Here is a 67,619-nt window from a genome sequence, read left to right on the forward strand (position 1 = left end):
GTGTCCAGTAGGAATCTTAAGATGATCAAATAACATACTTCCAAAGCCAAGGATTGGAAGTTAGGGTTATAAAGATACAACCGACTTGACGAGCGGATTTGTAGATGAGGTTCATCGTCTTTCATTAATGCCAGCAAACATTGAAGTCAGCAAGTTTCTCGAAAAATTAATTTCACAAAAATCAAACTCGCTTGGCCATCTAAAAAAACAATCACAAGCTAACAACTAACCAACCATAACGAAAAAAGTTAGAACTCTTAGCATGAAGAGAGTGCGAGAGAGACCTGAGGGCATTGTCCAACATTGGGAATGACAACAAAATTTTCCACAGATTCGATGAAGAGAAAATGAGGAAAGCAACAATGCATGGAGAAAATGGTAGTTCCAAAGGTACCAACTTTAGAGGAAGGCAACCTTCACGTTAGGCAAAAGTTCTTCAGGAAGGGGCCGGGCTGTAATCTGTGATTGAGGATAATTTGCACTAGTTCATCTCAAGACTAAAACCTCGCAAGAAAATACTGGAGGAGAAAATGAGTTCGGTCAAATGGGATGTGCTTATAAGTCAGGTTGTTGTCTGCACCATCCGGTACAATTGTAATTTTGGTCTGGTGGTTGATTTGTACTTTTGCATGTTAAGCTTCTTAAGTAACCAGTTTTCTTACTTATAATAATTCCTTTCGGCTTTATGATTAAGAAGGCATATCTTTTGGTTCATAAAACCTTGGTCATTTCATGACAGAAAAAGTGCAGGTAAACTTGGAAGCAGTGAATTTATCAGTTAATTCTATGTACATTCATGACTTTGTTTCAATGTGATACTTGAACTATGGTGCTGCAGTGAGTGAGGCAAGTGCACTAATAACACCTCCCTTGGTATTTGCTCTTGTATCAACATTCTCAAATTTAACCACTTCACTGCCAGTTTACCTTACTGCACAGTTCAATTTCACAAAAACCATGCTATGACAGGTGGGGTTAATCTTCTCACCGGAGAAACCTCAGTTTTGCGTGCAGATAATATCTATGATTGTGGACAGAGCCTCAACCCTGCAGTGGATTTGGGACAGGTTTATTGTTTGAACTGTTCTTCAATCTCCTGAAGTTTTGAGTTTATGCACTTCTAGACTTTTATATAGCAGCTATGGGTCTGTTGGAATAGATTGATCAGATGTTGAAAGGGTAGATGCTCTTAATGATGGGAATCGGTTTTTGTAGGTTGAAGGAGCCTTTGTTCAANCTCTGTTGGAATAGATTGATAAGATGTTGAAAAGGTAGATGCTCTTAATGATGGGAATCATTTTTTGTAGGTTGAAGGAGCCTTTGTTCAAGGAATTGGATTTTTTATGTCAGAAAAATACCTGACAAATCCTGATGGACTAATGATTAATGACAGCACGTGGACTTNAAATACCTGACAAATCCTGATGGACTAATGATTAATGACAGCACGTGGACTTACAAAGTTCGGACAATTGACACCATATTGAAACAGTTCAACGTCGAAATTTTGAACTCTAGACATCATAAAAAACGCGTTCTCTCTTCAAAAGGTACGTCAAACTTTATTGTCGTTCAAAATTGTATTTATCATTTGCCTCGTAGTAGATTTTTTTCGTAGGGGTATTAAGTTTTCAGCTAAGGCTTCAAGCAATTATGAAAANTGAAACAGTTCAACGTCGAAATTTTGAACTCCAGACATCATAAAAAAACGCATTCTCTCTTCAAAAGGTACGTCAAACTTTATTGTCTTTCAAAATTGTATTTATCATTTGCCTTGTAGTAGATTTTTTCGTGGGGGTATTAAGTTTTCAGCTAAGGCTTCAAGCAATTATGAAAACAATGTATACAATATGTATAGAGTTTATCTGCTCCATCATCAGCTTTTGGGTTTTAACATAGAAACTAGAAAGGAAAATACATATCATTTAAACTGTATGGATGGTGAAAACGATTATGTATACAGTCCAAAGGGTAAAAAGCACTTATAGTTGAATGCATTGTGCAGCTTCTGGAGAATCACCATTGCTACTAGCTGCATCAGTTCACTGTGCAACTCGGGCGGCAATTAATGAGGCACGGAAACAGATACGTAAATGGCGCTGACAAGACGAGTCTGATTACGTGTTTCAGCTAGAGGTTCCTGCTACCTTGCCGGTTGTTAAAGAGGCGGGCGGGCTGAACTGTGTGGAAAGTTACTTGAAATGGATCTATGAAGTAGAAGCACTGTGAGCTGATCAAAACACAGGTATGTTATGCACTTGCTCATTTTCTAGTTCATATGCATCAGAGAAAGAACTATAGAAGAAAACTACAAAAATAAAATCATCAGCGTACCTACATTGCTCATTTTCTGATGAAGCCTTTTGAAATGATGGCTCTGGTAAATTGCCTTTTCTGGTAGTAGAGAGATGGGTTTGGATGAACTCTTAAATTCTAGGAAGCTAACAAGTCAGAGTAGAAGAGATTATAAGACACTTTTTAAGTATAACGACCCAATTCCACTACTAGCAGATATTGTCCTTTTTTAGCTTTCGGGTTTCTCCTCAAGGTTTTTAAAACGCGTAGGCTAGAGAAAGATTTCTACTCCCTTATAAAGAATGTTTTGTTCCCCTCTACAACCGACGAGATGGTATCTCACATTAGGACCTTACTACACTTTAGTATTTGTAGCAAAGGTTAGACAATATGGACCACACATTTGTTTTGTTTTAGAATATTTCTAGAATACCTTGATATCTAGAAACCTCTCGCTAATAGCCTCATATTTTAAATGGGTTAATTAGTTTTCTTTATAATTGGGTTCGATTGAATTGGTGATGATCTTTTAGCATGCGTCATTTGCTTTAGTGGAAGGATAAGTGATCTTACATAGCAACTTGATAAAGAAATGTAATAAAAGGAGGCAAACCGATATGAAATTACAATGTAAAATTGAAATCTTCGCTTAAACTTCACATTTGAACATATTGATCGATATTACATATCAATAAATTATGTTGGATATTCTATTAAAATATAAGAAAATTTCAAAAGAAATCCATGATGAAATGAAACCACATCGAATTGCAACATGTGATAAACGACATAGGGACAAATTTAACCTCAATTATGCTTGGGCTAGGTAAATTATTAATGTTTTATTTGCATTATGTAATTTATAATTAATGTTTTACTTGCATTATGTAATTTATAATTAAAGTCGAGGTCGATGAGAAATTTGATCATTTGACCTAAAATCTAGAATTCCTTTTCTTCTCCCTTATCTCTCTCATCTCCCTCTCAATTCTACACTTTTCTTCTTCTTACCCATCAACGATCGGGTATCGTCCAACTAATGAACCAATGATACTCCCACGGGTATCGTCCAACTAATTTTCCAATGATACTCCCACGGGTATCGTCAAACTAATGAACCAATGATACTCCCACGGGTATCGTCCAACTAATGTACCAATGATACTCCCACCACTTACGTATCTACTATTTATAAATTTTTTAAAAAGTTTAAAATTTAAAATTTGTAATAGATTAGCAAAATCCTAAAATTTGGATGAGAGGAAAATGAATGCGAGAGCAATAATAAGATAAATAAGAGAATAGCCAAAGGAAAAATAAGAATCTAGAGCTTAGACTAAAAATAGGTTCAAAAAAATTATTTGTTGAAGATAAAAAAATGTCAATTTTTTTTTTTTTAAGATATTTCTTTCTTTTACGAAAATAATTTGAATTTTGTGCAATAAATATGGAGAAAATTATGAAAGCAATAATTGATTGAAAGGTCTGAATTATTGGGATGGAGGAAGAACATGTGATTGGGTGAGAGGAGAGAGGATAATAGGGATTTTTTGTTTTTAGAAAATTAAATATATATATATATATAAATTATGAAAGGAGAAAAGGGAGAAAGAAAAAATAGAAAAATAAAACAAAAGATAAGATTTTATATTAATAAAAATTTGAGGAAGAAATTAAAAAATATTGTCAAATGCAAACGAGCGTTTTTATTTTTATTTTTTATTTTTTATAAAAAAAAAAAAAATTATTCATTTAAGCAATAAAATAAATAAATAAATAAATATATATATATAGTTGAAAGGCCTCTAAAAAATGACTACTTATAGGTTTGACTTGAATTAGGGACTGTGTGGTGGGAGGAAGTTGAGTATACAAAATGTTTTAAAATTGATAAAAAAAAAGAATAAAATTTATTATATGTTTTAAAAGTATGCTTTTGTAAACCCTTTAAAAAACCATGTGTTTCTCTCTTTTTTCCCTCTTAATTTATTATATTTTAATTTATTTTAGTTTACCAAAAATTAATTTAATTATTTATTAAATTTATTTTGACAAATAAAATTTTTATTTATAAATGAAATATTTATTTACTAAAATTATTTAATTTTAAATTACAATTAAAAGTATAATAATAATTCATAAAAAATAATTAAATTTTTTCATTGTTTTATAGTTAAAAAATTATATAATTTCATTAAAAACTTACTTAGATGGTTATTAAGATTGACTGTAAAATAAAAATTAAATTAGTTAAAATTATTTTCTTGTCATTATTAAAAAAATATAAAATATAAAATTAAATTTTATTAATCATTATTCCCGCATTGCACCTTGTAATTAGTTCGATTGCTTATGGTGCTAGCATGCTGATGATCTCGAGCGACCCTTGTGAAGTTCAGGTACTTTTCTTGTCTTTATAAGCACGGTTAATAAAATTTAATATGAAATAAAAGGATTAATAAAATTAAGTATTTAATTTATATGAAATTGTTGTGCACTTATCCGTTGGTGGTTGTGTATAAAATAGGAGGTGGAAGCCGGTTTTGTTGCGGGCATCGACAATGGAGAATCAGGCAACGGAAGCAGCGGCGGCTCCTCTGGTGTTTGCTGTTAATCAACAGAGGTTTGAGCTCACCGCTGTTGACCCTTCCACTACTCTGCTTCACTTTCTGCGCCACTATACTTCTTTCAAGAGTGTCAAGCTTGGCTGTGGTCAAGGTCTCTCTCTGTTTCTCTAATCAATTACTTCCGATTTTCTTTGTTGGATTGCGTTGATCGGGTTTGAGTCTACTGAATTCGTGACTACGACCTGATACTCTGTTTAGATTGATATTATTTATAGCTTGTTTTCGGTGAACTTTGGTTCATGAAAGAGTACTAGTTAAACGTTCATCATTCTTGTTTGGACTTAAAGATTGCTTTTTTTTTTTTGGACTTCGAATCACTGACTGTTGTTTGGACTTTGAATCAGAGAGTGTCGGGTGAGTTCAAAGTTGGATAAAAAAAAGTGGGAACAAATAAAATTGTCATAAAAATATCAAAAGTACAAAACCGTATCTACCGAATCAATCATCAAATTCCAAGAAAAAGATATGTAAATAATGTAAAAGAGAATATGACTCAATCGTGGGTCGTAGAGTTAGCCAATTTCATAGTTCAAGTTCTAACCTAGTCCTCTAAGGCTCTTAAGGTTTGTGTATCTTACTCCTACTTCAAGGGTGTAAGTCGTCCACGGAGGCGTAATCAAGTTTTCAAGGTGCACTTAGCCTCTCATTTCCTACTCTCCATGGTCTATCCAGCCGTTGTGCTTCCTGCTCATAAGTCGGTGTGCCCTTGTCTGTTTTTGGCTTTATATAAGTCTAATAGGTATGGTGGAGTCACAACTTGGTACAGGTATCCTCTCAATCTCCATACGTGCCTACTAGTGCTAATTAGAAGTTCTCCTAACGAAACCTAACAAATTCTAATATTCTCTTAGCATTCTAGGCTCTTAAATAGTGTAAGGCTAGCACCCTACTAAGCACAACTAGAGCTCTCTTAGACTCTAAGTGGGTGACGTCACATTCCTATATACTAAGTGGATCTTCACTAATTGAGTGAGTTTACGATCAGGGGCTGCGTTCTAGCCGTCTCTACAAAGGCCTAGTTGACCCATAATGTCATAACATACCCTAAACATGGCTCAAGGACCAAGAAAATCGTAAACTAAGACTAGGTCATACATATCATACGTATCCTCTAGGTCGCATAGGATCTAGGTCATACATCATTCATGCATTAAAGAAAATCTAGAACTATTGAAATCTGTGTAAAACTGGCCAAAATCAGGCGAGAAACCAAAATCTGATCCGGTCTAACCGTACCGGCTCACTTGAACCGTGTCTTTATCTTCGAGACGGACCCACCCCGCCCGGCTGGTTCCTCCGTCTTTGCTTCGCCGATTCTTGAAACAAGCAAGATATTGCTCTCTGAAACTCGCGGGATGTCCAAAAATTCATACCTTCAAACCAAACTCGATGTTCTCGTTCAAGCGCCCTCGGCCTATGAATTTTTCACCGACGTTGTTGAGCACCTCCCGGTGAGTCTATAGCCACAAGAATCGTTCATTTTCGTTCAGAAATCGCATGGGGAATACTCGGGAAAAATCCACGAAGAAATCACCTAACTCAAATTCGGTTATTGGCTTCCTTGAGCTCCTTGGTCCAATTCCCTTCGCCACGCTCTCGTTCAATGTTTTTGCAACGAAACCCCCATGAATTTGAGGCCTGGCGCTTGCTCAAACTCCACTAATTCGCAGCTCAACTCCTCCAGCGACCGTGGGTATAGTTCTCGAGTTTTCCCTCTCTCAATGAACATTCCCATCCGAATCCGTGGCCCTCTATTGATTTAAGCTTCCCCGAACGCCCCAAATCCACAAAAATCTGGCTGCGAATCGGGGTTGGTATCCTACTTCCTCCTCCTCACATTACGTCTGTCGCCGGCCAGATTACGACTGGCGATTGTTCCAACTGCCGCCATTTTTTTGTGTAACATTTATTTATTCCCTTTTAAAAATATTCCCCTTTTGTTAATATTAAAAAACTCGGGACATTACATGTTCTGTTCCAACTATTCGTCTATTTTTTACCATGGAAATGGGAGGGTTGGATTCAATTTCTAATTGATCATTAGCACACTATTCTACTCTGCCGAAAGCATTACATGGAATTTCATTTGATCCAACTCTGTTGACATGATTGGTTATTTTGAAATGTAGGCGGTTGTGGTGCCTGCGTTGTTCTACTGTCCAAATACGATCCTTTGTTAGACAAGGTCGAAGATTATACAGTAAGCTCATGCCTCACCTTGCTTGGTAGTATACATGGCTGTTCAATTACAACCAGTGAAGGTATTGGGAATAGCAAGGATGGGTTCCACTCAATTCATCAAAGGTTTGCTGGCTTTTATGCTTCTCAGTGTGGCTTTTGTACCCCTGGAATGTGTGTTTCTCTCTGTTCTGCTCTCGTCAATGCTGAAAAGACCAATCGACCTGAGCCCTCACCGGGATTCTCGAAACTGACGGTTTCTGAAGCTGAAAAGGCTATTTCTGGAAACCTCTGCCGCTGTACAGGATACAGGCCAATTGCTGATGCCTGTAAGAGTTTTGCTTCTGATGTTGACATGGAGGATTTGGGGATAAACGCGTTCTGGCAAAAGGGATGTGGTGAAGAAGATAAATCGAGTAAATTGCCTCCTTATGATCCAAATAATGGACCGTGCTTATTTCCTGAATTTTTAAAAAAGGAAATAAGTTCTGTCCCTTTTGTGGAGTCTCAAGGTTGTTCCTGGTTTAATCCCGTTAGTATTGAGGATCTGAACAGATTACTGGGATGTGACGAGTCCAATAATATAAGCAATACGAAGTTAGTCGTTGGCAACACTGAAGTCGGATACTACAAAGAATTTGAACATGTTGATAGATACATTAATCTTAAATACATCCCTGAGCTTTCAGTTATCAGAATGGATTCAACAGGAATAGAGATTGGTGCGACTGTGACAATTGCAAAAGCTATTGAGGCTCTGAAAAATAATAACCATGAAACGTCCTCAGTAGGTGAGCTAGTGTTCAATAAACTGGCCGACCACATGGAGAAAATTGCTTCCAGTTTTGTACGAAATATTGCCAGCATCGGAGGAAATTTATTGATGGCACAAAGAAAACAATTTCCTTCAGATATTGCCACAATACTTCTTGCTGCGGGTTCCATGATAACTATATTAACTGGTTTCAGCCAAGAGACTATTATGTTGGATGAGTTTCTCAAGAGACCTCCATTAGGTCCGAAATGTGTACTTTCAAGTGTTAAGATTCCAAATTGGGATTCAGTTAGGGACGTTTATTCAAATGATGCTACTGTCATGTTTGATAGTTTTAGAGCTTCTCCACGACCCCTTGGAAATGCACTGCCGTATCTGAATGCTGCTTTCTTGGCTGCAATCTCCCCATGTAAAAATTCCAATGGGATCATATTAAATAGCTGTCACCTGGCTTTTGGAGCATATGGGACCAAACATGCCATTAGAGCAAGAAAGATTGAAGAATTTCTAGCTGGAAAAGTTATTGATTATAATGTCATATATGAAGCTATCTCATTGACTGGAGCCACTATAGTTCCTGAAAAGGGCACTTCATATCCTGCTTACCGGACAAGCTTAGCAGTTGGCTTTCTTTTAGAGTTCTTAAGCTCCTTGGTCGATGAAAAAGCTGCAATCGGTAGAGATTACCTAGATGGATGCAGGAATGCTTCGTCAACACGACCTGAAAATTTTAATTCAAACCACAGCCTACTTGGTTATGATAAAACTGCTACTCTACTATCATCTGGAAAGCAGACACTGGAATTGAGTTCAGAATATTATCCAGTCGGAGATACCATTATAAAATCTGGAGCTGCCATTCAAGCTTCAGGTACTTTATATCTTGTAATAATATGAAGTTAAACTTTCATGAATGAAATTGTCTTAGTTAACCTCGTGAGCATTGAACATTCACAAACTCAAGAATCTTCTGTAGCAAAACTTGTCTGCATGGCAGGACGTAAATGTGTCAGAACTTGTACATGTGGGTGTTTGACCTCAGTCTATGTTGACACATTTTGCTACCTTTATTTCCATGGACTCAAAGGCGTGTGCCTGTTATCTCATTTGAATTAGATTTAGTATCTCCCCATTCTGAACTTCTTTCATTTTCAACTTTGGCTTTGATCGAGTCTACTTAGTGTCAGATGTCTCATATTACCTAGTTGTTATACTTCCAATACTGTTTCAAGTTAAGGCTTACATGTTCAAAGCCGATTCTTCACTTGATAATTTAGACTTGTACTCATAATATTTAGCGTTCCATGTTCTTTTAGGCCTATTTATTTGACATGATTTCTTGTTCTCAAGTATTAGGAAACCAATGTAAATATGCTTATGAATATTTTAGGCGAGGCTATCTATGTGGATGATATTCCTTCACCAACAAATTGCCTATATGGAGCATTCATATATAGTACAAAGCCTTTGGCACGGATAAAGGGTCTTACTTTTCCTCCCAAATCACAACCAGAGGGAGTTGTCACTATTATTTCCGCCAAAGATATTCCTGTGGGTGGACATAACATTGGAGTTAGAACCATGTTTGGTGACGAAATTCTGTTTGCAGATAAGTTGACTGAGGGTGCAAGTCAGCAACTTGCCTTCGTGGTAATTTGAATTTCTCATGATTCATTTATAGCAACTTCAATCATAGGAGGAACCCTTACTTGCTGAGGTGCTTCATACCTATCCACATTTTTTGTAGGTTGCAGATACTCAGAAACATGCGGATGTGGCTGCAGAAAATGTAGTAGTGGATTATGACACAGATAATTTGGAGGCACCTATTCTTTCTGTAGAAGATGCTGTCAAGAGGTCAAGCTTCTTTGACGTTCCTCCATCTTTTATTCCAGAACAGGTTGGTGATATATCAAAAGGAATGGCTGAAGCAGACAATCATATTAACGCAGCTCAGGTACCTTCTACAATGAATTGCTTGGCCACAATATAATCATGGTAGTGGTTAGAGATTCAACCATGGCCTACTTAACCGTTTCTCACACCAAAAAAAGTAGTTTCTAACTATTCTGCTACAGATATTATTAGTTATTATCTATCCTAAAGATAGGTCATTTCTCCTAATCGTTTTCATAAATATTTACATCCAGATCAGACTTGGATCACAATATTATTTTTATATGGAGACCCATTCTGCACTTGCCATTCCGGATGAAGATAACTGCATGGTAGTCTACAGTTCAAGCCAATGGCCAGCTAATGCGCATTCTGTTATTGCAAAATGCCTCGGTGTTCCTGAGCATAATGTCCGTGTAATTACGAGAAGGGTTGGAGGAGGCTTTGGTGGAAAGGCCATGAAGTCTATGGTTGTGAGTACCTGCTGCCAACTCTATGTGCAATTAACTATTGAAAAACGGTTCTTCACTGGTGCATTTCTTTGAACTTCCAAGTAAAACAAGATTTTCCACTTCCATTGGAAATTTTCTGGGTTGACTTACTAGTAATAGTGTTTTCTCAATATGCGGGGAACAGAAATCAAGTATATATATGCAATTATGATTTTACTCCCAAGTAGTCCTTGCATGCCAGTTTCAAAACTGTGAATTTTGTTGAAAGCTTTATTATGTTTTCAATTCGGTTATATTCTTAGTTAGTAGGATGATGATACATTGAATCAAATAATAAGATAGTTGTGTATCAGAGCTCAAATTTCTCATGATTTTTAACATCGTTATATTCTTCATTATTTGTTTATGTTCAACACTTTCACTTCTATTGTTTCCCTATAGTTTACTTTCAACCTTCTCACTTCTCTTTTTCTTGCCAATGTTCTCAATATTTTCCCAAGCATGAATGACACTCTAACATATGAGTTCTTGCCTTTTAACAATTATGTTGTTTAGGTTGCTTCCGCATGTGCACTTGCAGCTCACAAGTTACGTCGTCCAGTCAGGATTTACCTTAATCGAAAGACTGACATGGTAATGGCAGGAGGGAGACATCCAATGAAAATAACTTACAGTGTGGGTTTCAAATCTAACGGTAAAATTACAGGATGTCAATTAGATATATTGGTTGATGCAGGGATGAGTACTGATATAAGTCCAATTATGCCAAGCTTCATTGTCAATGGACTTAAGAAGTATGATTGGGGTGCTTTGTCTTTTGATATAAAAGTATGCAAGACAAACTATCCAAGCAGATCTATGATGCGAGCCCCTGGAGAGGTACAAGGATCCTTTATTGCTGAAGCGATAATTGAACATGTAGCATCTACTCTTTGCATGGATGTCGATACTATCCGAAAAGTAAATCTGCATACGTTTAACAGCCTCAAAAAATTCTACAAGAGTGCAGGTGAACCTCAAGATTACACCTTACCTTCAATTTGGGATAGGTTAGCCACATCTTCATGCTTGAAACAAAGAACAGAAATGGTAGATAAATTTAATAGCAGCAACATTTGGAAAAAAAGAGGTCTTTCTCGAATTCCTATCATGCAAGAGATGACATTGAGACCAACCCCAGGGAAAGTGAGCATTCTAACTGATGGTTCTGTTGTTGTGGAAGTTGGGGGTATTGAAATTGGTCAGGGGCTGTGGACGAAGGTGAGACAGATGGTTACGTATGCCCTTAGCTCAATTAAATGTGATGGAACCAGTGACCTTTTCGAAAAGGTGAGAGTGGTTCAATCTGATACCATTGCTTTAATACAAGGAGGGGGTACATATGCAAGTACTACCTCCGAATCAAGCTGTGAGGCAGTTAGACTTTGCTGCAATATATTGGTGGAGAGACTAACACCTCTCAAGAAAAGGCTGGAGGAGAGTGGTTCGGTTAAATGGGATGTGCTTATAAGTCAGGTTGTTGTCTGCTCTGAATCATCTCGTAGAACATTTTATGATTAAGCAATCATGTTTTCTTTCTATAATAGCATTTTTTCCCTCTAGTTTGAAGTGATATTATGTTTTGAAGTGCGGGAGGAACATCCATAATGCATGTGTTATTGCTTCACATGCATGGTTCTGAAAGTCTTATTATTGGATGTTCACATAAAGTTGGTTTCGTTAAAAAAATTCCTACTCTTAAAACAATTATTTGAAGCTTCTAGATGTAGTGTAGAAGGTTGTTTTTAAACTTTTATATGAATTCTCCATGGACATGTTGAACTTTATTTTTTATGCTCATGGAACTGTTAACCCTTGAACTTTCCAAACTAAATATTTTCGTGTGACCCGTTGTTGGGTTGAACACACATGTTCAAGGCCTTCTTGTTTTGGTTTAATATATTCAATTTATGAAACTAAATGGAAGCCACGTGCTCCTTTAGTCGGATTGTTGATATACGATTATGCATTGTTTGTTCCTTAAGTGAGCAGTTTTCTTACCACATAAGAATATTGTTGGACATGTGATTGAGGACATATCCTTGGGTGCACAACACCGTTGACATTTCTTGTTGGAAAAACTGCAGGCAAACTTGCAAGCAGTGGATTTATCAGTTAATTCTTTGTATGTTCCTGACTTTGTTTCAAGGAGCTACTTAAACTATGCAGCTGCAGTGAGTGAGGCACGTCCATTAACATCTCCTTTTGTGTTTATTGTATCAACATTTTCAAGTTAAAAAGAAGCAGTTGGCTGCTACTTCAATGCCACTTTATTTTACTGCAAAGTTCAATTCACCAAATTCCTGCCTTGACAGGTGGAGCTTAATCTTCTCACGGGAGAAACCACAATTTTGCGTTCAGATATTATCCATGATTGTGGACGAAGCCTCAATCCTGCTGTAGATTTGGGACAGGTTAATAGCTACACTAAGCACAAAATTAAGTTCCTAATTTGTTTTTCAATCTCTTAAGTTTTGAGGTTGGAGGCTTTTAAGTTTCATATACCTATTTCTAAGTGGGGGGTAGATTGATCGGATATCCAAGGGGCAGAATCTTCTAATGATCAAGAATCATTCTGTGCAGATTGAAGGAGCCTTTGTTCAAGGAATTGGATTTTTTATGTCAGAGGAATACCTCACAAATCCTGATGGACTAGTTATTACTGACAGCACATGGACTTACAAAATTCCTACGATTGACACCATTCCAAAACAGTTCAATGTTGAAATTTTGAACTCTGGACGTCATAAAAACCACATCCTCTCTTCAAAAGGTAAGTTTAAACTTCATTGGCTTTTGATTATAGGTTGGAAGAGAATGTAATTCCCTTGCTCTTAGAAGAAAAAACTCTAGATATTTTTCTTGATTCCTCTGCAGAGTCCAATTGACTATACTTTTGATTTTCTCTGTTATAGACGTTAGTAGACTTTTTCTTTTATACGGTTTTTAGTTTTTCAGCTAAGGCCTCATGCAAACACTACAATATGCATTGGAATTATAGGTTCCCCATCATATGCAGGCTTAACGCAGAAGTAAGAAAGGAAAAATGATAGCATTTAACAAGATGAGTAGTAAAAACTGTTGTCTAAGACATGTCCAAATAGTAAAAACGCATGTATAGGATCTGTTTGGAATGACTTTCTAAATATTTACGGAAGTGTTTGCCGTTAAAGAGTCCTTCTAAACTGGTTCATAATTTATTGATCTGGAGGTAAGTGGTAGCAGTTGTAATAAGGGTGAGAAATCTGTGTATATTGATGTTGTAGAAGGGTTAATTTGAAGTGGGATTTAATTAAATGAAATGCATCTGTGCAGCTTCAGGAGAATCACCATTGCTTCTAGCTGCATCAGTCCACTGTGCAACACGAGCTGCTATTAAAGAGGCACGAAAACAGATATGTACATGGAAACGTCGAGATGAGTCTGGTTACGCGTTACAGCTAGAGGTTCCAGCTACCATGCCTGTTGTTAAAGAGCTCTGTGGGCTGGACTCTGTGGAAAGTTACCTGAAATGGATCAAGGATGGAGAAGCACAGTGAGCTGACCACAAACTTTTCCTCCCAAAACACAAGTCATGCCAATAAATTCATGATAATGAATGTAATGTGAAAATACTATCAGTTTATGAGGTAATGCACTTTCTCATTTTCTAAGTTTATTTGCAGCAGATGAATAAATAGAACTACAAAGATCATGGGTTACTGGTGATTTTACTTTTCAAGTGAGGGCTATTCGTGGTAGTTGTAGACTGCAAACTCGAGTAAAAACGTTTGTTATTTACTTCTTGACCTTTGTGACAAGAAATATAACTTTTCATTGAAATAAAGAAAAGAGATTATTGCTCTAACATGCGAATGCGAAAACGACTAAAGAAAAACAGCAAAAACTAAAATCAAAGGGGAGCTAAAAAAGGTTTGTGTTTAAGGCAATGATGGACTCTTAAATTATGGGAAATGTAGAGGCCAGAGCAGTGGATTCAAAATCAACAATGTTATATATCGAGATGTGGTATGCTAAACTATGTACCTTTTCATTGGATCAACAGAACTGTTTCCTTTTTTTCAAAAAAAAAAATGATATCATTGAAATCAATCTTTGCTTATGTTACAACTCGATCATGGTTTCTAATAAGAAATGCATGTAGCTGAATCTGTAATATACCACACTTGATTAAAGAGAAACGAGAGAAAACAATGACATTCAATTGTTTAAATTGAAATGGGATATTTGGAGTTGAGCCAGGCATGATGAAAAACTCCATTTTCTTTATACACAAAACTTCTAACCTTAAGAGTAAGAGTAATGTGGCATTCATCAAGATTATCAAACTTCACCCAAAAGAGTGATTTTTGCAGGGTATTTCTTCCAATTATCAGTAAACATTCAGAAGCAGCCTTTCAATAGCTATAGCCTATAGGCGCTTCGATGAGAACGCTATATTATTGGTTCGATGGAAAATGTTGGTACATTAACATGTCATACACAATAAGGTATATGGTGTTGTTTGAGTATATGTGTGTGTGTGTGTGTGAAGGGAGAGGGGGCACGGGTATCCTTGCACTAGTGTACAGATTGATTGAGAGACAACTTTACAGCCAAAATCCAGGACACAGCTCTCCTATGCAAGGCAAGTTACAGTTGTGAGGAGGCGTAAATCATAGGTGTCCAGCAGGAATTTCAAGATGATCAAAGAACATACTTCCAATGCCGAGGATTGGAACTCCGGGTTATGAAGGATTATACAACTGAGGATGTACGTGCAGATCTTGTAGCATGACGAGTCACAAACGACTCGACGAGCGGATTTACTAGATGAGGTGCCTCGTCCTTCAATAATGCAAGCAAACATTGAAGTCAGCAAGTTTCTCGAAAAATTAATTGCACAAAAACTAAATCGGCTAGCCATTTAAAAAAGACAATCACAAGCTCACAACTAATTAACCACAACCAAACAAGTCAGAACGCTTGGCATGAAGAGAGTGCGAGACAGACCTGAGGACAGTGTCCAACATTGGGAATGACAACAAAGTCTTCCACAGATTCGAAATTTTTGTAATTTCTTCCAAGCTCAATCGGCTCCCACGGATCTTTGTCACCCCATCCGATCAATACAGGACACTGAAGAAGAGAAAATGAGAAAAAGCAACAATGGCATGGAGAAAATGGTAGTTCCAAAGAGTACCAACTTTAGAGGAAGGCAACCTTCACGTTAGGCAAAAGTTCTTCAGGAAGGGGCCCGCCTGAGTAACAAATGAACTCCAGAAAAACATCGGCGGCACCCGGCTGTAATCCGGGATTGAGGATAATTTGCACTAGTTCATCTGTAACTTGGGAGGTGTCATGGTAACACTGCAGGAAACGTGTAAAAGGCAATCACAACACCATAAAAGAAATGTTGAATCTTTAGGAACCTCGTTCATATAATCACTTCATCCTTTCATTTTTAATTTTCCGGTGTAGCTAGTAATATCTAAAAACTTAGAACCATAACAGATCTTGTTTTAAATTCCCCTACATCTACAGGCCAAGAAAATCAGTAACTTTGTTCAATTTTCAAATGAATTTATTTACTGGTGTTCTTATCCTGGTTCTATTTGCATCCCATAAATAAAAAATAATAATAATGACAAAGCAAAAACAAAGATACCTGGCAAAGAATATTCTTCACAGCCTCAGGGGTAGCAACAGTTCTAAAAAAATATTTTCCTAGAGCAGTATTCCTGCAACAGTCGAGACCTTGGATGAAAACTTCAGTCTAAATTCAATAATTGATATATGGGATGTCTTTTACCTCAGCAAACTCTGAAATGATTTGATCAATGGCTTCCCATACCAAGGCTGCTTCTTGATATGAAGCATACGTAAAGATATGTTTAGAAGAACAATACCTTTACAGATCTGCGGTTTCATAACTGCTGCCTGCAGACCAACTACGCCTACAAGAATATGCATTCAATAATGTTGAGAAATATGCTGAAAACTGAAAGGTTGTCTTCATAATAAAGAAAAGTATATCCCATTCAGTAAAAAAGAGAAGGATAACGATGAAGAGAAAAAGATTACACACTTATTACTCGAAGATTTGATACTAGTTATGCAATCATATGATCTATTTTTTTCATGAGATTTCCTGTGTGAACACGAGAAGAGGAAAACTAGGGATTCCGACATAATCAGGTAGCCGAAATCACGGCAATTCAATCTCGAAACACACAACCACAACAATCAAATAGAAAGACTACGGCTGGTTTTATCATGTACAGGATAGACGTGAAATAGAGGGAACACTTTTAGTACATAAGAGTCTATCCACTTAAAACAGCCTAGCACGGATAAGAACAGATTTGTCCAAGAGCAACTGGAATAAATGAAAAGACATTACATGAAAATAGATAAAAATGTGCAAGTCCAAACTTGATTTTATCAACTATAAGTTAAGGACCATAACAAGATACGGATGGCAAAAATAAAGAAAAAGTATTTACTTCAAAAATGAGATGGTCACCTCCTATCGAGTTACAAATAAAAAATGCTTCATCCTGAACCACGTCAACACAAAAATCATTCAGCTGGGAAGCCCATGTCTCAAATGTATAAAAGCTTTCCCCAACTAGATCTGGGTTTGGCTTGTCTGAGTATCCATAACCAATAAGATCAACAGCGTAAACTCTATGTGATTCAGCAAGGGCAGGTATATTTTTCCTCCAGTGGTCACTGAAAAGGAAGACAAATCATCAAGCACTGAACTTCGCATGCGGAACAAGATGCAAGGACGATGACTTGGTTCTTATTCTAGTACAAAGGGGTAAGTATAATTGCCGACTTTTAGCTGGCAAATTGCTCGACCTAACTCACCCCACGTCAACACTGTCTAACCATCACAAACAGGAAATCAGTGGCTCAACTAGGTAGGTGCTCAGGCAAATCTATCATTGGTTAAGGTGGAAGACCTGTTAGAAACCACGACTCTCCACAATGATATGATATTGTACACTTTGAACATAAGCTCTCATGGCCATGCTTTTGATTTCCCCAAAAGGCCTCATATCAATGGAGATGTATTCCTTACTTATAAACTCATGATCATCCCTTTTAATTAGCTGTTCTTTTCAATTCTGCTTTAGTTTTCTATATGCAAAGGTCTTGCAGATGGACGTGGCGCCAGTCAGAAGTTCCTCAACAAAAATCAGTAACAGCGAAATAATTTGAATCCATACTCATAAAGAACCTTGAGTAAGTATTCTCTACAGTCTAATAATCTTCCTATTGAGGCAAAGACCTGAGCTCCTCATCCAGGACAATAATAAAATGCGCAATTACGAAAGAATAACTGAATAGATACCTAATGACATTTTCTAGTATCGGAAATTTGCGTCGGTAATGCCTATAGTAAGTAGTATGAGAAGCAAAATTTGAAAGGTATATACCTGTTTGCTCCAAAACCATGAATCAATATCAATGCAGGGCCATGATCTCCTGCACACTGGTAGCGAATAGAGTAACCCCTCCAATTCCAAATGCTGCAAGACAGGAAAAGTGGATCAATTAAACGTTGAAACGACAGAATCAATCATTATCAAGGACACAAAAACGGCTACCAGCTTCGGACTTGGAGTTGGGAGCGGGTATTTTCCAATGAGATTTGCAGACCTTGATCGTCGAATTGGTCGCCAAATTGAGAAGATAAAAGAGACCCATTAGACTTAATCGGATAAAATGCAGGGGCTCTGCGGGGCAATCCGAGTTGTGGAGAAAATGAAGGAGTGAAAGTGAGTGAAGATGGCAGGACGCCGGCGACCACTTTAGAGGAGGAAATTGATGGACGAAGTTTGGAGAAGGGCAGAGAGGAAGAGAGAGCGCCGGCCATGATTCTACAGAGGAAACCACGACTGCTCGCTGAAGAAGAACGATATTTATATTAAGGCGTCGTGTTGCTGATTTATCAACCACCCGACTCTCATCCCCATTAACATAGCTCCCGCCTTTTGTTCCATTTTCTGTGTTTCTTTTTTTAAATAAAAAACTAAATTAATAAAAACAAAATATTCAAAAATAAAAAATAAAACTTCCCAAAATTCCAATAATACCCTTCAACTTAATCGAGGCTTCCCAACAGGGTCTCGTACCAATGAAGATACTATTCTTTGATTATAAACCCATGATCATTCTCTAAATGAGCAGACGTGAGACTTTCATCCAACACCTCCCCTTAATCGAGGCTTGATTTATTTTCTTTTGGAATCTTAGTCATTTTTTACTATGCCTTCGATGAGTCTCGACTCCTTTTTTTTTAGTCATTTGTTCGATATTTGAGGATTCTATTGACATGGCTACATTTGGAGCATGACTCTAATACCATGTCAGATGAACACGACTCTTCACAATGGTGTGATATTGTCCATTTTGAAAATAAACTCTAGTAGCTTTAATTTGAACTTCCCAAAATGTCTTATACCAATGGAGATAATATTATTCGATTATAAACTCGTGATCATTCTCACATATTTTATCTTCACCAGATACTTCACTGCTTAAACTAAAAATTAAAAATTAAAATGCTATTTTTTCATAAAAGGATTTAGAGGAATTTATTATTATTTTTTTTTAACGGTTGTAAAAAATAAATTAACCAGACTTTTACTAGAAAGGAAAGCCACAGAAGTTAAAGTCGGGTAAATTTCGATCGAGCGATCCAGCAACTTTTCACTTTTCCCTCCAAAAAAAATAAACTTTTCACCTTTGTTGATTCACCGCTTTATTTTTGCTGTCACGCTTTTTTTAGTTTCTTTTTAATTTTATCTTTAAAAATTTATGTTCAAATTATCCCGCCAAGGAAATAGCTGCGTATCCGTCACTTTTTTTTTATTAATTCTCGATTTAAAAAAAAAAAAAAATCCATTTTAATTTATATATATATATATATATATATATTTTTTTTTTGAAGGTTAATAAATTTTAAAACTCTTAAAAAAGAACTAATTTTAAAACTCATCAACATCATTAACTAATTAAATATTAAATTATAATAAAAAACTACTAATTACTTATTTTTCTAGCTATATACGCGTGAAAATTTAAATATTTGACATTTAAATTAAAATTAATGACTTAATCATATCAGATTAGTGGTTAATTTATGATCACAAAATTCGACGTATATTTATTATTTATTTATGAATAAGAGTGTTTTTTTAGTTCGAAAAAGGAAAATTAATCTATAATTTTGGAGCAGAGAATATCGCATATTGGCTAATTAATTATTTAATAAATTTATATGATAATAGGTTAATTGAATTGTATTTATTTAATAAAATAAATAAAATATAAAATATTAATATTGAGAAGAATAATTAAAATTCCTTAAATAGCGTTAAATTTATAGTTAAAATTTAATTAAAGAAAAAAAAAGGAACAGTCTGACTGAAGCTAAGCTGGCATGGAAATTGGGAGGAATTAATTAAAGGGTTTATTTTATGTATTAAAATAAATGATTTAAGCATAAAAATAAATGCAATAGTAATGATTATTATGGAAAAATAAAATAAATATAAATATAAAAAAGAAATGCAGAGTGTAAGCTGTGCTTAGCTAGCTTTTGGCTTTTGCCCTAATCAAATCAAATCAAATCATCATCTTCCAGCCTCAGCTTCTGCCTCTGCCTCTGCGCTGCACAGCTTACGGTGTGTGTTCGCGGCGAGGGGAGGCCATAGCCTGCGTTCTTTGAGAATCTCGATCTCTGTTCATCTCCTTTTCTTTGTTTCAGCTTTGAACGTTCAACTGTGATACAAATTCAATTCAATTCAATCCAATTTCTTCTATAATTCACTGGGAGTTCTTGTTTTCAATTCAAACCCTACCCATATCTTTCACTTTTTGATCTTCAATGGATTCCCAGTCCACCCAGCTTCAGCAAGCGCAGCTTGCTGCTATTCTTGGTCCTGACCTTGCTCCTTTTGAAACGCTTCTCTCACACCTTATGTCCTCCTCCAACGAGCAACGATCGCAGGCAGAACTTGTCTTCAATTTGTGCAAGCAGACAGATCCTGATTCGTTATCTGTGAAGCTCGCACATCTCCTTCAGTTTTCTCCTCAAGTTGAGACGCGTGCTATGTCTGCTGTTTTGCTCCGGAAGCAGCTAACTCGCGATGATTCATATCTCTGGCCTCGCCTTAATCCGTCCACTCAGTCTACGCTTAAATCCATACTCTTATCGTGTATTCAGCGGGAGGAGGCGAAATCGATATCGAAGAAGTTATGTGATACGGTCTCGGAGCTCGCTTCGGGAATCTTGCCGGATAACGGATGGCCGGAATTGTTGCCGTTTATGTTTCAGTGTGTGTCGTCGGATTCCCCCAAGCTGCAAGAATCGGCTTTCTTGATATTTGCGCAGCTTTCGCATTATATTGGGGATACCTTGGTGCCTCACATTAAGCACTTGCACGGTGTGTTTTTGCAGTGCTTGACGTCTACCTCCTCGAGTACTGATGTGAAGATTGCGGCCCTCAATGCTGTTATCAGCTTCATACAATGCTTGTCGAACTCTGCTGATCGCGATAGGTTTCAGGATTTGCTGCCACCGATGATGAGTACACTAATGGAGGCGTTGAATAATGGGCAGGAGGCAACAGCGCAAGAGGCACTTGAATTGTTGATTGAATTGGCTGGGACGGAGCCGAGGTTTTTGAGACGGCAATTAGTAGATGTAGTGGGGTCGATGTTGCAAATTGCTGAAGCTGAATCCTTGGATGAAGGAACGAGGCACTTGGCGATCGAATTTGTGATCACTCTTGCAGAAGCCAGGGAGCGGGCGCCCGGAATGATGAGAAAGATGCCACAGTTTATATCCAGGTTGTTCGCCATATTGATGAAATTGCTCTTGGATATTGAAGATGATCGGGCGTGGCACGCTGCTGAGAACGAAGATGAGGATGCAGGCGAGACCAGTAATTACAGTGTTGGGCAGGAGTGTTTGGATAGGCTTGCAATTTCTCTGGGTGGCAATACAATTGTTCCTGTTGCTTCTGAGCTGTTTCCTGGTTATTTGGCTGCTCCAGAGTGGCAGAATCGCCATGCGGCACTGATTGCAATGGCCCAAATTGCGGAGGGTTGTTCAAAGGTATAAAAGCTAGTCGTGAATTGCATCTTGTTTTTGGTAGTTTGTCCGAATCGAACATTTCAACGAGAAAGGAGTTGTTTGAGTTCACTCATTTTGTTGCCTTTTAAATCTCTTTTTGTTGAGCTCATGCTAGGGAGACATTCAACTGTTTTTAATATTGGATTGGGTGGTTGTTGAACAACAGGATTGTTGGTCCCTAGACACATTTTCTTGACATATTTGTTTGATTTTTGTGAGCGTTCAGCAAGTTGCTTACAGTTACCGCAAGCTTAAGATTCTAGTGGAATTTTACGAACCTTCTCATGATAAAAAGGTCTAATGTGAAGGCTATGCACGTATAACTTTGGCATCAATTCCTAATTTTTTTCGCCACTGATCATGGACTTGAACTTGCTACATGTCGGAATGGCTGGATTTCAGCCCACCAAACGAGCCAACAAGCTATGAATTCATTCGGTGCATTAGTTCTTAGTTCAGACTTCATTTTTCTGAAGTTTATGTTCCTCACTCTTACTTGTTTGCAGGTTATGATAAAAAACTTGGAACAAGTGGTGGCAATGGTTTTGAACTCATTTCAAGATCCATATCCTCGTGTTAGGTGGGCAGCTATTAATGCAATTGGGCAGTTATCTACAGACCTGGGTCCAGATCTGCAAGTAAAATACCATCAGCAGGTGCTTCCCGCACTTGCTGCAGCAATGGATGATTTCCAGAACCCTCGAGTACAGGTTAGTTATAGCCATAAACTTCTGGAATATTTCCAGGTTGGTTTTTGATTAGTCATGTAGTCATCATGGTAATCTTCTGGTGATGCTTTGAATTAGGACCCTTTGTTCCTATGCCTATCATGAAAAGTGGGAATCCTATATTTCCAATTTCAGTTGTCTCACGGATTGCCAAAACCTATCTATACTTGATGCCAAACATGACTTTGGAAAACCTTAGTTATGATGTCAATCAATTTTCATAATTCTGTACTTCGATAGCTGGAAAATGAAGGGATGGTCATTCCTTGTATGAAGATTCCTCTGGTTTCTTCTTCATCATTTCTGGAATGTTTTGTTGGTCTTATTGGTTTCAATTTTATATATAGAACACGGTTAAAATAGTAGTTGCTTAAAAAGGATTTCTACCTCAAATGGGGAATTGTCACTATGTATGTAGGTAGCAACCAATGCTAAGATTTATTTTGTGCTTTTACTGTGTGTATGGTGTTTGCAACTGTTTCCTTGTTCAATGCAGAGTATGTTATTTCCAAGGATGACGAAAATTCCAAATCAATCTTTGTTTTGTTTTAATCTTGATAGCTTGTTTTTCCTTGGGAACTAGCCGGTTAGTGATGGTATATTTGTTTTTGGTTTCTCTTGTTACCTGTGCAGGCTCATGCTGCCTCTGCAGTTCTCAACTTCAGTGAAAACTGTACTCCTGATATATTGACACCTTACTTAGATGGGATAGTTAGCAAATTGCTATTACTTTTACAGGTATGTTGATAAGGAAATTTATTTATAGTATACAGTTACATTTCTAAGTACCTACTTCCTTAACGTAATATTCATTTTCTTCTAGAATGGGAAGCAAATGGTGCAAGAAGGGGCCTTGACTGCTTTGGCTTCAGTTGCTGATTCATCTCAGGTATTATTTTTAAGATATATCATGAAGTGTTCTCTGATAGATGATGATACGGTATAATGGTTTTTGTAGGAATACTTCCAAAAATATTATGATGCTGTCATGCCATACCTGAAAGCTATCTTAGTTAACGCTACCGATAAGACGAAACGAATGCTTCGTGCCAAATCCATGGAGTGCATCAGTTTGGTTGGAATGGCAGTTGGAAAAGAGAAGTTTAGGGATGATGCTAAGCAGGTAGTTACTATGACATTTGCCTGAGTTTTCAAGATTAACTTTGATCTACTTCTTTACACAGTATTTATTCTTCGTCTACATTTAATAAAATAATTAGACAAGGACATTAAATTTTGTGAAATGGACCTCACTTTAATTTTTTGGTCATATTCTGATATCCTTTTTGTGAAAAAAAAAAAAAAAAAAAAAAAAAAAAAAAAAAANAAAAAAACAGTGAAAAATATTAGCCTTCTACCATTACTCTTGTTCTGTGGTTCTATTGTCACTGGAGCAAGTTTTATTTGTTTTTGAAAATAAATACTATTCCTACTTTTTTATTTTTGATACAAACAAAATGATCTTTCTGTAGCCCTTTTCTCTTTCCACTTTTAACAGTTGGACTACTAGTCCAATACATATGATATATGCACCTTTTTAAAAGAAGAAATTGGATTGGTGTTGCCACTCTTTCACGCTTTCAGTATGTGACCTATCGTGCTTGTCACTTCACAAGGTTATGGAGGTGCTGGTGTCATTGCAAGGATCTCAGATGGAGGCAGATGATCCAACTACAAGTTACATGCTACAAGTATGTTTTACCTTTTGAATGGAAATTAAAAACTCTCATTGGCAAAAAAACTATTTTCACGGTTAATGCTAAAAATACCTTGTGTTTCAGGCATGGGCACGACTTTGCAAGTGTTTGGGACAAGATTTTCTCCCTTATATGCGAGTGGTCATGCCTCCATTGCTTCAGTCTGCTCAGCTTAAGCCTGATGTAACCATAACATCTGCTGATTCGGATAATGATATTGAGGACTCTGATGATGATAGGTCTACACATTTTCCATGTTCATTTAATATTTCGTTTCATTTGACAATGAGGTTATGCAATATCGAGTAGCACTTCAAATTTGTTTGTCTTCCCTTTGCCCCTTTCCCAATGTTATTGATGTTAAAAGTATATCAATAAATATTTTTCATCAGACGGTAGACAAGCTGGATATTTATTGTCTACTGTACTGTCGTACAGATCTGTATTTGACTGACTTTTAATATTCTGGTGATGTTTCAATGTTTTTGCAGTATGGAAACCATTACTCTTGGGGACAAAAGAATAGGAATCAAGACTAGTGTGCTTGAGGAAAAAGCTACAGCTTGTAACATGTTGTGTTGCTATGCAGATGAGTTGAAGGAAGGATTTTTTCCATGGATTGATCAGGTGTGTATTAACGGCAGTATTTGGATTTATTTAATAGAAAGATAAGAAATATTATTCATAAAATTAAGGAAGTGGTACAGAGGGATGTAGGGAGTCTCTCAGATCCTTGGCAGGGAACTGTCTACCAAGTTTTAAATGAGAAATGATCTACATCTTTATTCACCTTTCCTTCAATTCATATAATAATGGTGGGAGCAGGGTGGTTTGAGACAATGAAAACGCTCACATTGCACTACTATTTTCCTTTTTTTTTTTTTTTTTTTTTTTTTTTTTTTTTNAGTTTAGCAACAAGTAAGGTGTAGAGAGTCGAACCTCTGACTTCTTGGTTGAGGGTATATAACTTAATCCGTTAACCTCATATTTGTATTCAAGATTATTGTATGTAGGTGGTAATGTCTTTTAGCATCTATTTAGTTTGGTCAATAGTAGTAAGAACATCTAATGTGGCTTGCGGTCTTTTATTGGACTGAGATGAATTAAGTTTACCCATCACAGTGGAGAACCCGATGTATGGGAGAATAATCTTTACACTTGAGTACCTCTTTTTATCAAATGCCTGAGAAAAGTTGTTCTAAGATTAACTTCAAAAAATAGAAAGCTTGAAAGATGTCTTACTTGTTTTGTGCAGGTTGCTCCCACCTTAGTCCCACTTCTTAAATTTTACTTCCATGAAGAAGTCAGGAAAGCAGCTGTTTCAGGTGCGAAATTGTGTGCCTTTGAACTCTTATTACAATTTCCTATATCCGATTGTGGTTCTGTTCTTTTCTAGCAATGCCGGAGCTTATGCGATCTGCAAAGTTAGCTGTTGAAAAGGGCCTTGCTCAAGGACGTAATGAGACCTATATAAAACAGCTGTCAGATTATATAGTTCCAGCTTTAGTTGAAGCTTTACATAAGGTATTATTTTGTTATTAATTAAAGTCCTGTATTTTGGAAAAAAAAAAAATCTTCTACTAGTCCTTTAGTTATTTAATTTTCAACTTCCAAATATTGTGCAGGAGCACGATACAGAGATTTGTTCAAGTATGCTGGAGGCATTAAATGAATGCTTACAGGTTTGACAAATACTAGTTTTCTATCAGATTCTGAAACTTTATGATAATAAGGTGCACCGTTGCATCCAACATGTAGTAGAGGAGAGGATTAAACTTAAAAAGATAAAGAAACAAAGATCTAACGCTTTTAGTTTCCCTACTTGTTACCCAAACTAAGTTGTTGGAGCTTCATTATCTTTTCATATCCTAGCTTTACAAAGATAACAAACTATGTTATTCTTGTTCGAGACTATTCTCTACAGTGTTTTGAAGCAATTTATCAATACTTAGCCATTCATTTTGCTTACACACATGTTTTAACCATTGTTCTCCTTTTCTGGTTCTGGTTAGTTGGAGATTGCTTTCGCAAGTCTCCTAACTCAGACTTTAAGTTATCCACCCTCTTCTTGTGTGTAGTTGTTCCTATTCAAGACAATTATTTCTTATCAATTGAAAAACGTTTTTTTATTGCCTTCACGGAAAGGTAACTATTGTTGATCGCTTCACATTCAGATATCTGGACCACTTCTTGATGAAAGGCAAGTCAGGTCTATAGTTGATGAGATAAAACAGGTGATCACTGCCAGTTCAAGTAGAAAAAGAGAGAGAGCAGAGAGGACTAAGGCAGAGGATTTTGATGCAGAGGAGGGGGAATTGATTAAAGAGGAAAATGAACAAGAGGAAGAAGTCTTTGATCAAGTAAGTTGTCTCAATCTGAAGATTGCTATATTTATTTCAGAAGTCCATTTTACATCCCACTCGGTTTCGAGACCTTGTTTATTTATGGACTGTATCATTGATTCAGGTTGGTGAAATATTGGGAACTTTGATCAAAACATTCAAAGCGTCTTTCTTGCCTTTCTTTCAAGAGCTGTCTACATATCTAACACCTATGTGGGTAAGTTCCAGAAAATTGGGCAGATGTTTCTACTTTGTCATGAGTGGAAGTTTTTTTTTCAGTTATATCTAATTGTTCAAATAACTGTATAGACTTTGTTTTGACTACTATTGATCATAGAGCCAATTGGATTTGGCTGATTATTTCTTCCTTCAAGTAGTATATGGGCCTCATCTTGAAAATAATGTAAAGTTGTCAAATTGGCATTTTGGTAATTGAAAGGAATGAAGTTTGAACTTGTTGACTCTAATTTGGACAAAGAACTTTCAAGACTTAGTTTGGAGAATTTCTGGTTGGTTTGAATTAGTTTGGAGAATTTCTTAAAGGTGGGAGAGCACAATCCTCTCTTGCTCATTAACCTTTTTTTGTCTGTTCTTCCATGTACTTCGGATAATGGAGGGCAATCTCATTTGTTTGTTAAAGCTGTAAAGAATGATGTAATTCTCCGAATGAGAGAGGAGAAAAGATTTAACCAATCGTCTGAACAGAAGTTGGAAAGGATGTTGAAATTTGTAATGTTTCTTCAACTTTCTGAATACCCACGGTTTCTTTTGAGTAAGAACCTCTTTTAGTGGAGTTGGTTATACCTTCAATTACTCCTGATGGTGTAACATTAGTTTGTGATACAAGAATTTAGGTATATAGGACTTCTTGTTTATACTTTCACACACTTTCCGACTCCCTTGTCAGTCGATCTGAAATTTTTGTTTATTGACTGGAAGTGGCAAGAAATGGGTGTGAGACCCTTGAGGACTGAACGTCTTACCTCAGAACTGATAACAATTGTATTAAAACAATGTAATTTCCATAGATTATTGAGTTATAAAAGTTAATATTTTAATTCAGTATAAGCCTAGTTTTTGTGGTAGTTTATGTTGTCTTTTGTTCAACTTGTTTGGGTGAAAATGCAGGGGAAGGATAAGACGCCTGAAGAAAGAAGGATTGCAATTTGCATCTTTGATGATGTTGCAGAGCAGTGTCGTGAAGCAGCGCTGAAGTAAGCTTGCTTTGCTTCATTATTTCTTTGAAACCATGTTTACAAACAAAAACCTATCATTATCTGGCTTCTTGTTATGCAACAGATATTATGATACATACCTTCCCTTCCTACTGGAAGCTTGCAATGATGAGAATCCTGATGTCAGACAGGTGTGTACTTACTCAGTGTTAATTTGCTGGGTTTAGATATTTTCCTTCTCATTGAATTGTATGATTTTTTTAGGCTGCTGTGTACGGGCTTGGTGTCTGTGCAGAGTTCGGTGGATCTGTGTTTAAACCACTTGTTGGAGGTAACTTTATATACATTTCTCAGGAAAGATTGTGTTTTGGACAGAATATCAATTTTTTAGTGAATTTTTGCAGAGGCTCTGTCACGGTTAAATGTTGTGTTACGACATCCTAATGCTCTACTTCCTGAAAATGTAATGGCATATGACAATGCTGTTTCGGCTCTGGGGAAAATTTGTCAATTTCACCGTGACAGTATTGATTCGGCTCAGGTAATATTTATTTTTTCTAACCATGAATATACCACTGTATGTGAGAGCCCTAACTTTCCTGTTATTTTGAGATTATGGGCAGTCCCCAAAATAAGAATTACATTTCCACTTTTTCTGATGTGTGAAAAATGCACTCAACTACGAAATTTTAGTCACTTATCCTGTTCCTGCTTGATATGCAGATAATAAATTCTTAAATTTTTCCTTATGTTATCCATACTCCTAGAAACATGTGTCAAACCTTTCAAAGCTTTTTACAGGACTCAATGGATACTCGATTTTTTGTCTCTCATTCACAAGCTGTGTACGGTTTTGACAGGTTGTTCCAGCATGGTTAAACTGCTTACCAATAAAAGGTGATTTGGTTGAAGCAAAAATTGTGCACGACCAGCTTTGTTCTTTGGTAGAGAGGTAGGTTTATCTGCTACTATCCCCTCCCCATTTTAGTATTGGTAACTCTTATCTTTTCTTTATTCTAATTGTTACAGCACTATACTAAGTTAGTTTTATTTGTACAGGTCGGATACGGAAATTTTGGGCCCAAATAATCAATATCTTCCCAAAATAGTTGCTGTTTTTGCCGAGGTCAGTTGGAAATTTAATCGGTTTATCATATTTCACAGTAACAAAGGACTTTTGGATTATAAATGAACTTTGACCAGATGAATAGAGTGCCTCCATTCATTCTCTAAATATTCGAAGTCTTAAAAGAAAACACAGAATTTCTGTTTTGAATGTGAGCAAGACCTATGGCAGAACATGATACTCTGAGCCTTATTTGGTCTTATTAAGAATGAAAAGGGCCTGTCGTTCTTATCCTAACCGCACTCACGATCCATTCAATATGGCTTTAGAGAACGGTAGACATTTCATAAGAGGGGTACTTATTTCAATTTGATTGGGATCTGAACGAAAAGTTTGTTAAGAGGGCCGAATGATGTTAGCTGAGCATTTTACTGCTGCATGAATCAATCTATAACCTGCAAGAGAACACAAAAAAAATGGATGATAGGATAACAACAATTGTTTCCACGATAAAAATGGGTGCTATCAATCTCTTAAGAAGTGATTGAATCTAGGATGTTGTTTTCTGACTGCTATGTTTTATATTGAGCCATGTATATCTCAAATCAATGAGTCGATGAAAATGCTCCTCATGATGAAAACCACTGTAAGTCCAATCCCTCGATTGATTCTATATTCTTTGTTACTTTATGATGTTGTATAAAGAGAATGGATCCATTTAACATACCTTGATTGGACAATTGGAAGTGCTCGATTGAACCAAGCACATGCTAACTTGGTTGATACCCAAAAGATAGATAGCGACCCTCCAACATAATTGTTCATCCTGGCCTGTCTGTTTTGTAGTAGCAAAAGCAGTGAGATGCTACTTAGTGCACGTTTAGATAACGTGCGACAATGCTTCGTGCACCCATTATTTTAACTCGAGGGACTAATTGCATGTGCAGGTTCTATGTGCGGGGAAGGATTTAGCTACAGAGCAAACTGCAAGCCGAATGATAAATTTATTGAGACAGATGCAACAGAATCTACCGCCGTCTACCTTGGCCTCAACTTGGTCCTCCTTGCAGCCCCAGCAACAACTTGCTTTGCACTCTCTCCTCTCATAGTAGCATCTTAAAAGGTGACACTCTGGATCTTGCTGCTGCCCCCGGGAGGATGCTACACTTTTTTCTGTCCTTGTTTGTGTGAAATATATTCGTTCCCATTCTTTGCCATAAAATGCTCTCAAGCATGAGTTTTGTCTAGTCTCTTACAGGGAGAGGCATCATATTGTCATTTGATGAGTGGAAATCATCGTTGCTGCTGAAAATGAACGTGTAAAAAAAAAAAAAAAAAAAAANTCCAAGTGGGTCGGGCCCGAGGAGAGGTCAATGTGGTCTTCTAGTTGCCGCGGAGGCAATGCTTTTACAGTTTTGTTTTGGTTCTATTAACTCAGTATCATTGTCATTATAAATTTTGGTCGCAGTTTAAGTTGAAGAATGCATCAATGAATTTTGTGATTGTGTTATGTTACTTTGATTTGTTTTCAATTTTGTTTCTAATTTAATTATAATTAACTAATAATAATTTAGTTAATTCTTATAAAATTATTTAATTTTTAGAGTATAGCATTTGTAATTAATTCTTCAAATTGCATATTGTAATATTTATTTATAATTAAAAACTTTATATAATTTTATTAAAACCATTTATTTGAAGGTAGTTATTAAAATGAATTACTAAATAAACTAAAAAATTTAAAACGTATGAAATATTAGTTATTTATACGAACTAATAGTTCAACAAAAGACCATATGTCACACGAATATTACAATTCCTCGAAAAATTATACAGCATACCACGTTTCATGCTACTATCAGAATAATTTATTAAATTTTAGATTATGATTCTATCCAATATTTATTGTTAATATGTATTAAATTAAATTAAGATGTGTAACATTACAAAGATTTTCTCGATTTAAAATATATAGAAACATAGAGAAATATAGATATAATGGGATACGGTTGGGGAGGTGGAAACCTTTACTTAACAGACGCATTTGCATTTTTTGTAAAGCATGTAATTTATTGTGATGTTCTACATTAATTGGGAGAAGAACAAACCACCCGAGAGTATGGAAACCTTTCCTTAACAGATACATTTTAAAGTCTTGGAGGGAAACTCGAAAGAGAAAGTGCGTAAGCCTTGAGGATAAACTCGAAAGGGAAAGTCTAAAGAACAACATCTACTAGGTGGATCTGGGCTGTTACATTTATTATTGTTATTATTTATTTTTTAAATTATATTTGATTTCCCATAATTTTATATTTCTAAAAAATAGTATAGTGATTTAAAAATACATTTAAGTTTTTTAAAAAATTATTAACACCTTTCAATTTTTGAAAGATTGAAATAAAAAATATTATGGTTAGTGTTATCTTTTAAAAAAAAATACTTATAACATTTAAAAAAAATTAAAAAAAAAATTATTACTGTCCATATATAAAAATTATTTATTAACATTTTAAGAAAATGAAGTGATATATCAGATATAAATAAAACTATAAACTATTTTGTAATTTTGTAATTTTGTAATGTGAATTTTTAAAAATATAAAATATATTAAGGACATATTACAAACAAAAAAAAAAAAAAGGTTAATTAGATATAAAATTAAAATTTTAAGAATTCAGTAAATAAAAATTGAAAAAATAAAAAAATATATTAAAAATATAGGAATGAAATAATATTTATTATTTATAATGTTTTGTAAGAGATGGAGGGAAGAAAGGACAAAATGGTTTGAGGCTGAGGAACGAAAGGAAACGACGGAAAGATATAAAAGTTGAGCCATTAATTTTGCCGAGAAGAGATTCAAGAGAATCCACCACCACCACCACCTCCCTCCTCCACTTCCTCCTCTCATCAATGGCTGACGATAAGAAGTCCAAGTCGGCCGGCGTTTGGCCCACTGTCAAGCCCTTTGTTAATGGCGGCGCCTCTGGAATGCTCGCCACCTGCGTCATCCAACCCATTGATATGGTCAAGGTGCTCTACCTCCTTCATCCTCTGCTTTTCCTCCTCTTCCTTTTCGTTTTTCTTGCCAATGGCTTTCTTCATGGCTTCTGTATGCTTCACTTCCCCTTTCTTCGCATGCTGCTTCGTTATGCTGTAATTGACGTTTCTGCCTTCCTGTTCTTGGTGTTCTTTGTACTCCTGCTTTGGTCGGCTTCTCTTAGGTGAGGATTCAACTTGGTCAAGGATCGGCTGCTCACGTTACAAGAACTATGCTCAAGGAGGAGGGGCTTGGTGCGTTTTACAAGGTTTGCATACTCGCAATCTGTGCTTAAAACTGTTCTTTCTTTCTTTCTCTGTTACTTCTATGGTATAGTTATTACAATATCTTTCAAACTGCTATTATTATTATTATTGTTATTATACTGCTTGCATTGAGCGTTGAATTTTTCCTTCGCTTTGGTTAATTCCTGATAGCAAATTGATGTATCGATCGCTATACTTCATACCATCTCTTGTTAATCTAGTATTAATCTACTGATTCCGATCATTCAGGAATGTCTTTGTTCCGGAGTACCGTTGTGTTGTGTTTTGCTGAACTATTTATTTCTTGCAACTATTGATTTATGTAGAGACTACTGGTGTAACAATTGAGGAGTTACTAAAAACTTCAATGGATGTTTGACATATTTTCGATGTTCTTGTAAATTAGGACTTTGTCCAAGTTGAATTTCTGTTGGGGATTTGTTTACAACTTTCTTGGTTGATTTAATTCTTCTGGTGAGGTCGTGCCCGACACATAGTTTTGTGGATTATATCTTGTCTAAACTTCATTTTCCAATCAGGGGTTATCTGCTGGACTGCTCAGACAAGCTACGTATACTACAGCAAGGCTTGGATCTTTTAAGTGAGCTCATTACAAAACTAGAATTGAACACCTCTGGATTCATACTGTGAGGCTATGGTTTTACTTCCAACGTTTGATCTTATTAGCGTCTACGTCGTTTCTAAAAGAACTTTGAGGAAAATTGCACTTTTTAGTTCCTGCATTTTAGGAAAGATTGCTTGGTTCCTATAGTTTCTGAAAGAAATTACTTTTATGTTAAACTCATCAATACCATGCTGATATAATAACCATCTAAGATTACTGGAGTTAAATTGTCACGTTCTAAATTACAAGGACCAAGTAAAATCTTCCTGCATTGTTTTTCTGGTTTGGTTTGTATATATGGTTAATCATACAGTTGTTTTTCTCCATTTCTCCCCTAGGATATTGACAAACAAAGCAATTGAAGCCAATGAAGGAAAGCCCCTTCCACTGTATCAGAAGGCCTTATGTGGGCTTACAGCCGGTGCTATTGGAGCATCTGTTGGTAGTCCAGCAGACTTGGCTCTTATTCGCATGCAAGCAGATGCGACCTTACCAGCTGCCCAGCGTCGGAACTATAAAAATGCCTTTCATGCACTATATCGCATTCTTGCAGATGAGGGGGTTTTGGCTCTTTGGAAAGGTGCAGGCCCCACTGTTGTTAGAGCAATGGCATTGAACATGGGAATGCTTGCCTCATATGATCAAAGTGTGGAGTTCTTCAAGGATAACCTTGGATTTGGTGAAGCTTCTACGGTGTTGGGTAAGATTGCTTTTGAATGCCATAAGCTGATGCCAAGTGCCTGTTTTTGCAATTTTTTAATAGACTTGAGCTTTCTGTATTTTAATTTCTTTTGATCAAACAATTACTTTACGCTATCTTCTTTTATCTCCCAACCTATTTAAACCTGAGAACTCATCATTTTGCTATCTCTTTCTTAGTTATCATTTATTCATATCTTATTCACATGCGCACAGTTTGACACTGTTGGAAGAAAAATATTTGCTTAGCATAATCATTGTTGGTCATTAAGTGATTTGGTTCCTATTTTCTATGGAATGATAGATAAATGTTCGTTTATCTTTTTGTTTCTTGGTAATTTTCCTTTAACGATTATTTATCGATTTATTTATTTCCTGTTGTCCTTAGCTGCCAGTATGGTGTCGGGATTCTTTGCTTCAGCGTGTAGTCTACCCTTTGATTATGTGAAGACTCAAATTCAGAAAATGCAACCTGATGCTGAGGGAAAATTTCCCTACTCCGGTTCTTTAGATTGTTCCATGAAAACTCTCAAGGCAGGAGGGCCGTTCAAATTTTACACTGGATTTCCAGTGTATTGCGTCAGAATTGCCCCCCATGTCATGGTATATCTCTGTCTTTTTCTTGTGTGCTTTATAAATAAAAAAAAAACCCCACAACCATGGAGACTTGATGGAAGGTGAGAAAATAGTGAATTATCGTAGTACCAGCCGTTGGTGTAGCATGGGCTTCTGCCTCATGATCCATTGATGTTGGTACCATATTTAAGAATCAGCTAATTAACTAAACGAAACTAATGTTGGGTTCTTGATGGTGCAGATGACTTGGATTTTCCTAAACCAGATTCAAAAGGTGGAAAAATCCTATGGGTTATGAAGGACTGGCCGGTTGATGGAGATCCTTTCCAAGTTACTTATTTTTCGTTCTTTGGTCGTGTTGTAATCTAACTTTCTTTGAATACAGATTTCCAGACTCGAGTTTAAAAGCAATATAACCTTGTCTTTCTGTGCAAATGTGGTTCAAAGGTCAAGCATGATTGCAATAGGGGGAAGATATAGTATTACTTCTGTAATATGAATGTGCCAGATTCTCACTGGCAAAAACCATGGAATTCATAATAACCCCTGTAAGAGTTCTTTAAACTATGCCCTTGCCAACTCCATTTTTATCGACTCTATGTTTGAAATTAGCATGGGGAGTATGCTGCTGATCTGCAAAAGTGAGTTGTTCATGTTTTCTTTGCCAACATGATAGTTTAATGTTCCCTGTTATGTTACGAGGTCTATATTATCAGGCTAAGACAATCCCATCAACATGTATAAGAAAGAATATAACTTCATTAAATGAAGTAATCAAATGGTAGAAGATATACAATCAGATGCAAGTAAAAGCATGACGATGACACCAACAGAAGCAATGCCAAGAGGGGAATTAAAGTTTAAAGGAAGTAAGCAAAAACAAGTCCAGATAGAGAAGCAAAGAAGGAGGAGTAAATAAGAGGAGCATCTGAGGCAGGAGCAGGAGCAGGAGCCTCAGAAGGAGCAGCAGCTTGGGCCATGGTGCCGGCAAAGGCCACCAACACCAGCAGCACCAGGAAAAGCTTCAACTTCATTGCTTCCATTGCTGAATGAATGATGTGTTGTGAGATTTGCAGACCTTTCCCTCCTGGCTTTGGGCTGCTGTTGAATTAAAGAAGAACAGTGGGCGTGGGCGTGGGTGTGGGCTTTGAGAGGGGGAAGAAGAGCCTATTTATGATGCACATTCCTGAAAGCCAAGCCCCACAACTCGAGAGGCTGAGACAGGTACAGGGTGGTTTTTGGTTGGTTGCTTTGCCTTACAATCCGCACCTATCTGTGTGGGTCTCCTTGTTTTGCTGTCTCTGTCTTTTTTTCCTTTTTCCACGTGAGCTTTACAGTCCCTCATTCTTAGCCTGTTTTCTCCACGCCCCTAAATCAGGTACTGAAATGAAATACCAAGTTATCTCGTTTTTCTTTGCTAATTAAAGATCCTTTTTTTACAATGAAAAAATGATAATAATAGCTTTTTATTAACATGTGTGGTCTTTTGTAGGGGTGTACACCCAACCCGGAAACTCGAGAACCCAACCCGACCCAACCCGAAATATAAGGGTTGGGTTGGGTTGGGTTGGGTTGTGTTGGATTTCGTGTTTGGGTTTGGTCCATTTTTTTTAACCCGATCTGATTTGGGTTGGGTTCGGGTACCAAAAGAAAATGATTGGGTCGGGCACTCTTTTGTCTTCTCCTCTTTTTCTATTTTATTTATTTATTAGAAATAACTATGAGATTATTCTTCTTGCTACTTTGGTAGGACTTTACAAGAAGTTTAATTTTATTTAGATGATTTTGAATTGAATCACGTAAAAATGACTATAAATTACTAACGAGTTTTTTATACTTATAGCCGAGACACAGATAGGTGCCACTACTACACTTGGAGACGAGCATGCTTGTTTTACCGGCCATGTATGCTTGACCTACCTTTGGAAACGAGCTCTCTCGTCTACCTGCTGATTTAGTACACTTGTTCTACCGGGTATGTATACTTGACCTACCTTATTATGTTACGAGTCTCGAAAGAAGTCTAGATTAGTTCACATAGGATTATAAATTATCCAAAAACTTCCCTCATTTAAGTATAATCTTGAATGGTTGGATGGAAAGCATATAGATCCGAACCCACATTCAATTCAATGGATCCACTGTTTTCATTTTATGAACAATTTGAAGCATAATCTCTTCCTTGTTCTTCACTTTTTTGTACATTGATTTTCAATGTCTTTAATTGTAATGGAAGATGTCAAATCTTCCATCAACCAAAAAAAAAGGTTGCCGCCATACTTATTCCTTTCCCTTAAGAGGTGACATTCTACCTTTTTCCCTTTATAGCTCCTCACGAGTCGCCCAATTTCAGAGCCTTTAGAAAGTAAAGAAAGGATGAAACTGAGTAAACAATACTATTAATTAAAAAAGATTTAACTTTTAAAAGTATTCTCTTTTAATTTTTCAAAAATTTAATTAATAAATACAAACTTTTTTAAAAAAATCAGAACTTATAAACTTTTTTAAAAAGTTTAAAATACTTTTAGTACATGGATGGATGAAAATGTTATGAAAATATCTCGTAAACTTTTAAATTACATTAATATCCTTAAACTTAAACCGAGAGTTCTTTTAAAATTTAAAAGAGATATTATCTTTAAAGTGTAGATGAAGAATTTTTATCTATATATTCATTAAAAAATATTTTTTATAAAGGTTAAAAGTTAAAAGTTCATAGACATTTTTTAAAGAGTATTAACAGTAAAAATGATTTTAAATTTTTTTAAAAAGTTAAAAGATACTGAAGACTATTTTTTAAATATCTTTGCAAGACCAAAAGAGGGTGTAAAAAAGTGAAAGCCTTTGTTTTCATTTTCTCCCAAATACACGGCTTACCAACCCCGAGCAACATTCCCAGAAAATAATCGAATTGAGGGTCAAAGGCAAATCAATCGTTCAATTTTGCAAACTAATCAAGATTACAATTGAAAAAAGAGATGAATAGAGAGGAATAACCCTTTGATGAAGGAACATGAAACCATTCTAAACAAAGGTGCGAGAATAGGTTGATGGCAATGAAGTAGGTGAAAGTAGGTGAAGTAATTGGATTTTTCGAGCGGTTTCAAATCTAACCAAATTCCAAGTCGAAGGGTATTTTTTAAACAGAGTACCAAATAACTTTCATCCACAATTATGTATAAAAATATTTTTTTTAACTTTTTTTTTCTTTTAGTTTTAAGGATAATATATAAACTTTTGACCGTTTTGATTAAAAAATGAAGAAAGTTGGGGGTAAAAAAAAGATTACAACACCCAAGATTTACAGAGTGGTTAGGAGGTGGAAGAGAATGGCAGGGAAATTCAAAAGGCAAACTCTACAAATAAAAAAATAAAAAGATTCCTTAAGAACAGAAACTAAAAGCAGGCAAAAGCTTAAAGAAGCAGCCAGCCAACAATTTCAAACAGAGTATTAATGGCAGCTTGCAAGTGGGGGATGGCCCCAACTTTAAGCCTCATGTGGTGTGGTGGGGAGCGCACAGCGCATTGTCACCCCCCCACTCACACTCACCTTTCCACTCTCAAAAGTTTCCATCATCTTTAACCAAAAAACAAAGGCTTTCATCAGTTCATCCATTGATTAACAACCATCCCCTCTTAGAGAGGAGTAAACTACAAACAAAACAAAACAAAGTGCAGCTTCACAAAGGCTTTGTTCCTTTCAAGCTTTTTAAGTGCCTAAAACTACTTCACACTACAGAGGAGAGCTCATATTTTACCTTTCTACCCCAACCCCACATGATCAAGGAGGTGTATACAAAGGAGAGAAAAGGAATTTCACTAGCTTTTGAATGCATGTTACAGGAGAGAGAGAGAGAGAGAGAGAGAGAGAGAAAGAGAGAGTTACATTGATGTGTAGTGGTCATGGGCAGTTTTGGTTTCTGCCAGGGCCTCCATAGTAAAAGTAATGGCCCCAATCTCCATTGCTGCCAGTTTGAACATCATAGCAGTTTGATTGCTCTGTAAAGGTACCAATCCCTTTGGGAGCTTTGAGATTGTTTGAGCTGTCAACGACTTGAATGTTCCTGAAATAACTCGACTTCCCGAACCCCTCTTCTGGAAAATGACCACTTCCCATCTGGGTTGAAGTGTGCAATCCATCAGGCTCTGAATTCACAACCTCCCCTCCCCACTCGACCATCGAGGCACTGTCGGCCAGGTACGAGAATAGGAAAGATGGCCAATATCCCAACACGTAGTCATTGCCAAACTGCATCCACCAGTGTCCTTCACTTGGATCCTACACAAGTTTTGTCATCTCAATTCTCAATCATCAACAACAAACAAACTACTCAATATTACTTTCCCTGATTATATAGTTATAGAAACCTCTCCCTAACAGATCCGTTTTAAAAATCTTGAGAGAAAGTCTAAAGGGAACAATATTTGCTCACAGTGGACTTATGCTCTTACACTATATGTCAATCAAAATACTTCCCTAAGCCACCCATGTGGGTTCTTCATATATTAAAAGCTCAAGTTGGGGGAAATGACAAGAGAATCTTCGATCTCAACCACTGCGATTTTTTTCGATTCCGACCCTTTTCTCATAAATTATACGTGTGGGTATTATTCTAACACCTAATGTGAAAACCCCATCTCAGCAGGACAATGTTCTCAAAATGATCACATGCACTTATCTTTGCACAGTCAGTTTCATTTGTCTTTTAGCATTTAACACAATTGTCGATGTTTCAATTTTTCTTTTCTGAGTTGTCCAAGTGAAGTTTGTCACTTACCTTCCAGATAAGTATGCTGATATCATACTGGGGACTTCGAAATGCAGACACAGGCGAGATGCTTGCTCCCATGGCTATTTCGCTGTTCACTTGAATAAACCCTGAGCAGAGGAGGTTATAGCAACCTGTGGCTTGATATGCATCGCTCTGAAAACACCATTCATCGTCATTAGAACAATGATATGGAATTGGAAGAATAAAACTCAAAGATTCGATGACAATATATTCATCACAGAAGCAAATCAATCTTACAGTCCAGTAAGTGAAGAGTCTTGTGTTGTTATCGCCATACAGATCTGGACTGACCTGTTGTCATAAACAATCAATTATGAGCAACAACAATTATTGGATAAGCCTTTTGGTATCAATGAGTACCCATAGTACCTGCCAGCCAGCTTCAATACTATTAAGATCTTGACCAAAAGAGCCTCCTAATATCCATAACTGAGACAAGCTAAACTCATTAGGCTGCTGTATTTTGGGCTCCCAGACGTTGATTGTGGCCTTTGCTCCATAAAACTTATCTCCTTCCACATAAGCTATTGCGTGCTAAGCAGCTCCGAAGGGAACACCATGATATCAGAACTAAACCATAAGAAGACTGAGTGTATTCAAAAGAGAAAAGAATTACCTGATGACCACTTTGGTTAATTAGATCAGGATCTGCAGACCTCGGTTGAGGAATGCTTCTATGTCTTTTCTTTCCATATCTTTTGGCAGAGCTTGCTCTTAGAACATCATCTTCCTTGGTTCTTCTAATAGGAATGGTGTTTTCTGGGCACCTTCCATTTGTATGCCACAGTTGATTGATGGGGTTTGTTCTTTCTTTAGGCTTCTCGGACACCTTGCTCTCATCAAACAGCCCTTCTGGGTGGTAAGTAGGCCTCGTCTGATATACCAAACAAGTGTTCAATGAATTTCAGGACAGATATATGAAGAAATACTTCAAGTAGCTGCAAAAGCTAAGAAGAACAAACCAGAATTTTGTGATCTTTGAGGAAAGGATGATCAAAAGCGGGTTGATTAGAAATGTGGACACAATCGATTATATCCCCATCTGGACTCTGCTTGAACATCACAAGAACAGTCATAATCAGATCAGAATAACAAATCAAGAGAAACATGAACACTGGAAAATCCAAAAATTTTGCTCAATATGCTGAAATTGAAAGCTGCAATACTCGATCCATTGAAAGGGGGCTATACTCATAGCATACATTATTAAAACTAAAAGAATGATACTCGATTACTTTCTCGCTATCTTCAAAGTACTCCGAAAGGCAAAAACCAAAGCATCTTTTAGAGGGAGAAAGTAAGAGAGAGAAGAAACCTCGATTGTTTTCAATGGAGGCTTGTTTAAGCGCCTGAGATGCTTCTGAACTTCAAGCTGCTGCATGGAAGGGGATAACCGAGCGGCGAGGGACAGACAGATCAGACACCACAAAGAGAAAACCAGCACCGGAGCTCTCCCGGCAGCCGTCCCTCTGCCAATCTGAGCAGGAACCATTTGGTGGAATCCGCCCAAATGCCAAAAAATCCACTGATCCAAAGTGAAATTAGCTAACAGCGAGTGAATCCAAGTGGAAGAACAAAGCTCGAGCACAAACACAAGCCCAAAAACTTCACAAAATGACGATCCACCTACCAGCTCGCGCGCTCTCTCTCTCTCTAAATCAGCTTTATATGGAATGTAACGTATGTTTCCATCGATCCTACTTTCTCAATAAAAAGTGGGAATTCACCAGTCAGCCATTGCCATTGCCATTGCCATTTCTTTTCTTGCAAAATCCAAAAGAAAAAAAAAGGAAAAATGGAGGCGGATGCGGTAAAGATCACTCTTATATTATATCATCTTGATTGCACGATGACGAGAGAGAAAATGATGAAAGTGACTGAACCAAAGTTCTACACCATTGGGTCTTTCATGAATTTTATACACATTGCAAGTATTAAAATATCATATTAATCAAATTGTTCCATAAATACTTCACAGTATCTTCTAGAGCTGAGCTTGTTGTCGAAGATGGTTGGGAGTGAATTCCACCTTCTAGAAACCGCTTACTCCGAAATTTAAACAAAAATAGAATTGTGATGCTGGAATTGTGGGTAGAGACGGGCGATATTTTAGTAGGTAAATTAATGCCTCAGATGGTGAAAGAATCATCGTATGCCCTCGAAGATAAATTATTACGAGCCATACTTGGCATTCAGGTATCTACTTCAAAAGAAACCTATCTAATAGGTGGTAGGGGTCGAGTTACCTGTTAATTTAGGGAATGATCATGGATTTATAAGTGATGAATACTACGGGGCCTTTTGGGTAAGCCCAAAGCAAAGTCACTCGAGCTTATGTTCAAAGTGGACAATATCATACTATTGTGGAGATCCGTGATTCTTAACACTTGTAAGGTATCTGTATCTGGTTACGAAGAACAACAGATTGAATAGGACAAAAACAACCAAACGAGCCATATCGACTACTGTACTAGCCAAGCTAGCTCAATATCATACCATTGTGGAGATCCGTGATTCCTAACACTTGTAAGCTATATCGACTACTGTACTAGCCAAGCTGGCTCAATATCATACCATTGTTGAGATCCGTGATTCCTAACACTTGTAAGTTATACCGACCACTGTACTAGCCAAGCTAGCTCAATATCATACCATTTGTGGAGATCCGTGATTCCTAACACTTGTAAGCTATACCGACCACTGTACTAGCCAAGCTAGCTCAATATCATACCACTGTGGAGATCCGTGATTCCTAACACTTGTAAGTTATCTGTTACGAAGAACAACAAATTGAATAGGATAGAAACAACCAGACGAGCCATATCGACCACTGTACTAGCCAAGCTAGCTCAACCAAGACTCTAACAATAGATTAAACTAGAAAACCGTACAAATTCTTAACTTATTTTCAACCATTCGAGGATGATTGAGTGAACGGGAAAGGGAGGTGTCTCGGCTCTCGTCGTCCTAGAAGTACAGGGACAAAACGGGAAATGAATATTTTTTCAGGGTCGGGTCGAAGAGCTAAGGCAAAAGGTTGGTGAATTTTTTTTATTTTAAATAGATTAAAAAATGTTCTTAGCTTTTAATTAATATTATTTGTTAAAAATTAGAGGCATCCCAAAAAGAAAAATGGAATCCTATGCTAAACTTGCAGCACTTTTGTATTTTATTATTAATGAATACGACGTCGTATTGCAAATGCCTTTAAAAGATTCCTCCCTTTTCCATTTTTGCCCTTCTCTTCCCAATTCAACAAATTCCAATCATTTAGCTTTAATTTCCCTCATTTCACTCAACCCAATTTTTTCAACCTCATCAATTAAGAATCTTTCTTTTAATAATTACTAAATCCCCTCGGTAATTTTAGGTTTTACAGTTTTTAATTGTTACCCGACTTATAATTTATAGGTAAAATGATTATTCTAATTTATTCGGATTAAATTTGGGTTAAAAAGTATTGCGGTTAGGTAAGTCATAAAAAAAATGTCACGTTAAAAATTACATTTTTAACCTTGAATTTTAATTTGATTTAGATAATTATTTTATTTTATATTCACTAATATTTTGGGTATTATTGTACATGCTTACACTTCATTTATAGAATAAAAAATAGAAAATAAAATAGAAAAATAGAAAAAGAAAAAAGTGGAAGAAACAAAATTTAGTATTATTAAAGAGAAAGGGATGAACGTTATCAAATTGCCACTCATTACTCGCTTTACAGATTCCCCAACACCTCCTTCCCACTTCAAAGTTACTTTTTTGCCCTTTCTTTTCCTTTTTTAAATATACTTATTATTTTAAAAAATCTTTTTTTTTTTTTAAATTCTTGGGTTAAAATGGAATATTATTCATTTCATTTTAATAAATTCGAAATTAAATATAGTTTATTTTTGTTTATTTGAATATTGTTAACTTACAACTAACCATAAAGTTATATATATATATAGTAATGTTCGACAAAATTACAAGAAATAAAGCGAGAAATTACTGATTCCTATATAAAAAAAAAAAGTGGGTCTCCCCGAGTTAACGAAAAAAATAGAAACCATAAGTTTAAAGTTGATTTCGGAAGGTGTAACCAATGAAGTTGATTTTGCAACCATTGGATTGTGACTACAATAGGTCAAACGTGGGTATGGATTTGGAACTCAACCCCATCCAAATCTAATCGAGTATGCCAACCAACCCCTAAACTTCAAAAGCTTGTAGAATATATAATTGAAAGTTCGTGAATTTAATAGATATTTTTAAAATTTAGAAACCAAATAAACACTAGAACTCCCCGAATTAAATTATGACTAGAAGCAAGCTAGTATATGTAATCGGTAGAATGTAAAAATTCATAGTCCGTCACACAAGCCCTAACCTATGGACCAAATGCCAAATAAATACCCTACATTCTAACTCTACAAGGGCACTAGGGGTGAAAAAGGAATGAATGGCAGACAGTTCACATAAATGAATGAACAAAATGGAGCGTGGACCATGGGTGCAGCTAGTGCCCAAATGGTGGCGTGGAAGAGGAGTTAAAGCAGCGCCAATATGAGAGAACTCGGGTTGATATCATGTGGATCAAAATGGCTACTTTATATCTTTCGGAATGTTATCGTTTGGATCAAAAGAGACGCTTTCTGTCTCTCGGATTGATATCATGTGGTTCAAAAGAGCTGCTTTCTGTGAAGCTCGTTTTGGTTTGCCTAAGATTAAGTCAACGATAATTGACATCTACTTTTTTTTATCACTCAGATTGATAACGTGTGGATCAAAATAACTGCTTTCTGTCAACCTTCTTTCGGTTAACCTAAGTTTAAATCCACGATAATTGACATGTACTCTTTTCCATCACTCGGATCGATATCATGTGGGTCAAAATAGCTGCTTTTATGTCAAACTCTTTTTGGTTAACCCAAGTTTAAGTCAACGATAAATGACATCTACTCTTTTCCATCACTCGGATTGATACCATGTAGATCAAAATGGCTTTCTGTCAACCTCCTTTCGGTTAACCTAAGTTTAAGTCAACGATAATTGACATATACTCTTTTCCTCGAGATCATCAGTGATTTAAGTTTCCCTCATACAAAAAAAAAACAACAGCTTTCCAATCATCTAAACAACCACCTACCTTATCAGATCTCTCTCTACTTTGAGAATTAAACGCATCAAGACATTTTGGACACCGACACGGCTGAGTTTTCTCTTCATGATTGTATAATGTGGTCTTGGACTCAATAATTAGCATGTGGGTTGTGTTGGATTGGGCTGGGCGCTGTTTGTTTGCCGTGATTGGTGCCTTTTTCACAATAACATGTAATTACAGCTTCCTCTGTCCACAATCAAACCTGCAAAGCCTAATCAAACCAACCATCACCTCATGGATTATTAGCAAAAAGTGATCATCTTCCAAGCACTTTCATTAACAGACAGACATTCATTCATTCCTTACAATCCAATCATTTCTCAAATGATCCACACAATGTCGGGTCAAGCTGACCGACAAACCCCGACTTTAACGTAAGGCAACCTGAGCTGAAATCTGCAAACGCTCTAATAAAACGAACACCAATCTAAGAGTGAAAACACACAATTCTGGCATTCTTCTTTCACTTTGTTACCTTCCCCTGAGTAGGAAAAAATCATATTTACAAACTTAGCCACCGTGCGCTACTAATCCATGGATACGAGCCAACGAGGTAAGTAACCAGATGGCTTCATGTGCTGTACATTATTTGGTAAAGCTTTTCAAAAAAAACAAGCAGATGTTGGAACTTGGAAGCGAGACACACCCGACAAGGGCCGTAACCGAATTGGTGAGGACTTCATATGCCTTTTGTCACAATCGCATTCACACAAAGCTTGCTAAGAACTGTTCAGATGCTAGAATGGGAATGCAACTCCAAGCGTCCACCCTTCATCAAACAATGAAACCACCATTAAATTGCATTAAAGGCTACACTTAGTGTTATAAAAACAGAACAAGATGCCAGCAAGAGATCGAAAAAATATTCATTAGCGCTTCAAAACTACGCTTGGAATAGAAAAAACACTAGAATGTTGAACGAAAAGTTCGTCCAGACAAGTGCACAAGTTGCCACGTAGATCCACATCACCACCACGTTTATTTTCTATCCAACATTCTAAAAGAAAGCCAACACATCCTTGTAATATCCGTTACTATAACGCCCAAATGTTGCATTTAGTTCGAGAAGACAGAGACGAAGAAAACATACATTTTAAACAAACTCAAATTTTTCTTCCATAATCTTCCAAGTTCAAGTGGTCTATTTCATACTTGCATTACTTGAACAGAAGCCTCGTCTTTCCAAGTAAATGTAATGTCCTCATTAGGCACCAAGAACCCTGAAACTTCCACATTCTGAGAACAGCCAATCCTTTGTACCACTCCGACTGCAGAAATATCTGATTCATATTAATTTGTATTCATCTTCTCAATAGATTTATAGAAAACCTACAGATACTAAGAGGTCTCAGGTGTTAAGATTAGAAATGATGATCCTATATGAACACGGAGAAAGTCACAAGCCCTGATTTGGTAAGGTTCCCAAGCCAAACGATAGATTTATAAATTGCATATGTATACAACACACTAAACAAGGGAATGGACAAGGCCAAGGATGGCTTCCCTGCCCCCATTTCATTCCCCCTGTAACAGCTCAAGCTCACTGCTAGTAGATATTGTCCTTTTTGGGCTTTTCCTTTCGAGCTTTCCCTCGAGGTTTTAAAACGCGTGCACTAGGGAGAGGTTTCCATGTCCTTGAATGCTTCGTTCTCCTCTCCAACCAATATGGGATCTCACACCTCGTCTCCACGAAATTCTGATCAAGTGTGATAGTTTCAAATGAAACCATAAGTTCAAATCCCTCGAGAGTTATTTCCTTCCTCTCTTCATATTAATCATCCGTGTTTCAGAGATCTAACAACTTAAGCTTTTAGGTGAAATGTTAACAGAACATATTCAATGTTCTACAATGGTGGGAGAAGATAATATGGAAAATGAAAAGAAGGCTTTCCTTATGACTAAATTCCTACTCTCATCCACTCCAACCACTTTGCCTATAAAAACAACAAACCTATTAATGAAGCCATTGATCAGACCACTGTTCAATCCCTTGAAGAGGATCAAATTCAAGCCAGAGAGTAACAGATACAACATTATTGAGCAAATCTCCACCAAATAAATCAAGCATATCTGTGACATTTATGATGAATCATAAGGCAAGTGGTGGTATAATGTAACGGCCCAAGCCCAAGCCCAAGCCCAAGCCCACCGCTAGCAGATATTATCCGCTTTGGCCCATTACATATCGCCACCAACCTCACGATTTTAAAACCGTTTACTTGGGAGAGGTTTTCACACCAAGAAATATTTTGTTCCCCTCCCCAACTAAAAATTAAGTGGTAGCTGGAGAACCTCAATGAACACAACAAATTGAAAAGCATGAGATGTAACACAGAGCAGATACCTCAACCAACGAAATCAAATAAAACAATCATTACTTAAGAAGACGCAGAAGATGGTGTTGGTTTAAATCACTCAGTTGACAAACTAGCAAGCAATCTTTCAATGTAAGTGATAGATGGTGTTGTCTTAACTACTAGCTCGTTGTGGATTACTATCATACTCAATGAACTTTGACAAAAAAAAAAAAAAAAAGCTAGAAAAATGTCAGCGAACACATGATTATGCTCAGAAAATGTCAAATCTGATGTTATGAAGACGAATCACGCATAATCGAATTGTGAGAAAGAAGGGAAAAAAAAAAGGGATTCCAGAAGCAGAAATTGACGAGTGAATAGTTAGGATCGCGCAATCTCATAATTGAAGAAAAGAAGGAGAAATTACCAGAGAGAGAATTCATTCGGATGAGGAATCGTAGTCGGAGGAGTAGTAGTAATAGTAAAAGGAACCCGGTGGAGGAACGCATAAGAAGGTCCATATAGAGAGGGCGAGGCGAGAGAGCTGTTGAAGAGGGTAGCTGAAGAGAACATAAAGAAGTTGGTGGCTGGTGAGGCGATCGGGAGATCGTGCAATGCATTGCGATGCATCGGCCGATAAATGAGCAACCGATAACACGATTAAGCTGTTAAATACCATTGATTTCTCAGTGGCTGTCGCGATGAACACGATAATATGCCCGATTAGTGATCTAGTTCTGTGTTCTTCAACGGATTTGTGCTCTGTTCTTCAGCTGTGGCTTGAAGAATTCACCATCTCCCTTTCCATTCGAGTTTTGACCCAATACTCTAGTTTCTTTTCCAAATTTCGTTCCACCACATATTCTTTGATCTCGACAGCGAAGCCACAAATCGGGCTTCAATTTTAATTCGATTTTCACAGGAAATTCACGAGTCAACTCGAGATTATAGCTTTGTTTTATCGGTATCTTGTTCGGTACGTGTCAAATCCTCGACGAAATGGGCCACGAGACGAGATTTGAACAGAATTGTGAAATTTCATATGAACATATGGACGGCAATGCCCAAATTTTATGTGGTTATTATATGTTGAAGTATGAAGTAGAAATCACTGGTCCAAGGCGGACTAGCCAAAACTCGACCCTACCTCGGGCCCAACCAACTGCACCAATGCCCAATATAGGCCTTGTGTTAAAGATGACCTATGAGTCCAAGACTAAAACGACCACCTCGACTAGGGGTGAGGCTCGAGTTGTCCCGATACTTTTTGGGCACGTTTGAGCTTGCCCCTAACATAAGAAGACCCTTTTGAGCTCGGTTGGATGCCTTTTAGTTCTATTAGACTTAATGCAAATAGAATATCGTGAATCTAGTGGATGTAAGTTCAACTAAGTACTCAGTCTCACAATTCCAAGATTTGTGTCTTTGTGTTTTCTTTGTTGATTCACACGTCGATGTTCATACCAGCTATGTGTACGTTGACTATGGCCATGTCAATGTCTTTTAAGCTTTTTTAGCGAATAATTTTGTATTGAATATATATTGAACGTGTGACCCAATAAAGAAAATCACATAAAGCAAAGAGAGTCGACCCCACACGGGCTAGCGAAGACCCAAGAGTTCCAATCCCTTGAGTAAATGGCGGTTTGTTCTCCTCCCTTCGGGGCCCAGCGTCTTCGCTGACACTCTTTTCTTCCTCCAAACGATGTGGGACCGTCCCCAAATCCACCCCCTTTTGGGACTCGGCGTTCTTACTGGCACACCACCTCGATGTCTAGCTCTGATATCATTTGTAACGGCCCAGATCCACCGCTAACAGATATTATTCTCTTTGGGCTTTTCCTCTCGAGCTTCCCCTTAAGGCTTTAAAACACGTTTATTAGGGGAAAGTTTCCACACCCTTATGAATAGTGGTTTGTTCTCCTCACCAACCAATATGGGATATGACAGAGAAACTAGTTGAAATTGGTTTAGGGCAAGTTGTCCAAGCAAAGACCAAGTCATCGAGATCGAGTTAGGCCACATGNCAGGCCACATGAGCCAACCCCTGAAAGGAATCGATTAAGACCACATTGAGGCTAGCTCTTAGAGGGCAACCCCCGATCGAAAACTTCTCGGTGAGTCACTTCCTTTCATCATCGAAATAATTNTAGGCCACATGGGCCAACCCCTGAAAGGAATCGATTAAGACCACATTGAGGCTAGCTCTTAGAGGGCAAAAACTTCTCGGTGAGTCACTTCCTTTCATCATCGAAATAATTCAAAAAGTTTGAATTTTGTAGCCTAATTTTTATTACACTAAACCTCATAATAAATATAGATATAAGTTCTCTTTTTTTTTTTTTTTTAATATGATCATAAACTTATTGAAAATTTATTAAAATTATAAAAATAACAAATAGTGACGTCATTAATCAGTAAAATGGCGGGTCAGTGGCTCCAAGTGGAATTGGGGCATGCCATCGGAGTAGATAAAGCGCTGATTTGGGTAACGCGCACAGGAAGGAGGACGGAGTGAATCCAATGGAGGCCTTGAAGCTCTACGGGGCAGTATGCTCCCAGCCATTGTTCAAGCACCTCATTCGCTTGGCTTCTTCCTCTTCGACAATCTCCGCCCTTGCTCCCAAATCTTCTCGTTCCGCCCTCTTCCTTCGTCGCTGTTCTTCCGCCGCAACCTCCACTGCTGGTGACGGAAAGGTCAAGCTTTCCGGCCGTAGCCGCCGTTCTTCCTCCTCGACTACTTCATCTCCTTCTTCTACGTCCGACAGGGAGGCGGTTCGTGCAATTCGCTTAAAGAAGGTTCTTCTCATACCACTTACAAATGCACTATACTCCACCTCTTCCCGTCTATTTTCTTTCTGGACTTGGTTGAATGTGTTGGGACATTTATGTTGTTGTGTTAGGTTGAGGAATTGAGGAGCAAGGGGTTGGAACCTTATGCATATACGTGGGACAGGACTCATACTGCTAGTCAGCTGCAAGAGTTGTATAAGCATCTAGGCAATGGCGAAGAGTCTAATAGCGATACGAGTTCTGTGTCAATAGCTGGAAGGATTGTGGCTCGCCGTGCGTTTGGAAAGCTTGCATTTCTGACATTAAGAGACGATTCTGGTACAATTCAGGTTCGTATACTCGCTTGCTTCAATTGATTAACTTACACATATATCCACGCCATTGTTTCGTCAAGTCGCTGCTGGGATTGGTGAAAGTTTATGGAATGCATATAAGATTACTGCTTGTTCAAGGTAGTAGAGTATGTCCTTTTAAGTAGGGGAAATTTTTGTTTTTCATGTTAGATGGCTGTGAACATGATTCAGAGACCATTTGACGATTGGTCTGTTTAATTTCGTTCTCGCGTAAATCCACGAGAATGACGTATTTTTAGTCATTTTTAAGTTATATCCATCATGCAGAGTCTTCTACTTCTGCTCTTCTTAATATAGGCCATGAATCAACATAATTGATTGACAATTTTGATTTCAGCTTTACTGTGAGAAGGAAAGGCTCATAAATGATCAGTTTGATCAGCTAAAGAATCTTGTCGATATCGGCGATATTCTTGGTGCACGAGGTTCAATTAAGCGAACCGAGAAAGGTGAGTCCTCGCGCTGTTGTTTCTTAATGGCTAGATCACATTTTTCTATTGGCATGAAAAAGTTTATGCAGTTAACTTCTGGAAGCTAGAGTCTTAGAAGTTAAACACTCATTGGATGTAGCTATTAAAAATAAAATCTAAATTTTCTTATAAATCTAATTGATATTAAGAGAGAACCTCAAGTATCAATCTTATATTAATCAGCCTGTTGCATACGAATCTGTCAGCCAAATTTAATTTAATTTTCTGTTTTTCAAGAAAGAGTAAAGTAGATTGCTCTGAAGGATTAGAGACGTGTAATAATTATTTTCATCTACACTGACCGTTAGTAGAGATTGGATGTTGAACTGTTTGTTATATTGTTTTGTCATTTCTTTGAAGCATAGGAATTAGAAAGAATCTCTTCATTTACATTTTTCCTTAACCATTATAATGAGAGTTGAGAAAGTAGTATTTTGAGACCACATTAAGAGTATTTCGTATCATACTTGGAACAATAAGAGAGAAAATGTATGGGCAGACTTTTGCATTTTCATTTTTTAAGCTAGAAGCTATCATTCCAGTCTTGTTTGATAACCATTTTGTTTTTGGTTTTTTGTTTGGCTAAATTATAAAAAATATCCATGAATTTTGTATCTTGTTTTAAAAATATTTTTGAAGTTTTAAAAATTTTAGTAATACCCTTAAACTTTTAAAAAAATTCAAAAATACTTTTATTGTTAATTTTGAATGGAAACGGTTGGTATTTTATTTTTAAAATACCCATAAAGTTTTAAAATTGTTTAAAAAAATAATCTTGAACTTTCAAAAGTTTCATCAATAACCTTAAACGTTTAAAAAAGTTAATACCTTTACTGTTAGTATATAGACAGAACGGTTAGTTTCACGTTTAAAAAAATATTCTTGAACTTTCAAGTAACATTAATACTCTTAACCTTTAAAAAGGTTAAAAAGTTCTCAAGTAACAAAAATCACTTAGCTATGTATTAATCTCTAGATTCCTTTATGTATATATTAAGCCTGCGGGGCATATGTTTTCATGGATCTGAACTGCATTTCCACATTATTAACGCTTGGATATGTTATTATTTAATTTTTTGTCCTTCATTTTCTTCAGGGGAACTTTCTGTTTGTGTGAATTCTTTTGAAATCCTGACGAAGTCATTACTTCCACTTCCTGACAAATATCATGGTTTAACTGATATTGATAAACGCTACCGCCAACGGTAACTTTTGGCCCATTTATTTCATTTTCTATTTCAAAAATATTAATTCTTGTGGACAACCATTTCTCTAAGTATGTCTTTTGTTTTAAGAGTTGTGAAAGTCACATTTTGATACTGTAGTTGATTTGTCCTATTTTTGGGGGCTCATGTCCGACATGATATAATGTCATTAAGTAAGAAATGCATATCATTGAATGGGAATATTAATTTCTATTGCTTGTTGATGGGGAGAAAACCTCTCAATATTTTCTGCCGTAGAGGTTGGCCTGATTTTATATCATCAATTAACCGAAGGCTAGTGAAAACAACTTGCAAAATGGGAAACTATTGTTTTTATGTGTCTTCCTTTTTGTGAAAACCCTCAACGATTAGGATGAGTATTCAGGCCTTCTTATAAAAAATAAAAAAAAAAGACCTTAGGATGTCTTTTAAAATCAAGTTGGCTTCAAGGGCTTTCTCATCCCTTCCCTTTTTTAATATATTATTTGTTTCTGATGAAAAGATACCTACTTTTTTTTTTTCACTTGTAATTTTTACTTGTCTAGATATCGTTTCAATCTTATGAAGACACTGCACTTCAAATGGATAACGTGCAGTTGAAATATGCTTCAGCTCAATATCTCATTTTCATTGATGTCATATTTACATATTTTATTTTCAGGTACGTAGATATGATTGCGAATCCTGAAGTAGCGGATACATTCAGGAAAAGAGCAAAGGTGATGTAGGCTTAGCTATTTCTTGTTAGCTACTTGCAGGCATAATTTTGTTATTAAGCCTATGCATTGTATTCATATCTGTCAGGCTTGCTTTGAGGCTTGAGAGTGTGGACATGGCATGTAGACAATGTGATCAAATATAAGTTGATATATTTAATTTTCGTTCTTCAATGTTTAAAACAAGTAACTGGACCAGTCTCATCTATTTTTCAGTGCTTTTAGCAATGACTGTGAAACACTTAAAGATATACAGATTTTTTTATCAGTTATAATACGTAATGTTCTCTTACATTTTGTTCTTTTTCGAAGATGTCTCCAAATCACCAAAAGGGACCTAAAATTTTGTACTCTCCTTTCTATATCAACTCTAGTTCATGCACTTTTATGATAAACCTTGGGGAGTTGCCTTCTCTCTTGTAAATTGCATCAGTAGCTTATTAAAAAAGAAAAGAATGAAAAAGAAAACAATAATGCTAGGTTCTGTTATCAATTTTTGTCAGCAAATGGTTAGGCATGTTAGGATCTCTACTTTCTCTAGGAGGTTGTAGTTTGAACCCCTTCTCCCATACGTGATGTGTTGCAATACTTTTAAAGGTTAATTTTTTTTTTTTTTTTTAAATAACAAAAGTCAAGTACTTCAATGTGTTGAAATCCTTGCTATCTCTTATTTGTATAGATAATATCAGAGATTCGCAAGACTGTGGAATCATTAGGATTTGTTGAGGTTGAGACTCCAGTCCTTCAGGTTTGTGAATATTCAAGCTTCATTTAAATTATATGTAATTTATTAGACCTTTTAATTTTTTCTGAAGAAGATAAATTTACATATTTGAAAATTGAGGTCAATTGGAGATAATTACTCATCCAAAACTCATTGACATGGATCCATTTTTTTTACACCGAACATCTGAATCTCTTTTGGTTGCTTGGTTGGCTCCATGAACTATTTTTGCTTTAGTTGATGAGGTTCATATGTGTGTACACATGCAGAAACAAAATTTCATTAAGATTTATATTCATGTATGTCTCTTTATGATCCAAGTAGCATTGGGTTTCTTAACTTGGATTTTGGCTCTGTTTGTCTGTATTGCCTTGATTTTTTTCTTTCATTCTTCTTGATGGAAGTTTATTTTCTCATTCAAGAAATATATGAAGTAAATTTGACTCCGTTTACTTGTAGTTGCCTGTTGATTGTTGCTCATTTTGGACATTAATTTTTTTGTAAAGCATAACTATCTCTACTCCTCCTTCTCTTTCTCACTCCCTTTCTCCTTCTTAGTAACTGACAACGTCCTCCTCCTTTTAGTTAATATGATCACAACTACCCCCTCCTTGTAGTCTGTTGCTTTGTAAATAGAAAATCGACCTATAGCTACTATTTCCGCACCCCCTCTTCTTTTTGAGTCTTTTTCAAAGATCTAGCCTTTTGTTTTTGCAGCTTCCCATTTAATGGTACTTTGTACGAACAAGTTTTGACAGCTTGCAATATGATGGAAAGCTGAGAAATTATCTTATGGCAGGCCTGAATTACATTGCTTTCTTGCCTCTGAGAAGCAAGCATTTCTTCATCTATCTATGTTAAACCTTATATCCATTATCCAAATCACATTGATATTATTTGAGCTAGTTATTTCCAGAGAAATAATATTGGTTAAATATGTAGGTATCAAATTGTTTATTCGTGAGACTGTTTACTTGATCCTGATTGTCAGAATGTTAAAGAAGCAATTTTTAAAATTTTGGATGAATCATCATTTTCTTATATGTAATGTTTAATTTATAAATTTAAGTACCCAAATATAGTTACTTTCTTGTACTTGGTTTTTGATTTGTTTAATCAACTAGGGAGCAGCTGGAGGAGCTGAAGCAAGGCCTTTTGTCACGTACCACAATTCCATTGGGAGAGATCTGTATTTAAGAATAGCTACTGAGCTCCACTTGAAAAGAATGCTAGTGAGTTATCAATATTTAACTTTTTATATGGTTGTACTGAACAGAATTTCAGATCCGCTATTTTATTACTAAGGCCCGGTTTGATAACCATTTGCTTTTTTTTAATTAAGTTTATTAGCACTACTTCCACCTATGAATTTCTCTGTTTTGTTGCCTACTTTTAACATATGATTTTGAAAACTAAAAAAAAAAGAATTTAAATATTTGTTTTTGTTCTTAGAATTTGGCTAAGAATTCGTGTATTTTCTCATGAAAGATGAAGACTATTGTAGAGAAATGGTGAGAAAACAAGTCTAATTTTCAAAAGTCAAAAACCAAAAAGCAAACAGTGATCACTTAGACAATGATGGTTGCTAAGTATGCAAACTGAGTAACCTATGGCTGTGATTGATGTTCCAAAGGTGTGGTGGTATAAATTAACTTGCAAAAAACTAGTATCATGCTAAGCTTCATGTTCTCTGTTTATGTTGTTGCTATCCCCCCCCCAAAAAAAAAAAATGCTTGTGTTGCATATTTATGCCTTTTTCCCCCTAATGCTAGCTATGATGTCGTTATTCTTTTTTTCCCCTTAATTTGTTGAATATAACTCTTTCTTTATCAACATATACAAACTTATATTTATTATTTAGATGAATATAGTATTGTTGGTGACAGGTTGGTGGCTTCGAGAGAGTATATGAAATTGGACGCATATTCAGAAATGAAGGACTTTCAACTCGTCATAATCCTGAGTTTACATCTATAGAGGTAAGCTTTCTTTTGATCGTTCCTTGCTTCTGTCCATGTGGAAACACTTTGAAGGTGAATCTTGCAAATGAAGCTCTAATCAATATTTTATAACTTGATTAATAGATATATGAAGCATATTCAGATTATCAGAGTATGATGAACATGGCAGAAGAAATTGTTACCCGTTGTGCTCTTGCTATTCATGGGAAACTTTCAATTGATTACCAGGTATGTCCAGTTCAACTTTGAACACTCTAGTTTATTGCCATGTGGATTTTGAGAAATCTTGTTTGCTTTATTTTGTAAAATGAAAAGTTGTTTTACAAGTTTTGAAATTTTTCTTAACAATCAAAGAGAATTTTAAAGGGTATCACTTAAAGGAGTTTTGTAGATCAATGCTATAAAAGTTCCTTGGAACTTTTTCTTGAAAGGAATAGAAGAACATTCCAAGACCTTTTTGTAGATGATGGTATTTTTTGGCGGAGGGTGAATGGTTTAGCTTCAACATGGAGCTCATATTNTATATTTTAATTGTCATCTTAAGCTATAGGTGGCATAGATGTCCATTAGTAAGTGCTTTTATGCAAGCTCTTAGACAAGTTGTGAGAACTTCTTCTCCTCTCTCTTGTATTCTTTCGTTTTAATGAAACTCATTTCTTATAAATAAATATATAAAGAAAACTAGTTTTAAGGAGAATTTGATATGAAAAGTCCCCGTTGCTTCTCATTTTTCTCATTGGAGCATGTAAATCTATCTTTCTGCTCTGATGTAAAAAGTTGCACACCTTTACAGAACATTCTAGCTGGTGATTGTCAATTATATGAAGGACCTTATACGGTGGTTAATCCATACATCTTTGTAGGGAGTTGAAATATGCCTTGAAAGGCCTTGGAGGAGAGAAACAATGCACAACCTCGTTAAAGAAGCCACTGGGATTGATTTAAATGAGTTTGGAAATGACCTTAAAGTTGCCAAAGAAGTTACTTTGAGGACCATTGGGGATACCCTTGAGTATAAGGACAAAACTTCTATTGAAGCAAGTCAATCAATTGGTCACCTTCTATCTGAGGTTATGCTCCATCTCTACCTAGGAACTTTTAACTTTACACATGTATGTTCTGTTAGAATATGTTAGTCCTTTCTTGAAGCTTCACGGATGCAATTAGTCCGTTTGTTTGGATTCATTTGTTGTCATTTTATAACTTCTCCACTTTGCAGCTTTCGTGTGGGCGTCGATAACTTTCTTCTTTCCTTTTGTAATAGTTAAAGTTATATCTGATAAATTGGATGATTTTCTCGTTTCTCTCTGTCTTTTGGCCTATATTCTCTTAATTTGAAGACCTTCTTGTATCTTTCTTGTCTTAGTTTGGGCTCCTTTGGCCTATGTCCATGCTTTGGTGTAATGAAATAGTCATCACAGAACAAAGAGTTGTCTTTATTACTTTAATTCTTATGGATTTGCATATTATGTGTCCAGATTTTCGAGCTTATTGTAGAACCGAAGCTCCTTCAACCCACTTTTGTGTTGGATTACCCAATCGAGATATCTCCTCTGGCAAAACCTCACAGAAGGTATGAAGCCCACGTGTTGGTATTCTATGTTTCTAGCTTAGTGTTTCATGTATTTTTAATGTTAGGGGTGTAAGGGAAAAACCGAAAAAACCACTTAACCCGACCGAAACTGATATCGGTTCGGTTTGGCAGCTGGGGTTTTCAAATAAAGAAAACCAAATTTTTTTGGTGAGCCTTGGGTTTTGAACGGTTAAACTGAATATAACCGAGCCAGTTGATAATATTTGTATTAAAAAGTTGGACAACATATCAAACAATGTTAGTGAAGTAGTTCGCCTGAAAGTCAGGCTTGTAACCATAAGGATACGCATGTATATATCTGTTATCCTTCTGGCACCTATGCCCACCTATCTTATCCCAACCATGAATCACTGGACTGAACCGTCTTAAAACCATCGGTTGATCGGTTCGGACCGGTTTAGTTCAGTTCTATACATTCCTTTATATATCTGACGGTTCAGTTCCAGTTTTACACTCAAACCAAACCAAACTGCTTACACTCATACTTAATGTATTGAGATATTGGAGGGATGACAATATTCCAATCTCAGCTATACCCTTGAAAGAGTTTTGTCTTTTTATTTCTTATGATCTTGTCTTGCTAAGTAGTTCCTATTTGGGTTTTTATTTATTACCTGGCCTTACTGAGAGATCCAAGTAAATTATTGTGGTGCATAAATGTAGATGCTCGTAGTGTTTAGAATATGCTGTGTGTCACAGTCACACATTTTCAACCATGCGGTGTCGTGATCATGACACGCTCATGTCAAGCCTTGACCTAGAAGCTTTCGGTTCCTTGATTTTGTTTAGCTTGTATTCTTTGTTTTCTTTTTTAATTCTTATCCAGGAGGGGGTTAAAATGTTAATTTTTTCTTCTGTATTATTAGGCATGCTGGGTTGACAGAAAGGTTCGAACTTTTCATTTGTGGTCGCGAGCTGGCCAATGCATTTTCTGAATTGACCGATCCTATCGATCAGGTAAGAGTTAATTAAGTCAATTAGTTATGCCAGAGGTATATGTCTGATGAAACTTTTTACTGTTTAAAGTTGGAGTGCAGAAGGTCAGAGGTCTCGTACATGGATATTGATTCAAGAACTCTACTATCATTTTGAATTCTTTGTCTTCATTCAATATGAAATTGAAACATTTCATAGATGGTATGAAATTATCTCCAATTTGGTTTTAGGGACAAGTCTTTCCGTTAATCTAGGGCCCCTACCTTCTTTCCTCCACATGTTTCAAACTTAGATTTGGTGGGCTAGTCCGAGAAGATTTCTAGTGGCCCCACAATGTTACAATCACTTGGGCGTGGCACTCAAAGGCTTATTCATGGCCTATAAATTATTCTAGAAGTTGGTACTAAGCCATGGTCAACACTCGACACTAAGTGAAAGGAACTGATCGCTAAGTTTTCTGCAACAAACGAGATTTCTAGTAACTCTGGACTCATGCCTCTTGTTGTATTCTTGGCAGTAACCCAGTCTCCTGTGTACCCCTTACTTCCTTGAAATAAAATTACCATAAATAGCGACTTTCATGGGGGAATACTCCAAATCCATTTGTAGATCAATATACGATTTCTTTCCTTAAGGTTGCTGGTGCCTACTGCCATCTTCATTTTTATTAGGAACTTTCTTTCATTCCACCAAAAGGCTTCCAGTGTTGAGACCTTCCCTAGCCTGGAGAGAGTTCCTTATTTTCTTACCAATAATATTAGTCATTTTCCTCTGCATTTGAAGAAGAGAGAAAATCGTTGGCATACAAGTCAAACTGAACTGGATAATCTAAAGCCTTTTGAAAGATAACTTTTCTTTACTTCGTTAAATCTTCTAGAGACTCTTCCAGTCAAAGGGTTACCAAAAGAAATGGCTTTTGGTTTGGACCCAACTCTTCCAGTCAAAGAGCACCATTTTCTTCGTGCTTAGTATGCTCATGTGTTATTGGTTCATGTCATGTCAACAAATAATAATTTTTATTGTAAAGTTATAGACTGATGATTGGAAAGATTTTCATGTTTATTTTAAAAAATGGCAGAGGGGTCGATTTGAAGAGCAGATTAGGCAACATAATGAGAAGCGTGGTGTAGCTGTTTCTGGAACAGACGCTATAGATGGAAGTCAGAAAAAAGACGAGGATGACTCTTATGAAGTGACACTTGATGATGACTTTCTTACAGCTCTGGAATATGGAATGCCACCTGCTTCTGGCCTGGTATTGTTATCTTTTCTCTGTCCACTTTACTTTATCACGTTTTGGATGACATCCCTCAACGAAACTGCTATTGAAACTCTGGCTTGCTCTTTCCTTTGAAAAATGGCCAACGAAAATCTTAAATGGCTATTTCTTAGATGCTCTGAAGTTTTCATATCTGAAAACCAGTTGCTGAAGTCTCTTCCATTTGCTTGCTAGTAGTCTAGAATTATCAAGTGCATAATACAAATTACAAAATCAGAACGTTGTAAATTTGTACGCAATGTTTGGGACAGACGTTCGAGCTATAATGAAATTGACAGATTTTCATAAGAGCATTAATGTAAATTAGAAAGAAAAAAAAAATGTCACGTTACCTACATCTAGGAGATTATTGGAATTTAAAAGTAAAAATTCTACATCACTGTAATAGATTTTAATTTCTACTAGTATTTTGTCGAGGATAGTTAAAAATATATTTCTTTAAACCGGTCTTGTATCGTATTATGAAAAGTTTATGTTCACATATAGATATATCTTCCTCGATGTAGAGATTAATATTGAAATATTGGATGTTATCAAGAAACATGTAGAGATTAATATTGAAATATTGGATGTTATCAAGAAACATGGAGCAGGAGGAGCTATTATCTATGTAATTACGGTCTTTGTTAGCCGTTGTTCCGATCGAGCACTCTCTTTTTTCTTATCAGATCTTTTTCTTTTACTTTGCATGGTTAGAATCCCATTTCCTTTCTGTAACTAAACTGATGAAAGAACTCAACTTTCAGGGAATTGGAATTGATAGATTAGTGATGCTTCTGACAAATTCTGCAAGCATTCGAGATGTAATTGCTTTTCCAGTGCTTAAAATCCAGCAGTAATGTTAGGAAAGGTGACGGGGGAGAGGCTCAATGCTTGTATATCTAAATTCCATGGCTTGTTGGGTCGTGGGAGCAGTTTTGAAGGTATGAGCTCAAGTTTATGCATGCTACTTAAGGTTTACTATCCATTTCTGTTAGCTATTTATTGCTGTAAAGGCAATGGGATTTTAAGTTTATCGTTAGGACGAGGGCATTAATCAATTTTGTGTATTGGATTGAGATTAGAGACTAATAAAATTAATGTATGAATTGACTTCAGTCATTTAAAAGCTCTGGATGGTTGAGTGTGGAGGACTTCAACCATGTGTACCTTTATCTGATTGATAATGTTCGTATTTACTTCTGATTTGTTCCATTTTAGTCATGCTAATTTACAATGTACTTCAAAACTTAAAATTATTCTTTATTGTTAACTTTTTTTTCTTTAAACTTGATCTCTATTGGCATTTTCTATTTAAATTTATGAAATATGTTTACCTTATGTTTGTGTGAAAATTATTATTATTATTATTTGTTTAATTTCGATATAAAAATAACTTCCTACTCTTTTGTGCGTCTTTCTCCCGGTGGGAATAGAACAGGGCATACTCGGCTGTGCCTTGCTAGAAAGGACATATCTGGCTTGCTAGAAATAATATATAACGTACTACATAGTTCAGGAGAGAATCAATCTTCAGTTCAATAGTATGCTTAATTTACTCGTTTTTTTTTACCATAAAATAAGTTGATCTTTGCTTTTAGAAGACTTTACTATGTATTCTCTCTGTTGGATGATAAAGTCCTACATCGACTAATTTAGGGGTTTATAATCCATGAATACTCTCTCCATTGGTGTGAGACCTTTTGGAGAAGCCGATTGCCTTCGAAGAGGCTTGACTCATTTTTCTTTTTGGAGTCCTTTGTTCGACATTCCAAAGTACGCCTCCCCTTAATCGAAGCTCGAATTCTTTCGAGTCTTAGTCATTTTTTACTGCCTTCGAGGGATAAAAGAGAGTCAAGGTAATTCATTATTAAGGAAAGCCGAAACATTAGTTTACAGTCGAGTTCACTGTCAGGAAAGACGAAAGAGAAAACCTGAACCGGAACCGNTCGATATTATAGTCTTTGAATGAAGGGAGACGACACGAAAGATGAATGAGAGTTCACTGTCACTGAATCCTGAGAGTCATTCTTTAACTGATCTTTCATTCTTTAACTGATCTTTCTCCTTCTTTAACTGATCTTTCTCCTTCACCTTAACAGCAGCGTCAATAAATTCTTTTCTATCCAACATAGGGGTAAAACGTTATTCGAGGAGGCTTGACTCCTTTTCTTTTGGAGTTCTTTGTTCGATATTTGAGGATTTACCAATTTATTGTAGCATGACTAAGATGATATTGTCCACTTTGAACATAAGCTCTCATGACTTTGCTTTATTGTAGCATGACTAAGATGATATTGTCCACTTTGAGCATAAGCTCTCATGGTTTTGCTGGAGAGTGTATTCTTTGATTATAAACTCATGACCATTCGCTAAATTAACCAATGTAGGACACTTTCATCCAACGCTCTGCATTCGTCACATAATTACTATGTAACAGTGGGAAAGTTAAGATAAGAGAGAGATCCATAAGTTAGACCTTTTCAACATTAATCAAATCCAAACAATATGCTCAACACTTCACTAATAAAACGTAAAAGAACAAATTACAACAAATTACATGGAATTTTTTCGGAAACTATAAGCTTGAATCTTTGAATACTTTGATACAATATGTGACAACAATAATTTGAATTACTTAATAAAAGATAACTATAAAAGAGTCTGGTTTTTATTTCTTGAAACCGAATAGCGACTTTATGGCATTGATGGCATTCTCATTGATAAACGACTCATCAAACCTTTTCAGAAGAGTCTCAAATTCCTCCAATGTCCTCAAGTTTGATAGATCAGGATCCGTCCGAATTCTCTGGCAAACATTAAGAACAATGATTTCACCAAAACTTCTCCACATATAATTGTCCAGGGCATGTAATAACTAAATAAAACGAAGTGGCTGATACCTTGAAGTCTTCAAATCCTGCTGCCAAGGCGTCTTCAAGTGCTGATAGCCCAGCTTTTAACTGTTCGAAAAGTATGAAGGTACACTAATCAGTCATTCCCCATTTTGTGGAATTTTGGCCAGAAAGCTTAGTTTAAGATGTCTCAAAAAGTCATTCTAAACGAACTCTAAATTCAATAATAGTTTACGAAACGATTCTGTATAAACCATTACCTCATTTAGTTGGGAGTAACAGCATGCAACATTGTAACTGGCAACTGATGCTTCGTCTGGAGTTGGTTTGGATCCCAACACTGACTCAAATTTCTCTAATGCTTCCTCATATTTAGCGTTCCTTGAGGGAAAAGAACAAAAAGAAAGGCGGGGTTGGACATTGTGTGGGCACAATTTAGTAAACAATAGAAGGGCAGGGCAAGTTGGATATGCAACATACTTGTACAGACGTAGTCCTTGGCGCAGGTCATTTTCTCTGCGCGCTTTCTGCTCCTTCAACCTCATGGCATTTTGCATCTGTAACAATTACACCTATAATATGTAAATAATACAGCAAACCTTTTCTAATGCATTTTTCTTCTTCATTCCGGTAGTTTACTGCAATTATAGATGCCCAGCTGGTTGAACTCTTTAGAATGGATGGTTTTTCCTTTTTAGATAAGAAAATGCGGGCAGGGGAAAAAGTATGAACTGGGTGTCCATCAGAAGTCCACAACTAAGGAGATCAACCTTAGGTTCACTAAATACCCAATGGTTAACATGTCCCAATAGTCATTACAAAATCTGAAAAAGTGATTACTATGACCCCGTTTGATAACTATTTGAATTTTTGTTTATGGTTTTTAAGAATTGGACTTGTTTTTTCACATTTTCTTTATAATAGTTTTCGTCTTTCTTAACTAAACATTTGGATTCTCACTTGAATTCATAACTTCAATATAATATCATTAGCTGCTAGTAAATGTTCACTTACTTGAATTTCTCTCACTTTATTACTAACTACGCCCGAGTTTCTCTCTGCTCTGATTAGCTCCTTTTCCGTCAACTCACCATAACCATCTGTCTTTCCTGAAAAACAATCACACAATTTACAAAGATCATATTTATATATAAAGATAAGAGTATGTTTATAATAAAACTCGGATTTATACAGGTCATCAGCCAATTTTAAGAAAAGTGATTTGTTAATATCTTTTGTACTTCTATTCGTTATTGATTTATTGAGTACGATTGATAACTGACCATATCTCTTCTCCATTTTCATGAGTAATGGACCAATTCTTTGCCGAATTGTATACATTGTCCTTCCGTATTCAGCAGCAGGCCATATTTCTGTCCCAAACACTGCACTGCATTGATGTAACTATTCTTTTATCATATCCCAACCATGGAAGAAAAGCTGCAAATGTTTCTGCTAGGAATGTTCTTTACACATTTTCATACTAAGCCAAGTCATTCTTTTCTTTTCCCTTTCTCCCTTTAGTTTACTTTGGGAAAAAAATGCACGACACGACAGAAACAAGACAAAAATTTTAAGCATACATCATATAATTCTCCTTTGAACAGTTGAGTGAATGAAAATCTTAGCCTGTGGGAAAAACACACGACAAATTTAAGAAGCCTAGATTTTTTTCTTTTTCTTTTCTCCATTTTATTTCTTTAGCATGAATACACAAATCAACAAGAAGAAAATTTTTCAGTAATCACAATTGACCCTTATCTGAAGCAGTGGAGTCAATCCTACTGTGTCACGAAAATTATTCATTAGATTTACTTGAACTTTTCAGCCTAAGCTTGAGTTGAGTGATCATTTCAAGCTGACAAGGGAGAGACAAGCAGATTATGTGATTTAACATAGTAACCATGGTTTGTACATGACAAAATTTGTTGTTGTTGACCAGGTGATCATGCTATCTCGTTGTCTCATCCAGGCGCCATCTAGTATAAACTAATTTTAGACTACCAAAGAAAGCATCAATGACCCCTGCATCCACCATTCTACAAAATCTTACAGAAAACGCAACAAACCACGTCCTATCATTTTCATTTCACAATTCAAATTTCTAAACATGCTCGAATAAATAGATAGGTCAATCGTTGATGATCATAATGAGCAAGATTTACAGAGCAGAGATAAGGAAAATGATACCTGGTAGCAATAACTTTATCCCCAACCGTGAACAATCCCGTCTTATCGGCAGCACCACCAGGTGCAATGGCGTCGATATAAGTTCCACCATCTCGTCCCTTAACAAATTTCAACCCATAAGGCTGCTCCAGTTCCACTTCATACTCTTCATAAGGTTGGTCAGCAACAGAATCATCGTCGGATGCTCTGACGACGAAATTTGAAGGTTTAAGTGAATGAAAGCTCGAAAAGGAGGTGGCGAAAGAGAGATGAACATGAGAATTGGAGAGAAAGAGTTTGGGATGGGAACAGCATAGTGGAAATGAAGAACAAAATTTGGGGAGTGGCTGAGAAGAAGAAGAAGAAGAAGAAGAAGAAGAAGAAGAAGAACATAGATACAGAGTGGTGGGCGGAGCCAGAGACATTGTGGAATGGAATGCCCTAATTTCAGGCCACAGAGCTCAGAGGGGAGTTGGAGATAAACCCATTTCTTCTGCAACTGCAAGGCTGAGAGCGCGCTCTGTTCTGTTGTGGTTTTGGGAAGGAAGAGCCCCTTGGATTTCTCTGGTCCAAAATAACAGAATCGGATGAGCCTCTAATTACACCCAATAGGATCCTGCCACGTAGCCACCTTCTTCTTTTTTTTTTTTTTTTTTTTTTTTTTTTTTTTTTTTTTTTTTNCTGGTTTTAGGATTTTCCTCTATGGTCCATAAATATTTGATTTATGGAAGCTCTAAAATTCATATTTTTAGTGGTCATAATATGTTAGAACTTTAATAACTTATTAAGCGAATCAAAAGTTATAGTAATAATACCCGAGTATCTAATTTGTGTACCAAGTACTGGTACGGCGAATGTCAGTAGTTCGAGTTTATTTATCTTAAAAAATATATTTAGGAAGATAAGACTACGGTGTAAATGGAAGGAGTCTAGTTATTTTGTAGTACTGCAACTTTCTTCTATCTCTCTTTCTCTTTTCTTCTCCCGTGCACATTGTTTTCATTGTTTGTTGTCAATTGCTTGTGTCGCCTCAATAGTATTGGTGTCGAACAATGTACTTAATATGCAAACTTTGGTCTAATCATTTGTTTTTGGAAATGATTGTATCACGCCAACAAGGTATAATCAACCTATTAACCGCCACATCAACATTCAATCAACTTAGTTATCAATGTAATGAAATTATTTAAAATAATTTACCGATAACAAAGTTGAACTAAATTCAGTATATCTTAATGGATAAGGCATCTTTCGTTAATCTCCTCGAAATAAAAAGAATCAAATGTATATTTTCACAATCCAATATATATGCCAATGATGTATATAAACACATTCATATTCATTTAAAAGATGCATACATAGCTTATTACAACAAAATTATAATTTTAATATTTGTTTTAAACTTTAACCCAATGTCAACATAATTTAACAATAATTAACGCATAGAATCAATAGAATTTTCTTTTTTTTTTTTTAAATGTTAGAGATTCAAATCACCCAAAATGTTGTTTTACTGGACGAAAAAAATGAGGTCAACCGACACTTATAAATATAAATAAGTCGATATTTGTAAAACAATGGTACAAATTATCAGCTACGAAAGCTATATATATTAATTACGAAAATTTCAAATACATAATATATTGCTAACTTGCAATTACTATGACAGCTTTGAACATTCGCTAGAAGCTAGAGAGAGGCAATTTGGGGTTAGGCATTATGAATCTTCTACCGAGTTGAGCTTAAAAAACGATGAGAAAATGGACAAAGTGGCGCAGAAAATTAACACACCTGTTCTAAGTTGCATTAAATTAGGAAGAAAGGAATGAATGCATTTGATTGAGCTACTATAACCTTGAGATCTTTCAGTCTGCTTTCTTCAAGTTCAAGCAATTATCTGCAACTTGGCTGAAAAGCTCCTGAACCTGTTTTAATTCCTTCTCTGCAACAAACAATTCCCAATTCCATTAAGAATGTTAGCTTGTGTAGCTGTGGCGAAATATCAGTAGTATGGAGAGAACACGAGAAATTTCGCCCTTACGACGAGTTGGTCAAACCCTAAATGAAACCATACAGTAAAACTNGCATACAGTAAAATTTCCAATAGGAAGTCATTCTTGGTGGGCCCATAATTTGCAACTNCCATACAGTAAAACTTCCAATAGGAAGTCATTCTTGGTGGGCCCATAATTTGCAACTGGGCATGTTGTAACTATACACAGGTTAACGAAGAAAACAAGATAATACCTGCTGCTTCTAGCTGCTTTTGAAGTTCTTGACCTACAGCATCGTTCTCGGCCTGGATAACGAGTTTCGAACGTAATGAGAACTAAACAATACAGGAATTCTTGGTGTTATATCAACATTAGCATATGAGAAGGCTTATACCTGTAGTTCTGCAATCCTTTTCAACTGCTCTTCTTCACCTCCATCAGATAGAGGCAATGCTGCAACTAATACATCAAACTGTGCCAAAAGATAATAACAACAATAGTTTCAAGAACGGCACATATGTTCAATTGGATTATATATAAATGAAGCATGGTCTCAACCCTTTCTTTTGTACAGAAAGCTAGTAGTATACCAGTTGGAGAGGAGAGAGTAAAAAGGAAAAGAAAATGAGAGAAGGAATGGAACAATCTGGCTCCTTGTAGAATCACATCTAGAAGGCACTAAAATGCTACCAGAACTGGAAAACATCCAAACATTTCTATTACCCAAAAACTACACTGGGATTTTCTCAAATGTAATGTGGACAGACTCGTCGATTTTATAAATTCTACATATTTTAGTCAAATACAGGGTTGAATAGGAGATTCCAAAAATCAAAATCTCTCAGCAAAATTTCTCAGCAAAATTTTCTAAATAAAAAAAAGATCCAGATTTTAGTCAAATACAGGGTTGAATAGGAGATTCCAAAAATATGAACACGCTTAATAGCTCTTAAAAGTGGGGCTAAAACATATATACAGTTAAAAGCGAAGAATAATTAGAAAAGTTTTCCGTAAGACTTTGGCTTATTGCTGATCTAAAACACCATATTTGCCCAAGTAGTATCTGAGGTTGGAAGGCAAAAATAAATTGAAGTTTCCAATACCAAATTTGCTTCCTTTGATGGATATACAATAAATCATAGCATTAGAACTAGTATGCCTCTCAAACAAGTAGCGGGAAATCTGTTACTTTGATATGTTACTACCCCATAAAAAACGCAGTAAAAGTTATGAGCGGCTGAAAAGCAGGAAATCACAGTCCTGTTCGTCCTCAGACAACACAAGTTCAGACTTAACATTAACTAGATCTAACAAACGAGCATTTGAGGGTGAATGAAATGCATCTCTTCCAATCTCATCAGGTGCTTCGAGTAGACAGTTGATTCTCAATTACTTATCCAGTAGATAGAAAGCATGTAAAGTTAATCAATCTAGGATACTGACATTTATAAAAAAAAATGGCAATCTAAANGCATTAGAACTAGTATGCCTCTCAAACAAGTAGCTGGGAACTCTGTTACTTTGATATGTTACTACCCCATCAAAAATGCAATAAAAGTTATGAGCGGCTGAAAAGCAGGAAATCACAGTCCTGTTCGTCCTCAGACAACACAAGTTCAGACTTAACATTAACTAGATCTAACAAACGAGCATTTGAGGGTGAATGAAATGCATCTCTTCCAATCTCATCAGGTGCTTCGAGTAGACAGTTGATTCTCAATTACTTATCCAGTAGATAGAAAGCATGTAAAGTTAATCAATCTAGGAAACTGACATTTGAAAAAAAAAAATGGCAATCTAAAATCTCCCCAAAAGGAAGAAGAAAATACTTTCTTGATGTTTCGACCCATGAAAAAGTAAATAACAAGAGGCATATGCATCACATTCATATTTTCCACCCCAAAAGTACAAGAACCAATGAACTACACACTTAGCATGAACAACGGCAAACACAATCCTGCAAAATAAAAATCACACCTGCTTAGCGGCTTTCACCAAAGCGGCACTCATTAGCTTGGGCTGCTCTACGAAGTTTGCACTGTCATCTGTAGGTTCGTGAGGCGGAGGTTCGGGGTAATTAGGAGATAAACGAACTGGAGGAGCATCTCTCTGCAATGTCCCAAAAGTATTGAAAGCTAAAGCAGCAATTGTATTGACTTGTTCCTGTAGTTGGGAAATAATGTCCATTTCGAACCTTATCCCCCAGAAGAATTGTCCAGAAAATGATGAGAACCAATAAACATATCAAGACAATTAAAATCAACATATCACATTTAGGAACTGACTGAGTGGGAGTCCAACCTATTTCTTCCAATATAATCCAAAAAAAAAAAAAAAAAAAAAAAAAAAAAAAAAAAAAAAAAAAAAAAAAAAAAAAAAAAAAAAAAAAAAAANATCTGAAATAGCATCAAAAACTTGGTAAGGAAAGTTTATACTCGTAAGAAGACTTCACATCCGACTTTAATTGCTGAGAGACAACGTTGTGGAAGAAAAACAACCAATTCAATAAAAGAAACACTGAATGAAATACCTCGAACCATAGTTTCTGAATTTAATTTATTACAATTGAAGAGACTAGGAGTGAGTCAATAGGTTCGCAGGTTCTAATCTGGATCTTGTGTTTGGTTGCTCAAGTAAATGATGAAATCACGTCAAATATAAGGAAACAGTATTAGAGGATCGAAATCAAAATTGTAATGACGTGATTGTAAGATGTTAGATCTGTTTATCATTAATGGATAAACC

General features: G+C 36.3%; 11 protein-coding genes and 1 pseudogene across 19 annotated transcripts in view; 7 read left to right on the forward strand and 5 right to left on the reverse strand.

Annotated features, from left to right (window-relative positions):
• LOC111795358 (indole-3-acetaldehyde oxidase-like) overlaps positions 1 to 661 on the forward strand; it is a 22,098-nt gene extending 21,437 nt beyond the window's left edge. For all 4 annotated transcript variants that reach the window (XM_023677726.1, XM_023677724.1, XM_023677729.1 and 1 more), the window contains one exon: positions 332 to 661. The gene's annotated coding sequence lies outside the window, so the exon portion shown is untranslated. The remainder of the gene's footprint in view (positions 1 to 331) is intronic.
• LOC111795359 (indole-3-acetaldehyde oxidase-like) overlaps positions 1 to 1,395 on the forward strand; it is a 33,891-nt gene extending 32,496 nt beyond the window's left edge. Inside the window, exons 8-9 of the mRNA XM_023677733.1 lie at positions 1,003 to 1,067; positions 1,308 to 1,395. Coding sequence (XP_023533501.1) covers positions 1,003 to 1,067; positions 1,308 to 1,362 — 120 coding nt within the window. The 3' untranslated portion in view covers positions 1,363 to 1,395. The remainder of the gene's footprint in view (positions 1 to 1,002; positions 1,068 to 1,307) is intronic.
• Positions 1,396 to 1,411: 16 nt separating this feature from the next.
• On the forward strand, positions 1,412 to 2,337 carry LOC111795364 (annotated as a pseudogene).
• Positions 2,338 to 4,841: 2,504 nt separating this feature from the next.
• LOC111795360 (indole-3-acetaldehyde oxidase-like) lies at positions 4,842 to 13,983 on the forward strand. Of its 4 annotated transcripts, none has more exons than XM_023677734.1 (10): positions 4,842 to 5,013; positions 7,052 to 8,746; positions 9,266 to 9,525; positions 9,623 to 9,832; positions 10,026 to 10,244; positions 10,779 to 11,738; positions 12,350 to 12,445; positions 12,578 to 12,676; positions 12,846 to 13,035; positions 13,578 to 13,983. In XM_023677734.1, exons 1-10 carry the CDS (start codon positions 4,857 to 4,859, stop codon positions 13,799 to 13,801), a joined length of 4,110 nt encoding a protein of 1,369 aa, XP_023533502.1. In that variant the 5' UTR covers positions 4,842 to 4,856; the 3' UTR covers positions 13,802 to 13,983. The 4 variants fall into 4 exon arrangements, with proteins under 4 accessions (XP_023533502.1, XP_023533503.1, XP_023533504.1 ...); XM_023677735.1 differs by lacking the exon at positions 4,842 to 5,013 and adding an exon at positions 6,208 to 6,732; XM_023677736.1 differs by lacking the exon at positions 4,842 to 5,013 and adding an exon at positions 6,208 to 6,615.
• A 599-nt stretch (positions 13,984 to 14,582) lies between these two features.
• Positions 14,583 to 18,218, reverse strand: LOC111795363 (pheophytinase, chloroplastic). The gene is made up of 8 exons (XM_023677740.1): positions 17,861 to 18,218; positions 17,690 to 17,782; positions 16,768 to 16,976; positions 16,054 to 16,198; positions 15,910 to 15,982; positions 15,465 to 15,611; positions 15,255 to 15,380; positions 14,583 to 15,089 (listed from the first exon to the last, which is right to left on the reverse strand). Exons 1-8 carry the CDS (start codon positions 18,127 to 18,129, stop codon positions 15,000 to 15,002), a joined length of 1,152 nt encoding a protein of 383 aa, XP_023533508.1. The 5' UTR covers positions 18,130 to 18,218; the 3' UTR covers positions 14,583 to 14,999.
• A 1,927-nt stretch (positions 18,219 to 20,145) lies between these two features.
• LOC111795362 (importin-5) lies at positions 20,146 to 29,716 on the forward strand. Its single transcript, XM_023677738.1, has 20 exons — positions 20,146 to 21,378; positions 21,903 to 22,106; positions 22,758 to 22,862; positions 22,948 to 23,013; positions 23,083 to 23,247; positions 23,741 to 23,815; positions 23,906 to 24,060; positions 24,313 to 24,448; positions 25,077 to 25,146; positions 25,218 to 25,345; positions 25,447 to 25,503; positions 25,996 to 26,181; positions 26,288 to 26,380; positions 27,292 to 27,377; positions 27,463 to 27,529; positions 27,603 to 27,669; positions 27,743 to 27,879; positions 28,199 to 28,290; positions 28,398 to 28,464; positions 29,352 to 29,716. Exons 1-20 carry the CDS (start codon positions 20,146 to 20,148, stop codon positions 29,511 to 29,513), a joined length of 3,351 nt encoding a protein of 1,116 aa, XP_023533506.1. The 3' UTR covers positions 29,514 to 29,716.
• A 1,476-nt stretch (positions 29,717 to 31,192) lies between these two features.
• LOC111795365 (mitochondrial dicarboxylate/tricarboxylate transporter DTC-like) lies at positions 31,193 to 34,194 on the forward strand. Its single transcript, XM_023677741.1, has 6 exons — positions 31,193 to 31,437; positions 31,629 to 31,712; positions 32,250 to 32,311; positions 32,674 to 33,035; positions 33,423 to 33,637; positions 33,852 to 34,194. Exons 1-6 carry the CDS (start codon positions 31,318 to 31,320, stop codon positions 33,906 to 33,908), a joined length of 900 nt encoding a protein of 299 aa, XP_023533509.1. The 5' UTR covers positions 31,193 to 31,317; the 3' UTR covers positions 33,909 to 34,194.
• A 2,994-nt stretch (positions 34,195 to 37,188) lies between these two features.
• LOC111795366 lies at positions 37,189 to 40,210 on the reverse strand. Of its 2 annotated transcripts, XM_023677743.1 has the most exons (8): positions 40,034 to 40,210; positions 39,719 to 39,928; positions 39,366 to 39,452; positions 39,020 to 39,277; positions 38,773 to 38,937; positions 38,641 to 38,694; positions 38,389 to 38,535; positions 37,189 to 37,889 (listed from the first exon to the last, which is right to left on the reverse strand). In XM_023677743.1, the coding sequence occupies exons 2-8, from the start codon at positions 39,893 to 39,895 to the stop codon at positions 37,512 to 37,514; spliced, it is 1,266 nt and encodes a 421-aa protein (XP_023533511.1). In that variant the 5' UTR covers positions 39,896 to 39,928; positions 40,034 to 40,210; the 3' UTR covers positions 37,189 to 37,511. The 2 variants fall into 2 exon arrangements, with proteins under 2 accessions (XP_023533511.1, XP_023533510.1); XM_023677742.1 differs by having other exon boundaries at positions 39,719 to 40,210.
• A 3,077-nt stretch (positions 40,211 to 43,287) lies between these two features.
• Positions 43,288 to 46,834, reverse strand: LOC111795367. Of its 2 annotated transcripts, none has more exons than XR_002815194.1 (2): positions 44,640 to 45,145; positions 43,288 to 44,318 (listed from the first exon to the last, which is right to left on the reverse strand). XR_002815194.1 is itself a non-coding variant. In XM_023677744.1 (2 exons), exon 1 carries the CDS (start codon positions 46,523 to 46,525, stop codon positions 46,286 to 46,288), a length of 240 nt encoding a protein of 79 aa, XP_023533512.1. In that variant the 5' UTR covers positions 46,526 to 46,834; the 3' UTR covers positions 43,765 to 44,318; positions 46,274 to 46,285. The 2 variants fall into 2 exon arrangements, 1 of the variants encoding a protein (XP_023533512.1); XM_023677744.1 differs by lacking the exon at positions 44,640 to 45,145 and adding an exon at positions 46,274 to 46,834 and having other exon boundaries at positions 43,765 to 44,318.
• A 1,479-nt stretch (positions 46,835 to 48,313) lies between these two features.
• On the forward strand, positions 48,314 to 59,070 carry LOC111795801 (lysine--tRNA ligase, chloroplastic/mitochondrial). The gene is made up of 14 exons (XM_023678390.1): positions 48,314 to 48,645; positions 48,750 to 48,968; positions 49,330 to 49,441; positions 50,559 to 50,667; positions 51,329 to 51,386; positions 52,063 to 52,131; positions 53,232 to 53,339; positions 53,994 to 54,086; positions 54,192 to 54,296; positions 54,932 to 55,138; positions 55,547 to 55,641; positions 56,529 to 56,619; positions 57,677 to 57,853; positions 58,624 to 59,070. The coding sequence occupies exons 1-14, from the start codon at positions 48,370 to 48,372 to the stop codon at positions 58,714 to 58,716; spliced, it is 1,812 nt and encodes a 603-aa protein (XP_023534158.1). The 5' UTR covers positions 48,314 to 48,369; the 3' UTR covers positions 58,717 to 59,070.
• A 1,247-nt stretch (positions 59,071 to 60,317) lies between these two features.
• Positions 60,318 to 63,422, reverse strand: LOC111794681 (protein MET1, chloroplastic). Its single transcript, XM_023676790.1, has 7 exons — positions 62,902 to 63,422; positions 61,995 to 62,101; positions 61,726 to 61,820; positions 61,192 to 61,268; positions 60,972 to 61,092; positions 60,760 to 60,819; positions 60,318 to 60,665 (listed from the first exon to the last, which is right to left on the reverse strand). Exons 1-7 carry the CDS (start codon positions 63,303 to 63,305, stop codon positions 60,528 to 60,530), a joined length of 1,002 nt encoding a protein of 333 aa, XP_023532558.1. The 5' UTR covers positions 63,306 to 63,422; the 3' UTR covers positions 60,318 to 60,527.
• A 1,036-nt stretch (positions 63,423 to 64,458) lies between these two features.
• Positions 64,459 to 67,619, reverse strand: part of LOC111794379 (mediator of RNA polymerase II transcription subunit 21) — a 3,997-nt gene continuing 836 nt past the window's right edge. The window contains exons 2-5 of the mRNA XM_023676351.1: positions 66,852 to 67,068; positions 65,269 to 65,346; positions 65,128 to 65,179; positions 64,459 to 64,822 (exon numbers count right to left, since the gene is read on the reverse strand). Of these exons, the coding sequence (XP_023532119.1) occupies positions 64,746 to 64,822; positions 65,128 to 65,179; positions 65,269 to 65,346; positions 66,852 to 67,061 (417 nt within the window). The 5' untranslated portion in view covers positions 67,062 to 67,068 and the 3' untranslated portion in view covers positions 64,459 to 64,745. The remainder of the gene's footprint in view (positions 64,823 to 65,127; positions 65,180 to 65,268; positions 65,347 to 66,851; positions 67,069 to 67,619) is intronic.

The sequence above is a fragment of the Cucurbita pepo genome, chromosome LG05 (genome assembly GCF_002806865.2).
Source record: "Cucurbita pepo subsp. pepo cultivar mu-cu-16 chromosome LG05, ASM280686v2, whole genome shotgun sequence".
Taxonomy (NCBI): Eukaryota; Viridiplantae; Streptophyta; class Magnoliopsida; order Cucurbitales; family Cucurbitaceae; genus Cucurbita; species Cucurbita pepo.

Coding starts and splice junctions, on each gene's coding strand:
- LOC111795366 (XM_023677743.1), bottom strand. CDS start 39,895: ATGGTTCCTGCTCAGATTGGCAGAGGGACGGCTGCCGGGAGAGCTCCG. Junction 38,938..39,019: donor TTAACCAAAGTGGTCATCAG/GTAATTCTTTTC, acceptor GGAGCTGCTTAG/CACGCAATAGCTTATGTGGA. Junction 38,695..38,772: donor GTATTGAAGCTGGCTGGCAG/GTACTATGGGTA, acceptor TTATGACAACAG/GTCAGTCCAGATCTGTATGG.
- LOC111795365 (XM_023677741.1), top strand. CDS start 31,318: ATGGCTGACGATAAGAAGTCCAAGTCGGCCGGCGTTTGGCCCACTGTC. Junction 32,312..32,673: donor GCAAGGCTTGGATCTTTTAA/GTGAGCTCATTA, acceptor TTTCTCCCCTAG/GATATTGACAAACAAAGCAA. Junction 33,036..33,422: donor TGAAGCTTCTACGGTGTTGG/GTAAGATTGCTT, acceptor TGTTGTCCTTAG/CTGCCAGTATGGTGTCGGGA.
- LOC111795363 (XM_023677740.1), bottom strand. CDS start 18,129: ATGGCCGGCGCTCTCTCTTCCTCTCTGCCCTTCTCCAAACTTCGTCCA. Junction 17,783..17,860: donor CAACTCCAAGTCCGAAGCTG/GTAGCCGTTTTT, acceptor CCTGTCTTGCAG/CATTTGGAATTGGAGGGGTT. Junction 16,199..16,767: donor TATTTGTAACTCGATAGGAG/GTGACCATCTCA, acceptor ATATTCTTGTAG/GCGTAGTTGGTCTGCAGGCA.
- LOC111795367 (XM_023677744.1), bottom strand. CDS start 46,525: ATGGTATTTAACAGCTTAATCGTGTTATCGGTTGCTCATTTATCGGCC.
- LOC111795801 (XM_023678390.1), top strand. CDS start 48,370: ATGGAGGCCTTGAAGCTCTACGGGGCAGTATGCTCCCAGCCATTGTTC. Junction 50,668..51,328: donor GATAAACGCTACCGCCAACG/GTAACTTTTGGC, acceptor TTTTATTTTCAG/GTACGTAGATATGATTGCGA. Junction 55,139..55,546: donor TTGGTCACCTTCTATCTGAG/GTTATGCTCCAT, acceptor TTATGTGTCCAG/ATTTTCGAGCTTATTGTAGA.
- LOC111795360 (XM_023677734.1), top strand. CDS start 4,857: ATGGAGAATCAGGCAACGGAAGCAGCGGCGGCTCCTCTGGTGTTTGCT. Junction 5,014..7,051: donor CAAGCTTGGCTGTGGTCAAG/GTCTCTCTCTGT, acceptor TTTGAAATGTAG/GCGGTTGTGGTGCCTGCGTT. Junction 8,747..9,265: donor AGCTGCCATTCAAGCTTCAG/GTACTTTATATC, acceptor TGAATATTTTAG/GCGAGGCTATCTATGTGGAT.
- LOC111795362 (XM_023677738.1), top strand. CDS start 20,146: ATGGATTCCCAGTCCACCCAGCTTCAGCAAGCGCAGCTTGCTGCTATT. Junction 25,504..25,995: donor CATTAAATGAATGCTTACAG/GTTTGACAAATA, acceptor CTTCACATTCAG/ATATCTGGACCACTTCTTGA. Junction 28,465..29,351: donor TAGTTGCTGTTTTTGCCGAG/GTCAGTTGGAAA, acceptor TTGCATGTGCAG/GTTCTATGTGCGGGGAAGGA.
- LOC111794681 (XM_023676790.1), bottom strand. CDS start 63,305: ATGTCTCTGGCTCCGCCCACCACTCTGTATCTATGTTCTTCTTCTTCT. Junction 62,102..62,901: donor GATAAAGTTATTGCTACCAG/GTATCATTTTCC, acceptor ACATCAATGCAG/TGCAGTGTTTGGGACAGAAA. Junction 60,820..60,971: donor GTTACTCCCAACTAAATGAG/GTAATGGTTTAT, acceptor CTTTTCGAACAG/TTAAAAGCTGGGCTATCAGC.